General features: G+C 31.2%; 3 protein-coding genes and 1 pseudogene across 6 annotated transcripts; 2 read left to right on the forward strand and 2 right to left on the reverse strand.

Moving 5' to 3' along the window:
* Nucleotides 1-6,749: 6,749 nt before the first annotated feature.
* LOC140184825 (uncharacterized) lies at nucleotides 6,750-25,797 on the reverse strand. Its single transcript, XM_072238006.1, has 5 exons — nucleotides 25,554-25,797; nucleotides 9,286-9,723; nucleotides 7,192-7,386; nucleotides 7,012-7,091; nucleotides 6,750-6,922 (listed from the first exon to the last, which is right to left on the reverse strand). The coding sequence occupies exons 1-4, from the start codon at nucleotides 25,795-25,797 to the stop codon at nucleotides 7,036-7,038; spliced, it is 933 nt and encodes a 310-aa protein (XP_072094107.1). The 3' UTR covers nucleotides 6,750-6,922; nucleotides 7,012-7,035.
* A 1,408-nt stretch (nucleotides 25,798-27,205) lies between these two features.
* Nucleotides 27,206-28,086, forward strand: LOC112800834 (dehydration-responsive element-binding protein 1E). The gene has a single exon (XM_025843237.3). The coding sequence runs from the start codon at nucleotides 27,292-27,294 to the stop codon at nucleotides 27,925-27,927; it is 636 nt and encodes a 211-aa protein (XP_025699022.1). The 5' UTR covers nucleotides 27,206-27,291; the 3' UTR covers nucleotides 27,928-28,086.
* Nucleotides 28,087-29,942: 1,856 nt separating this feature from the next.
* LOC112804660 (small nucleolar RNA U3) lies at nucleotides 29,943-30,133 on the reverse strand (annotated as a pseudogene).
* Nucleotides 30,134-31,979: 1,846 nt separating this feature from the next.
* On the forward strand, nucleotides 31,980-37,026 carry LOC112800835 (uncharacterized). Of its 4 annotated transcripts, none has more exons than XM_025843239.3 (9): nucleotides 31,980-32,194; nucleotides 33,060-33,208; nucleotides 33,424-33,511; nucleotides 34,048-34,456; nucleotides 34,845-34,898; nucleotides 35,711-35,808; nucleotides 35,968-36,093; nucleotides 36,184-36,273; nucleotides 36,440-37,026. In XM_025843239.3, exons 1-9 carry the CDS (start codon nucleotides 32,132-32,134, stop codon nucleotides 36,566-36,568), a joined length of 1,206 nt encoding a protein of 401 aa, XP_025699024.1. In that variant the 5' UTR covers nucleotides 31,980-32,131; the 3' UTR covers nucleotides 36,569-37,026. The 4 variants fall into 4 exon arrangements, with proteins under 4 accessions (XP_025699024.1, XP_025699023.1, XP_025699026.1 ...); XM_025843238.3 differs by having other exon boundaries at nucleotides 32,124-32,373; XM_025843241.3 differs by lacking the exon at nucleotides 31,980-32,194 and adding an exon at nucleotides 32,201-32,505.
* Nucleotides 37,027-54,079: the final 17,053 nt, after the last annotated feature.

Genomic DNA, 54,079 nt, shown 5'->3' on the forward strand with positions numbered 1-54,079 from the left:
ATACTTTATACTAAAACGATTAAATTTAATTTGCAATATACTAAAAATCAAACTTGTTTAATAGTATAATATTTTTTTTATAAAATACATATTTTTATATGTGGGAACTACAAATAATATGATTTATATTTGGTAGTTCAACTTGTTTAATATATATATGAAATAATTTTTCTCAATTTTTTAAATTTTTTTGTATTAAAGTGTGATCTCTTACCATACACTTTTAAGTGGGACAAAAAAATATAAGAGAAGATGTTAAATAGTGAAAAATCACACTTTATAAAAAAATTAAAAAATGAGATCTATTTTCATATATATATATATATATATAAAAGATTCATGATAATTATTGTTTTGCTGCACTTGATGATAATTAATGTCCGTTTCTTTTTACTATTATGCTCTCTTACCTTTTTCTTTTAATCTTTTTGTTTTGCTATTTATGAGTTAATATACGAATGATTAAGAAGTCTCAATAACATCACTAAGTAAACAAGTGTAGATCTCTAGGAGAGGAAAATTCCATATCATGAGGCTTTGTTCTTGTGCCACTCCAAGGTTTCGAGAAAATCTGCACAGCCATTGGCTTTGCGATAGACATTCTCAATCGTAACTTGCCAACTCCTGTCAAAGAGCTCATTGACCCTGTAGTAGAGAACAGACCCAAAATTTCTCTTCAAGGTGGAGTTTTTGACACTATTTACTGTAACACCTTATCATTTATTGTCTTATGCTTAAGTCATAATTTAAAAGACAATTCACTAATCGTCTACACTCGATAGCATACATAAGCGCATCAAAAACGTAGATAATCAAACACTCGATGGAAGAATAATAGTAAAGAGACATATATAAGTATGTATATAAGTATCAACTAGTCTCGGCCCGCGAAGATTAGGCCGGCTAGAGTTACATCAGTAAAATAGTTGGATAGACATAATCTATCTCTCCAAAACACATCATAAACCTCTAAAGACAAGTCTTTAAAACAAGTGTATAATATAAGTGTTTCTAAAAGAAGGAGAGAGTCTAAAATTAAAGCATAATAAAAGTTTTCTTTGATTCATCAAGAGTCCAGCACACTCAGCGATGTGCATCACGTCCTGTATCTGAAAATAAAATTCGACATCGAGTGAGAACTCAAAGGTTCCCAATAGGGTAATAATTTCAAATAGAAACTATGTAAAACTATATGAACCTGCTAGGCAATCCTAATCTCCGATCACACAAAGTTCAAGGCTAGGGTTCTTACTAATCCGATCAAGATAGACAATTAAATCTCAACTATTTTGGTAATCTTTATATCTAAATTTTCTCTTATACAAATCATCGTCTCTCTCAATATCATAGATTCATAACTCATTTAATAATTCAACATTAAAATTTAGTTTCAATATTATTAATTATCAATTCATTCCAGAATTTTCCTCAATCCTCAACCATCAACTCTCATCAAGAACAACGCTCAGCATCACCACCATCAGCATAAGTTATCTCTCAGTTGTGTAAACACATTCAAAGCAATACAAGGAATACACAAGTAGAGAGAATAGATAAAGTAACTTGTTCAATTAGCATATAAATACAATTATTCAAATAGATAAGCCAAATACAAGATACACACCTAAACAATACACGTAAATACAAATGATGTATGCCTGCTCTATGGCCAATGAACTCATGTGTCCGTTATACAGCCAAATCCGACATGTCTGATAGTTAAACCTAGACAGTCCCTCAGTGCGTGCATCCCCAAAGCTCGTATTCATATTCATTGATCAATATCCATTGGGGGATATATCCTGGAAGATATAAGTGTCCAGCTACATCTTGGGACGGAGGGCCAACAGTCTCAATTCCATCCTGGAGCAAGCGGGACAAACCACCATTCTTGTATCTACCTATGAAGCTCAAATTCTGACTAGGAGCAAGTGGTACAAAACCACAATCCTTGCATATTATCCCAAAAGCTCAAATACCGACTAGAAGCAAGCAGAACAAACTACAATCTTTGCATCTATCCCAGAAGCTCAAATATGAATCACAATCCTTGCATCTACCCCAATAACTCAAATACCAACTGGGAGCAAGTGGGACAAACTACAATCCTTATATCTACCCCAAAAGTTCAATTATCAATCAAACCCATTCTCATTATGCTCTACAAATCAATTCAATCTCATCATTCGATCATACGATCTCATTATCCTCTCGAATCAACTCAATCTCATCATTCAATCATATAATCTCGTTCTCATTACCCTCTTGAATCAACTCAATTTCGTCATTCAATCATATAATCTCAATCTCATTAACCTCTCGGATCAATTCAATCTCGTCATTCAATCATATAATCTCATTCTCATCGTCCTCTTGAATCAATTCAATATTATCACTCAATCATATCATCTCATTCTCATTATCCTCTACCCTCGTTATAGGAGTTACAGAAGTTTAAAACGTTAAGAAAACAGTTTAGATGCATAAGATTCATTCCCAATCATGGAAAATAGTTATCGAATCTTAAATAGGATTACGAAAATGAAACAGCCAAGTGAAATGGGCAAAGTAAGTAAAATAAATATTTTCAGCAAAATAGGATGGTCATGCAAACACATGCCTTATGCGTACGCATAAATGTGAATTTTTCAAAAGTTGCGTACGCAAGACACATGCCGGCGTACGCATGAGCGTTAAAAATGACAAAGTCGCGTACCCGAGCCAGTGCCGTGTACGCGAGATGTGTTGGGCAAGACCAGTAACTTGCTTTGCGTGACACCTTCGCATACGCATGAACACAATGTTTCAGAAAAGCTGATATGTTGAAGAAAATTCAGTTTTTCACATCCATTTTCAAACTTCAATAACTTCCTCTACAAAATTTCGTTTTTTCTCATCTTTATATGGTTTTAAAGGTCTTTTAAGAAGTTTTAGTTTAAAATAACTTCCTCTCAATTTCAAACTCCTAGCGCCAAGTTATGGCCGTCGAAGTTGGTTAAAAATCTATTTTTACCAAATTCTCATAACCTTTTGAATTCATAAATTTCTCAATTCAATTCAGTTATGGACTATTCCAAAACCACTCATACACCCCCCAAACACTCATTCATAAATCTCCAATCCTCGCAAACCTAAATCAACTTACTTCCAACTTGTTTAACTTATTCTATCAACATACCCATGTTTAATGACAACATACAACATTCATATATCCAAGTTCTCAATCATCCAATAATCAATCATCACAATCTTATACAATCATTCACACCACTTACCTCAACTTACCACATAGAAGATTTTTTCACCCTATCACGGCCTCCGGCTCGATTTCACAAATCACAATATTTATACATCCAATTCTCAATGGAAACTCAACATACATATTCATTTTCATGCAACGTAGTACCAACGTACTTCACAATATCCAATTGCAATAATATAACATAGCATCTCTCAATTTATCATAAATTCCTTATTTTCACTTTTAATTTTATGTCAAAATACATCAACCAACTCAATGCTCATACTAACCATTATTCAAACATATCAACAATCAATTTCATTCAACTTATCTTAGGGGCAAGTAACCTAAATTTTCACATACCCTCACATAATGCCTACTCAAAATTATCACCCATACCTTAATGTCACAAATCCAAGCTTCCAAGCTTTCCTTTTCAAAGTTCCACCGAACCAAGCTTCCAACTACTCGATCTAACATCATATTATATAATTTAATACAACATTAATTGATGAACTAAGAGAGGAAAATGATTTTTTACCTTCATCCACTAAAATTAGTAATGGATACTACCAAGAATATAAGTTAGAGGATCCCTATAACATCAAAATCACCAAAAATTCTCAACACACAAACCAAAAATGTGATTTCAGATTTGAATAAGAAAATGGGGCTGGAATTTCGAGTTAATTACCAAAATATTTAGATAAAATTGAATATGAAAATACAAGCTTTGCGTGGCCGCAAATGGCTCGTCAATCGAAGTTTCGTAGCAAAAGTTATGATAGATTGAAGATGGTGAAGTTAAGGTTTTTGCTCTCACCTATCTCTTCTCTCTTCTATCCGCATCTCTCACTCAAATGAGGAAAAATGGTAGTTGAAATCTCCTTAAGTGAGGGTATATTTATATATGGGGGCTTGGGCCCAGTAAGGCCCAATTTTATTTCTTTTAGTCCGTTGGCCTAATTTTAAGCTAAAACTTTTAAGATAAGCGTTTTAATTCGCATCCTAAATATTTTTATTTCTCCATATTATAAATATTCAATATATAACTCTATTTTTCTCTCATTTAATTTATTTATTAGTTGTCAATTAATTACTTAGTATTTTGCAGAATTTTACATCCTATCCAATTAATTATTTACTACTGCGCTTGAGTCACAATCAAGCTAAATTCTTCTGAACCCCATCGTCCAGGCTATCTCCAGGCCTGTGTATACCCCCTAAAGCTCAGCAAAGTATATGAAACAGACACCCAGGTTCTTGAAAAATTCCATTATCTATCTTCCTTCGCTATTTCTTAGAATACCACCACATTTTTTCCTTCCTGGATTATCTTTTACTGCCCCATTTGTGTTTATTTTAATCTAATTACTTTGTGGGGGTTGCAACTTGATACTGATAGCCATTATCCTTTGAGTATTAGTCCGAATGAGATACTTCTCAAAGGCTTTATGAATGGTGGTAATATAATCCCGAATAAGATTGTTCGTTATCAATGGTCTCTTGAAGGGTCTTTGGAATATTTCCATGTTTCTCAACTTCCAAATCCTCCAACAAGCAACCATATAGATACTAATCCATTCTGCTTGAATCGAACAACCCCAATCCTTGTTCAAACACTCATGGAACTAATAGGGCATAGGAATGAAAAAGAACTCCAATGCCAGCTCACTTCTAACAAGCTTCTTCCAGATAATCTTTGCCCCCTCGCAACCTCTCAAAACGTGCATAGTGTCTTCAACTTGATTTGTGCAATAATGACTGATGAGGTAAGTCCCATACCATTGATGAGCGGATAATTTATACGCTTTTTGGCATTGCTTTTAGGTAGTTTTTAGTAAGTTTGAGCTACTTTTAGGGATGTTTTTATTAGTTTTTATGTTAAATTCACATTTCTGGACTTTACTATGAGTTTGTGTGTTTTTCTATGATTTCAGGTAAATTCTGGCTGAAATTGAGGGACTTGAGCAAAACTCTGAAAAAGGCTGACAAAAGGACTGCTGATGCTGTTGGAATCTGACCTCCCTGCACTCGAAATGAATTTTCTGGAGCTACAGAACTCCAAATGGCGCGCTCTCAACGGCGTTGGAAAGTAGACATCCAGAGCTTTCCAGCAATATATAATAGTCCATACTTTATTCGGAAATTGACGACGTAACTTGGCGTTGACCGCCAAGTACATGCTGCTGTCTGGAGTTAAACGCCAGAAAAACGTCATGATCCGGAGTTGAACGCCCAAAACACGTCATAACTTGGAGTTCAACTCCAAGAGAAGCCTCAGCTCGTGGATAGATCAAGCTCAGCCCAAGCATACACCAAGTGGGTCCCGGAAGTGGATTTATGCATCAATTACTTACTCATGTAAACCCTAGTAGCTAATCTAGTATAAATAGGATAAGTTACTATTGTACTAGACATCTTTGGTCTCAGTTTTGTTTTATTCTTCATCTTAGGAGATTATTGATCACATTCAGGGGGCTGGCCATTCGGCCATGCCTGAACCTTTTACTTATACATTTTCAACGGTGGAGTTTCTGCACACCATAGATTAAGGGTGTGGAGCTCTACTGTACCTCAAGTATTAATGCAATTCTATTTTCTTTTATTCAAATCTCTCTTATTCTTATTCCAAGATATTCATTCGTACCCAAGAACATGATGAATGTGATGATTATGTGACGCTCATTATCATTCTCACTTATGAACGCACGTGATTGACAACCACTTCCGTTCTACATGCAACAGAGCTTGAATGTGTATCTCTTAGATTCCCCAACAGAATCTTCGTGGTATAAGCTAGATAGATGGCGGCATTTATGAGGATCCGGAAAGTCTCACCTTGTCTGTGGTATTCCGAGTAGGATCCTGGGAATCCGGAAAGTCTAACCTTGTCTGTGGTATTCCGAGTAGGATTCCGGTAATGAATGACTGTGACGTGCTTCAGACTCGCAAGTGCTGGGCGTTAGTGACAGACGCAAAAGAATCAAGGGATTCTATTCCAGTAGGAGCGGGAACCAACCAGTGATTAGTCGTGCTGTGACAGAGCGCGTGAGCGTAGTTTTCACTGCAAGGATGGGATGTAGCCTTCGGCCAGTGTGATGCCTCCAGACGATTAGCCATGCGAGTGACAGCCGCAGAGGACCATTTTCCCGAGAGGATTCAAAGTAGCCATCGTCGAATGGTGAACCCCTATACACAGCTTGCCATGGAAAGGAGTAAGAAGGATTGAGTTGAAGCAGTAGGAAAGTAGGCATCCGTGAGTAGGGGTGTTCGCGGTGCGGTTTGGTTCGGTTTTTGAAGGAAAAGCCATCCGATCCGATCGTTTAATTATGCTGCGGTTCGGTTTGGTTCGGTTTTTTTTTCAAGGTCATCCGAACCAAACCAAACCAATTAAAATCGGTTTGGTTTGGTTCGGTTTGTTCGGTTTTTTCAATCAAATAAAAAAAATTCTACCATACTATTATGCAAAGTCATAACACTGAAATCGACAAACCAAAATACACAATAGCTAACAAAGTATTGATCTAATGAAATATAACGACAACAGAATTCAAATACGACAATTAAAGAAGTTTAATAGTTCAACAGCCAACACAACTGAAAATAAAAATAAATTGTCATTAGCAAAGTTATGGTATCTTCTCCAACAAAATAGCTAACTTCATAATGCAAACCAACCTGAAATTAAAAAAAAAGTTACATAATAAGAACAACAACAACAATAATAATTATAATAATAATAATAGTATAAGGAAAACAATTCCTACCATAACAACTTAACAAGATGTACTTTAATCAGACTCAACACCAGAATCTTCTTCATTGGGATCACGAGTGGGTGCAACTTCTACAAAATATATAAAACAAGAAACAATCATAACAATTAATATATATTAATAAAAACTAGATTAAAATAAAGAAAATTATAAGTAAAAACTTAACCATACCTAATTCCAACTTCTCCAATTCCTCGATGAGTTCCTCAAGGACAAGTTTTGGAGAGTTTCGGAGCCAATTTTGGGTACAAATTAACGCTTCAGCTGTCATCGGTGTTAGAGAACTCCTATAATTATTTAACACCCTTCCTCCAGTACTAAATGCCGATTCTGAAGCAACTGTGGAAACTGGCATGGCTAAGACGTCTCTTGCAATCAGCCCAAGGATTGGAAATTTAGTGGAATTCACTTTCCACCAATTTAGAATGTCGAATTGCACGCCACTCTTCTCTAATGCCTCCATAAGATATAACTCCACCTCATTCTTGTTAGCACTCTCATTGAAAACAAAGAATCTTTTACCACATCTTGAAAACAAAGAATCTTTTGGGTAGGATCTAATGCCTCCTTCGGAAATTTTTTGCATTGCGACAACAAGTGATTTTTCATGTTACTAGTGCCATTTTTATGTGTATCACATGCATAACTAGCCCCACACCAATTACATTTAGCTCTAGGATACTGTGGATTACTAGTTTCATCTTTAGTAAAGTGATCCCATGTCCAAGACCTAGGTCTACAAGGTTTTCTCTTACCTTCGTCGGTCTCAGTTTCAGCAGAGTCATCAATGGGAGCTTCTTCAACAGCCCGCCTTTTCCCTCGGCCTCTACTAGCAAGCTTCCTTGTGTTTCGATGAGGAGCTGGCACAGGAGGCAATGCAGTCGGAGATCTGATGCTTGTTGATTCATTCGGAATAGGAACGGGAGGCAATCCAGTGTCGCCCATATTCTCACTTGAACTGGCGTCAAACTACATAAACAAATACAATAAATCAAGGACAGAACAAGCAATAAAAGTTTAAATCATTAAGCAGCAGCCATCAATAAACAAGCAAGAAATTGAAACAAGCAATAAACATGATATTAATTTTATTGACGGGGAATTTTGAAATCAATATCCGCTTCTTTTACTTAATTGAAATTAAACCAAATTATGGTTATATCATACTTGGCTTTATTTATCTCAACACAAAGAAGAAACGGACATTCTAATCCTATTGTTTTTGTTACGAAGTTAAGTTATGTCTCACCATTTTCATTCAAATTTTTAATTTATAACTTACGCAACAATTTTGACTGGTTTACATTTTTTACACATTTACTTAAAGGAAATATCATTGTCTAAATTATAGAATGGAATATCATCTAACGATATATCATATATGAACTTTCTAACAGTAATAAATAGTTCTACATTTCTACAAACAAAGCAAAAAAATAAGCACAGAACTAGCAAAAAACAGGCACCTTTACCAGCATTAAACAAGCACAAAACCATCAAAAAACAAGCACTTTTACCACCATTAAACAAGTACAAGATCAGCAATAAACAAGCACTTTTACTAGCATTAAACAAGCACAAAACAAGCAAAAAAACAAGCACTTTTACCAGCATTAAACAAGAACAAAATCAGCAAAAAAATAAGCACTTTTACCACCATTAAACAAGCACAAAACCAGCATTTCCAATAAGCACAGAACCAGCAAAAAATAGCCACTTTTACCAGCATTAAACAAGCACAAAACCAGCAAAAAACAAGCACTTTTACCAGCATTAAACAAGCACAAGATCAGCAATAAACAAGCACTTTTACCAGCATTAAACAAGAACAAAACCAGCAAAAAAATAAGCACTTTTACCACCATTAAACAAGCACAAAACCAGCATTTCCAATAAGCATAGAACCAGCAAAAAATAGCCACTTTTACCAGCATTAAACAAGCACAAAACCAGCAATAAACAAGCCCTTTTACCAGCAATAAATCAAGCACAGAACCAGCAATAAACAAGCACAGAACCAGCAATAAACAAGCAGCTGAAGTTTAAATCATTAAGCACAGAACCAGCACTGAATAACTGATAAACTGATAAACTGATAAATCAATAGACTGCTAAACTGATAAATCGATAAATCAATAGACTGATAAACTGAACAATAAACAATAAATAAGCAATAAACAATGAATCAGAAATAAACAATAAATCAATAAACTGATAAGTTATAACCCTAGGTCTAAATTGAACAACAAATCAAGCAAAGTTTACCTGAATAGATGGCTCGGGCTCCATATGAACTTGAATCCGACAATCGGTGGCTGGGTGGCTGGGCTCCAGAAACGCTGCTGGGTGGACTTGAGGCGGCGAGGTCGGACGTGTCGAGGTCGTGGGTGGGCTCCAGAAACGCTAATGGGTGGACTGCAGGCGGTGAGGTCGGACGTGGCGAGGTTGGGGGTGGCTCCAGAAACGCTGCTGGAGTGCTGGGTGGACTAGAGGCGGCGAGGTCGCAGGTGGCGTGGTCAGAGGTGGCTCCAGAAACGCTGTTCGGTGGAGGGCTAGAGGCTGGGTCGTGCACCGGCGGTGGGGGTTCTCCTCTGTTCGGCGGTGGGATTTGGAGAGGGAAGTTGTCGGCCTGTCGCAGTGTCACGCATGTGGGGAAGGAGAAGGGGACAGGGGAAGTGGGGGTGTGGCCGTCACTCTCACACTCTCATCTCACAAGACACAAGTCACGTATGGGTGGGTGGGGGATTGGGGGTAGGTTTAATTTTTTAGGGTTTTGGGATGAACCGGTTCGGTTCGGTTCGGTTAGGGTTTTGGTAGTGAGAACCGAAAACCGAACCGAACCGCAAAAAAACAGCAACACATCACTTTTTTCGATTTTTTCGGTTTTCGGTTATTTCGGTTTTCGGTTTTTTCGGTTCGGTTCTTCGGTTTAGTTCGGTCCGGATCGGTTTTGAACACCCCTATCCGTGAGCCATACAGTATCTCCATATGCTTATCTGAAATTCCCACCAATGAATCTGCATAAGTATCCCTTTTATTATTTCTTTTTATTATTTGATTTTCTAAATTCCATAATTTTATCTGCCTAACTAAGATTTACAAGGTGACCATAGCTTGCTTCATACCAACAATCTCTGTGGGATCGACCCTTACTCGCGTAAGGTTTATTACTTGGACGACCCAGTACACTTGCTGGTTAGTTGAACGGAGTTGTGTCCACTCGTGCCAATTTCAAATTCCATAAAAGTACAACTTTAAGAATAGTGATCACAATTTCGTCCACCAAATTTTTGGCGCCGTTGCCGGGGATTGTTCGAGTATGGACAACTGACGGTTCATCTTGTTGCTCAGATTAGGTAATTTTCTTTTCAAAAATTTTTCTTTTTATTTTTCGTTTTTCCAAACTATATTTTCGAAAAAAAAAATAAAAATACAAAAAAATCATAAAATCATAAAAACCAAAAATATTTTGTGTTTCTTGTTTGAGTCTTGAGTCAATTTTTAAGTTTGGTGTCAATTGCATGCTTTAAAAATTTTTCTTGCATTTTTTCGAAAACTCCATGCATTCATAGTGTTCTTCATGATCTTCAAGTTGTTCTTGACAAGTCTTCTTGTTTGATCTTGATGATTTCTTGTTTTGTGTTGTTTGTTGTTTTTCATATGCATTTTTCGTTTGTTAGAGTCCATGCATTAAAGATTTCTAAGTTTGGTGTCTTGCATATTTTCTTTGCATCAAAAATTTTTTCAAAATTATGTTCTTGATGTTCATCATGATCTTCAAAGTGTTCTTGGTGTTCATCTTGACATTCATAGTGTTCTTGCATGCATCTTGTGTTTTGATCCAAAATTTTCATGTTTTGGGTCATTTTTGTGTTTTTCATTAAAAATTCAAAAATAAAAAAAAATATCTTTTCCTTATTTCCCTCCAAATTTTCAAAATTTTGGGTTGACTTGGTCAAAAATTTTCAAAATTAGTTGTTTCTTACAAGTCAAGTCAAAATTTCAAATTTTAAAAATCTTATCTTTTCAAAATCTTTTTCAAAAATCATATCTTTTCCATTTTTTTTTTCTTATTTTCGAAAAAATTTTTTAAAAAAATTATTTTTCAAAAATCTTTTTCTTAGCTTTTATATCTAATTTTCGAAAATTAGCTAACAATTAATGTGATTGGTTCAAAAATTTGAAGTTTGTTACTTTCTTATTAAGAAAGGTTCAATCTTTAAATTCTAGAATCTTATCTTTCAGTTTCTTGTTAGTTAAGCAATTTTTAAAATTAAATCTTTTTTCAAAATATCTTTTTCTTAAAAAAATCTTTTTATCCTTTATCTTATCTTTTTCAAAAACTTTATCTTTTTCAAAAATTTGATTTCAAAATATATTATCTAACTTCTTATCTTCTTATCTTTTCAAATTTGATTTTAATATCTTTTTCAACTAACTCTTTGACTTTGTGTTTGTTTCTTATCTTTTTCAAAACCAACTAACTACCTATCCCTCTCTAATTTTCGAAAATATCTCATCTCTTTTTCAAAAATTCTTTTTAATTGTTTTAAATTTTAATTTTAATTATATATTATCTTTAATTTTCGAAAATCACTAACCACTTTTTCAAAACTATTTTCGAAATTTCTCTCTCTTTTCTTCTTCTATTTAATTATTTATTTACTAACACTTCTCTTCACCTCTCTTCATCTAAGAATCCGAACTTCTTATATCCCTTGTGTTTGGATTCTCCCCCCCCCCCTTTTTCTCCTTCTACTAACATAAAGGAATCTCTATACTGTGACATAGAGGATTCCTCTTTCTTTTATTGTTTTCTTCCCTTTCATATGAGCAGGAACAGGGAAAAAGGCACTCTTGTTGAAATTGATCCAGAACCTGAAAGGACTCTGAAGAGAAAATTAAGAGAAGCTAAATTACAACAATCCAGAAACAACCTTTCAGAAATTTTCGAACAAGAGAAGGAAATGGCAGCCGAAAATAATAATAATGCAAGGAGAATGCTTGGTGACTTCACAAAGCCAACATCCAAATTTGATGGAAGAAGCATCTCCATTCCTGCCATTGGAGCCAACAACTTTGAGCTGAAACCTCAGCTAGTTGCATTAATGCAACAAAACTGCAAGTTTTATGGACTTCCATCTGAAGATCCTTATCAATTTTTAACTGAGTTCTTGCAGATCTGTGAGACTGTAAAGACGAATGGAGTTGATCCTGAAGTCTACAGACTCATGCTTTTCCCTTTTGCTGTAAGAGACAGAGCTAGAATATGGTTGGATTCACAACCTAAGGATAGCCTGGACTCCTGGGATAAGCTGGTCACTGCTTTCTTGGACAAATTATTTCCTCCTCAAAAGCTGAGCAAGCTGAGAGTGGATGTTCAAACCTTCAAACAAAAAGATGGTGAATCCCTCTATGAAGCTTGGGAAAGATACAAGCAGCTGACCAAAAGATGTCCATCTGACATGTTTTCAGAATGGACCATATTAGATATATTCTATTATGGTCTCTCTGAATTTTCGAAAATGTCACTGGACCATTCTGCAGGTGGATCTATTCACCTGAAGAAAACGCCTGAAGAGGCTCAAGAACTCATTGACATGGTTGCAAACAACCAATTTATGTACACCTCTGAGAGGAATTCCGTGAATAATGGGATACCTCAGAAGAAAGGAGTTCTTGAAATAGATGCTCTGAATGCCATATTGGCTCAGAACAAAGTGTTGACTCAACAGGTCAACATGATCTCTCAAAATCTGAATGGATGGCAACATGCATCCAACAGTACTAGAGAGGCAGCTTCTGAAGAAGCTTATGATCCTGAGAACCCTGCCATGGCAGAAGTTAATTACATGGGTGAACCATATGGAACCACCTATAACCCATCATGGAGAAATCATCCAAATTTCTCCTGGAAGGATCAACAAAAGCCTCAACAAGGCTTTAACAATGGTGGACGCAATAGGCTGAGCAATAGCAAGCCATATCCATCATCTTCTCAGCAACAGACAGAGAATTCTGAACAAAATACTTCTAATTTAGCCAATATAGTCTCTGATCTGTCAAAGGCCACTTTCAGTTTCATGAATGAAACAAGATCCTCCATCAGAAATTTGGAGGCACAAGTGGGCCAGCTGAGTAAGAAAGTCATTGAAACTCCTCCCAGTATTCTCCCAAGCAATACAGAAGAGAATCCAAAAAGAGAGTGCAAAGCCATTGACATAGTCAATATGGCCGAATGCACAAGGGAGGAAGAGGACGAAAATCCTAGTGAGGAAGACCTCCTGGGACGTCCCTCAAGCAAGAAGGAGTTTCCTATTAAGGATCCAAAGGAATCTAAGCCTCATATAGAGACCATAGAGATTTCATTAAATCTCCTTCTGCCATTCATGAGCTCTGAAGACTATTCATCCTCTGAAGAGGATGAAGATGTGACTGGAGAGCAAATTGCTCAATACTTAGGAGCTATCATGAAGCTGAATGCCCAGTTGTTTGGTAATGAGACTTGGGAAAGTGAACCTCCCTTGCTCATTAGTGAACTAGATATTTGGATTCAGAAAACTCTACCTCAAAAGAAACAAGATCCTGGCAAGTTCCTAATACCTTGTACCATAGGCACCATGACCTTTGAAAAGGCTCTATGTGATCTAGGGTCAGGGATAAATCTTATGCCACTCTCTGTAATGGAGAAGCTGGGGATCATTAAGGTACAGCCTGCCTTGTTCTCATTACAATTGGCAGACAAGTCATTGAGACAAGCTTATGGAATAGTAGAGGACGTGTTAGTAAAGGTTGAAGGCCTTTATATCCCTGCTGATTTCATAATCTTAGACACTAGGAAGGAAGAGGATGATTGCATCATCCTTGGAAGACCTTTCCTAGCCACAGCAGGAGCTGTGATAGATGTCAACAGAGGTGAGTTAGTCCTTCAATTAAATGGGGACTACCTTGTGTTTAAGGCACATGGCCATCCCTTTGTGACAGAAGAGAGTAAGCATGAAGAGCTTCTCTCAGTTCAGAGTCAAGAAGAGCCCACACAGTCAAACTCTAAGTTTGGTGTTGTGAGGCCACAACCAAACTCTAAGTTTGGTATTAAGACCCCATATCCAAACTCTAAGTTTGGTGTTGGGACTACACTAACATTGACCTGATCACCTTGTGGCTCCATGAGAGCCACTGTCAAGCTATTGACATTAAAGAAGCGCTTGTTGGGAGGCAACCCAATTTTAATTATCTAATTTTTATTTTATTATTATTTTGTGTTTTATTAGGTACATGATCATGAGGAGTCACGAAAAAATCAAAAAAAATTAAAAACAGAGTCAAAAACAGAAGAAAAAAATTTTTCACCCTGGAGGACGCACAGGCTGGCGTTCAACGCCAGTAAGGTGCGTATGGCCGGCGTTCAACGCCAGAACAGAGCACCATTCTGGCGCTGAACGCCAGAAACAAGCAACATTCTAGCGCTGAACGCCAGGAATATGCCCAGAGAAGAAAAGCTGGCGCTGAACGCCAGTAACAAGCATGAAACTGGCGTTCAACGCCAGAAACATGCTTTACATGGGCGTTGAACGCCCAGAATGTGCACCAATGGGCGTTTAAACGCCAGAATGGTGTGCAAAGGCATTTTACATGCCTATCTGGTGCAGGGATGGAATTCCTTGACACCTCAAGATATGTGGACCCCACAGGATCCCCACCTAATATATTCCCATCTTACCTCCTAATCCTAATTACACTCTCCTACTCCCCATGTCACACTTCCCAACAACTTTCACCAATCACCTCACATCAACCCACTCTTCCCCATACACCCCACCTACCTTTACAATTCAACTTCTCTTTCCCACCCAATCCCACCCATATAGCCGAATCCATCTCCCCTCACTCACCTCCATTTTCTTCTTCTTCTTCTTCCTCTCTTCTTTCTTCTCTTGCTTGAGGGCGAGCAATATTTTAAGTTTGGTGTGGTAAAATCATAGCTTTTTTGCTTTTCCATTACCATTAATGGCACCTAAGGCCAGAGAAACCTCAAAGGGAAGACAAAAGCTTCCACTTCTGAGTCTTGGGAGATGGAAAGACTCATATAAAGCCGTCATAGCTCAGTGGTAGAACATGTGGCTGCAAATCAAGAGATCCCTGAGTTACCTCAGGGGATAAGTTGTCCTCCACACAAATATTGGAAGCAAGTAAGGGTAGAAACACCAAAGAGCAATGAGGGAGGAGCAACAAAGGCAAGGAAGGGACATAGAAGAGCTTAAGGACATTGTTGGACCTTCAAGAAGAAGACGCCACTAAAGGTGGATTCATTCCTTGTTCTTTATTTCTTTCTGTTTTCGGTTTTTAGTGTTGTGTTTATCTATATTTTGTGTCTCTACTTCATGATCACTAGTATGTAACCATGCCTTAAAGCTATAAATAAATTCCATTAATCCTTCACCTCTCTTAAATGAAAAATGTTTTAATTCAAAAGAACGAGAAATACATAAATTTCAAATTTATCATTGAATTTAATTTAATTATATTGATGTGGTGACAATACTTTTTGTTTTCTGAATGAATGATTGAACAGTGCATATGTCTTTTGATATTGTTGTTTATGAGTGTTAAAATTGTTGGCTCTTGAAAGAATGATGAACAAAGAGAAATGTTATTGAGGATCTGAAAAATCATGAAATTGATTCTTGAAGCAAGAAAAAGCAGTGAAAAGCAAAAGCTTGTGAAAAAAAAATTGGCAAAAAAAATAAAGAAAAAGAAAAAGCAAGCAGAAAAAGCCAATAGCCCTTAAAACCAAAAGGCAAGGGTAAAAAGGATCCAAGGCTTTGAGCATCAATGGATAGGAGGGCCCAAGGAAATAAAATCCAGGCCTAAGTGGCTAAATCAAGATGTCCCTAACCATGTGCTTGTGTCATGAAGGTCCAAGTGAAAAGCTTGAGACTGAGTGGTTAAAGTCGTGATCCAAAGTAAAAGGGTGTGCTTAAGAGCTCTGGACACCTCTAACTGGGGACTCTAGCAAAGCTGAGTCACAATCTGAAAAGGTTCACCCAGTCATGTGTCTGTGGCATTTATGTATCCAGTGGTAATACTGGAAAACAAAATGCTTAGGGCCACAGCCAAGACTCATAAGTAGCTGTGTTCAAGAATCAACATGCTTAACTAGGAAAGTCAATAACACTATCCAAAATTCTAAGTTCCCAGAGACGCCAATCACTCTGAACTTCAAAGAAAAAAGTGAGATGCCAAAACTGTTCAGAAGCAAAAAGCTATAAGTCCCGCTCATCTAATTAAATTAATATTCATTGATATTTTAGAATTTATAGTATATTCTCTTCTTTTTATCCTATTTGATTTTCAGTTGCTTGGGGACAGGCAACAATTTAAGTTTGGTGTTGTGATGAGCGGATAATTTATACGCTTTTTGGCATTATTTTTAGGTAGTTTTTAGTAAGTTTGAGCTACTTTTAGGGATGTTTTCATTAGTTTTTATGTTAAATTTACATTTCTGGACTTTACTATGAGTTTGTGTGTTTTTCTGTGAATTCAGGTAAATTCTGGCTAAAATTGAGGGACTTGAGCAAAACTCTGAAAAAGGCTGACAAAAGGAATGCTGATGCTGTTGGAATCTGACCTCCCTGTACTCGAAATGAATTTTCTGGAGCTACAGAACTCCAAATGGCGCGCTCTCAACGGCGTTGGAAAGTAGACATCCAGATCTTTCCAGCAATATATAATGGTCTATACTTTATTCGGAAATTGATGACGTAACTTGGCGTTGAACGCCTAGTACATGCTGCTGTCTAGAGTTAAACGCCAGAAAAACGTCATGATCCGGAGTTGAACGCCCAAAACACGTCATAACTTGGAGTTCAACTCCAAGAGAAGCCTCAGCTCGTGGATAGATCAAGCTCAGCCCAAACATACACCAAGTGGGCCCCGGAAGTGGATTTATGCATCAATTACTTACTCATGTAAACCCTAGTAGCTAATCTAGTATAAATAGGATAAGTTACTATTGTATTAGACATCTTTGGTCTCAGTTTTATTTTATTCTTCATCTTAGGAGACTATTGATCACATTCAGGGGGCTGGCCATTCGGCCATGCCTGAACCTTTTACTTATGCATTTTCAACGGTGGAGTTTCTGCACACCATAGATTAAGGGTGTGGAGCTCTACTGTACCTCAAGTATTAATGCAATTCTATTTTCTTTTATTCAAATCTCTCTTATTCTTATTCCAAGATATTCATTCGTACCCAAGAACATGATGAATGTGATGATTATGTGACGCTCATTATCATTCTCACTTATGAACGCACGTGATTGACAACCACTTCCGTTCTACATGCAACAGAGCTTGAATGTGTATCTCTTAGATTCCCCAACAGAATCTTCGTGGTATAAGCTAGATAGATGGCGGCATTTATGAGGATCCGGAAAGTCTCACATTGTCTGTGGTATTCCGATTAGGATCCTGGGAATCCGGAAAGTCTAACCTTGTCTGTGGTATTCCGAGTAGGATTCCGGTAATGAATGACTGTGACGTGCTTCAGACTCGCAAGTGCTGGGCGTTAGTGACAGACGCAAAAGAATCAAGGGATTCTATTCCAGTAGGAGTGGGAACCAACCAGTGATTAGCCGTGCTTTGACAGAGCGCGTGAGCGTAGTTTTCACTGCGAGGATGGGATGTAGCCTTCGGCCAGTGTGATGCCTCCAGACGATTAGCCATGCGAGTGACAGCCGCAGAGGACTATTTTCCCGAGAGGATTCAAAGTAGCCATCGTCGAATGGTGAACCCCTATACACAGCTTGCCATGGAAAGGAGTAAGAAGGATTGAGTTGAAGCAGTAGGAAAGTAGGCGTCCGTGAGCCATACAGTATCTCCATATGCTTATCTGAAATTCCCACCAATGAATCTGCATAAGTATCCCTTTTATTATTTCTTTTTATTATTTGATTTTCTAAATTCCATAATTTTATCTGCCTAATTGAGATTTACAAGGTGACCATAGCTTGCTTCATACCAACAATCTCTGTGGGATCGACCCTTACTCGCGTAAGGTTTATTACTTGGACGACCCAGTACACTTGCTGGTTAGTTGAACGGAGTTGTGTCCACTCGTGCCAATTTCAAATTCCATAAAAGTACAACTTAAAGAATAGTGATCACAATTTCGTCCACCAAGTTTTTGGCGCAGTTGTCGGGGATTGTTCGAGTATGGACAACTGACGGTTTATCTTGTTGCTCAGATTAGGTAATTTTCTTTTCAAAAATCTTTTTCAAAAATTTTTCTTTTTATTTTTCGTTTTTCCAAACTATATTTTCGAAAAAAATAATAAAAATACAAAAAAAAAATCATAAAATCATAAAAACCAAAAATATTTTGTGTTTCTTGTTTGAGTATTGAGTCAATTTTTAAGTTTGGTGTCAATTGCATGCTTTAAAAATTTTTCTTGCATTTTTTCGAAAACTCCATGCATTCATAGTGTTCTTCATGATCTTCAAGTTGTTCTTGACAAGTCTTCTTTTTTGATCTTGATGATTTCTTGTTTTGTGTTGTTTGTTGTTTTTCATATGCATTTTTCGTTTGTTAGAGTCCATGCATTAAAGATTTCTAAGTTTGGTGTCTTGCATATTTTCTTTGCATCAAAATTTTTTTCAAAATTATGTTCTTGATGTTCATCATGATCTTCAAAGTGTTCTTGGTGTTCATCTTGACATTCATTGTGTTCTTGCATGCATCTTGTGTTTTGATCCAAAATTTTCATGTTTTGGGTCATTTTTGTGTTTTTCATTAAAAATTCAAAAATAAAAAAAAATATCTTTTCCTTATTTCCCTCCAAATTTTCGAAATTTTGGGTTGACTTGGTCAAAAATTTTCAAAATTAGTTGTTTCTTACAAGTCAAGTCAAAATTTCAAATTTTAAAAATCTTATCTTTTCAAAATCTTTTTCAAAAATCATATCTTTTCCATTTTTTTTTCTTATTTTCGAAAAATTTGTTTAAAAAAATTATTTTTCAAAAATCTTTTTCTTAGCTTTTATATCTAATTTTTGAAAATTAGCTAACAATTAATGTGATTGGTTCAAAAATTTGAAGTTTGTTACTTTCTTGTTAAGAAAGGTTCAATCTTTAAATTCTAGAATCTTATCTTTCAGTTTCTTGTTAGTTAAGCAATTTTTAAAATTAAATCTTTTTCAAAATATCTTTTTCTTAAAAAAATCTTTTTATCCTTTATCTTATCTTTTTCAAAAACTTTATCTTTTTCAAAAATTTGATTTCAAAATATATTATCTAACTTCTTATCTTCTTATCTTTTCAAATTTGATTTTAATATCTTTTTCAACTAACTCTTTGACTTTGTGTTTGTTTCTTATCTTTTTCAAAACCAACTAACTACCTATCCCTCTCTAATTTTCGAAAGTATCTCATCTCTTTTTCAAAAATTCTTTTTAATTGTTTTAAATTTTAATTTTAATTATATATTATCTTTAATTTTCGAAAATCACTAACCACTTTTTCAAAACTATTTTCGAAATTTCCCTCTCTTTTCTTCTTCTATTTAATTATTTAATTTCTATGATTCTGAGTTGCTGGATTTAGTTAGGATTTTGTTAATTTCTGGTTTTCTGCATGTAGTTATTTTACTTGTTTTGAGTTGATTATGTGATTCAATTTAAGTTGAAAATTCTGATTATGTAGTTATGAGTTGCTGGGTTTGTTTACTGATCTTGTTAATTTGAGTTTGCTTGTTCAGATTTTGTTAATTTATTTTTGCTTGTACTGATTTTGTTAATTTATTTTTTCTTGTACTGATTTTATTAATTTATTTCTGATTTTGTCATTTAATTTATTAATAATTCTGGTTTATGGATTTGTACCAATTCTTGTTCTTCTTAATTTGACCTGTTTCTTTCTATTATCATCATTTTTAATGTATGTTATCTACTGTTGGAACAAATCATTTTTCAGCAATAAATGGGGAAACTCTTTTTGAATGCAGTGTTTGCTTGCTTAAACATTTTTCTTTCATTGTAACTCATATATTGGAATCAGACTTAATCAATTGAAAATGAAAATCATCGAGTTATATACATGGTGATCCAATGCATTATTCAATATTCCCAATGCATATATATATAACCTACTTTCCCTCAAATCAAGTTCTGTAATCCACTGTTGTATATAGTCCGATTTCATTGGATAATCCATCAATCAGAATTCTTGACCCAGTTAATAATTTTGTTAATTTATTTTGACTATGCCACTTGTTTAATTATTATTTCATCATCATCATCACAAATTTCATTCTACTATGCCACTTGTTTAGTTATTATTTCATCAATTTTCTTATTAGATTTTGTCTATCAGTCCTTAGCTATATTGTACAAATTATTATTATTTATAATTTTTTATTAATCTTTTAATGAGGGCACGATATATTCCTTGATATTGTTTTCCTGGTTTTGATTTTCTATTCATTTAACTTGAGTCTTGTCTTCTTCAACTGTTCTTTTGTTATTTTTGTTTTTTTTTTATATATTCTTGTTTCTTCTTAATTTATTTCTGACTTTATAATTTAATTTATTAATAATTCTGAGTTAATTCTAAGCTGCTGGGTTTAATTTATTTTAGCTTGTTTTAATTTATTGTTTATGTATTGATTTTTAATTTAGTGTTTCTGTATTAAATATTACTGTATAAGATTAATAGCTTTAACTCGACTCCTATTGAAAATAATAATGAGACAGAACCAATTCAAGATGATGAGGGTTAAGTAATTGAAGCACATGTTCAAGGAACATAAGAGGAAGGACAAAAAAAAACACAAAAAGGAGGACAAGAAGTTAGCCAAAGTGTACAAAACAGTCCTAACAAAAAAGGATTAACTTCTGAGGCTTGAAAACATTTTAGGAGGGAGAAAATAGATGCAAAGTAGAAAGCAATATGTAAATATTGCGAAAGAAAGATTGGAGATTTGGAGGTAACACGAAGCAAAGAACTAAGTACTTGCATGATCACATTAGAATTTGTCCGATTTGTACTGTTAGGGGACCAAAGCAATCAATATTAAAAATAGTGCAGCAATCATCAGGTTCTACAGGAACGGGAAGGCCAACAGATTCACTTTTGGTTAGAAACTTCACATTTAGTCAAGAGGCAGTGATTCCTGAGCATCTTATCTATCTTTTCCTAGTGAATTTGCATCTAATTTGTTGAGTTTAATTAAGAATTAATTATATTTTAGCCACTATGGATGCTATTTTGAGTTTTGTGCAATTTTATTTATTTTATGTAGCGTTCGGCGGAATTTGATGGAGTTTCTGCAGCACAAGAATCAAAGGAGATGGCTGCGAGGAGCGACGCGCACGCGTGCCTCACGCGTACGCGTGATCTGGAAGTATCCATGACGACGCGAACGCGTGACCGACGCGTACGCGTGATTTGAGGAGTTGCTCAACGACGCAGCTGCGTGACCGACGCGCCCGCGTAACTTGCGAAGAAAACCAGCGACGCTTACGTGTGACTGACGCGTACGCGTGACGTGCGCGATCTGTAGAATTTACAGAAATCGCTGGCGTGGATTTTTGGGCTGCATTTTGACTCAGTTTTTAGCCTAGAAAATACAGATTAGAAGCTGCAGAATGGACAAAGCAAGTGGTCCCCACCCATCAGCTGAAGACTTGTCAATTAATTCAAATTTAAATTCAAATCTTATCTTTTAGGAAAAGTTATTATTTTTAGTTTTAGATAATTAGATTTTAAATTTATTAGGATTAGTTATAAATAGGAACTCTGTACATTTAGACAGGGATACAGATTGTTACCAGAACCCTTATTTTTCTTCTCTGAACCATGAGCGACTAATCCTTCATTGTTAAGGTTAAGAGCTCTGTCTATTTTTATGGATTGACTCATTTGATCTTTTTAATTTAATTCATATCTTGATTTATATTTCAATAATTATTTTCGTTCTTTATTCTATGAACATTGGGTGGAACGGAAGTATGACCCATGTTCTAATTGAGTTCTCGTAAGACTTGGAAAAGCTCTTTACTTGAACAACAGTTTGAAAATATATTATACTGAATTTTTAATTGTTTGTATTTAAAGGGATACGTGACATATAATCCCCTTATTTGTGGATAATTAGGATTCTTTTGGCATATAAACTAGAAATTGATCATCACCCTCTAATTAGAATTAATTGACCAAGGAATTGGCAATTAATAATTTTAGAGGAGACTAGGAAGGTCTAAAGAATTAGGGTCTAGTCACATATAGTTTGTCATGAAATTAAATCTTGCATGATTAAATTAATTAGTAATAAAAGTTCATCCAGAAATTAGATAACTCTGAAACCTTAACTGTTTTCTCCACATTTTATTCCCAATTTATTTAATTGTCTATACTTTTGATATTCTGAATTCGAACTTAAACATTTTTAACATCTCAAAACTAATTTCTGCTTGCCTAACTAAGCTTATCACTCAATAACTGTTGCTTGATCCATTAATCCTCGTGGGATCGACCCTTACTCACGTAAGGTATTACTTGGTATGACCCGGTGCACTTGCCAGTTAGTAGTGTGGATTGTGAAATTCCGCACCAAGCAGCACGACAAGCACTCACAAAATGGGTTATTAGGGACGAACACCCTATGTCATTTGTTGAGCAAGTGGGTTTTCATGAGTTTATAGCTGAGACTCAACCTTTGTTTAAATTTTATAAAAGAAATACATTGAGAAGTGATATTGAGAAGATGTATGAAACTGAAAAGGCAAAGCTTCTAAAATTGTTAGGAAAAAATTCAAGCCGCATTGCTATAACTACTGACATGTGGAGTGCTGATTGTCAAAATAAAGGCTATATGGCGATTACGGCTCACTTTATTGATGATGATTGGAACTTGTAATGTTGAGTTATAAGGTATTATTTATGCTTTTAGCATCTTTTAAATATTTGACTTTTTAATGTCATGATTGTTTATTATATTTACATTATTCTAGGTTTGCATATGTGCCTGCATCCCATACTGCTGAAGTTCTTAGTGATACTTTGGTGAATTTTTTGTATGATTGGAACATAGATAGAAAATTTTCAACTTTAACGGTTGATAATTGTAGTACAAATGATGCCATGATTCATCTTCTGTTTGATAAGATTTCACCATCTAACTTTGTTAAGAAAGGAAAATTTTTTCACATGCGTTGTTGTGCTCACATTGTTAATTTGATTGTGAAAGATGGCATGAATGCAATATATGGTTCTATTGAAAAAATCAGAGATAGTGTTTTTTTTTTGGGTTGCAACACAGAAGAGGAAAGAAAAATTTGAAGAGACTTGTAGGCAATGGAATATTAATTATAGGAAAAAGCTTGCACTTGATTGTAGAACTAGATGGAATTCAACTTATCTAATGCTTGCTTCTGCTTTGCAATATAGAGAAGTTTTTTAGCGTTTAAGACACCGTAAATCTCTGTATAAAGTTGTACCATCTGATGATGAGTGGAAAATAACAAATGAACTTGTTGATAAATTAGAAGTCTTTTATAGTGTGACTGAATTATTCTCTGGCACTTTATATCTAACAACAAATTTGTACTTTCCCAAAGTGTGTGAAATGAGATTGACATTAAATGAGTGATTGTGCAGTCCCAATGAGATAGTTTATAGAATGACAACAAATATGATTAGTAAGTTTGAAAAGTATTGGAATCAAATTAATGAAGTCATGGCTGTGGGAACTATCTTAGACCCTAGGTATAAGATGAAGTTATTGAAATTTTTTTTCCTAAAATATATAGATCTCAAAATGAGAATCATCTGAGTAAGGTGAAAAAAATGATGGATATCAACTTAAGGCTAGGGTTAAAAGAAGAGCAACAAATGATGATAATTCAGCTTCTACTTTGAATGTTGGACATGATGAAGGATCTTCAAAAAGAAAATTTAACTCTATCTACTTGCAATTTGTGAAAGATACATCTGAAGACTGTGCTGCGAAAACTAAGTTGGATTTCTATTTGGAAGAGAGTGTTAAGGTAGATAAAACAAAATTGGAGAAATTTAACATTTTGAACTATTGAAAAAATATTGGAGTGAAATATCCAACTTTACAAAAGATTGCAAGAGATTTTTTAGCCATTCCTATTTCTACTGTTGCCTCAAAGTCTGCTTTTAGTACTGGTGATCGAGTTATACATCCACATCGCAATAAATTGGATTGTGAACTTGTTGAGACGTTAATTTGCACTCAGTATTAGATACACTCTTCAGGTAAAAGTACTAATAACTCAAATTTTATTTCGTATTAAAGTTCAATTTCATGTTAAATTTAACTCTCGTAAATTGTCGGTTGATATAATATAGATAAATCAGGGTCGAAAATTCCAATTCCTTGAAACTATGTGATGGATATGGAGATTTAGGAGTTTAGGTAATTATTTTTTTATTATGTCAAATTCATATTAAATATATGATATTCTTGTTTATGATGTATGTTAACATATTCATATTTGTGTTGTATTTTAACAGAGAACATGGAGTTATTTGTTGGAAGTTGAAGACTTTATTTTATGGCTTTTTTTAAGAATGGAAATTGTATTTTAAAATTTCGTTTTATGGATTATGATTTGTTATTTTATATTTCTTGACTTGTAAGTTGTAATCTTGAATAAGATATGTATGTTTGTGTGTTGTAATAATATTTTGTAATCTTTTTTATATTTTTTAAATTTTTTATTGTAATTTTCATATAAATGTTCAACACAAAGAGATGAAGTATTGGGACCTACGAAAAATATGGAAAACGCAAGAAATGAGAATTGGGGCAATTATCTCCCCACGACGAGATCGGAACGGAGACGAGAACAAAATCTGAGGGCGAAGACGGGAAGCGGGAAGCGAGAAGGCATCCCTCGCCCTGCCCCACCCCACCCCCATTGACATTCCTAGCTTGTGATGAGGCTGGAGCAACTTAGCAGTGTTGTTGTGAAGAAGTTGGGCTTTGGGATTTGCGTTTGGATGATTGGACTAGATTTGGATGGTAAGAAGGATATTCATCATTGATTTGAACCGAAGAAATTCTTTCAAAACAATCTCAGCCTGCTTCCTTACAAGCGACACATTGTTTTCTTGATGATTGCCTTGATCATGTATTGGTTGGTCTGCTTTGTCTTTTTCTGCCAGAACCTCGTAACTTCCTCTTTCCTCCACTACTTCCATTTTGTCTCCTTCGCTTTCTTGCTTCGATCCACTACCTGTGTTGGAGGTGTCCTTATTGGTGGTTGTTCTTCTTGTCCTCCTTATGTTAGATAATGATAAAAAAGTAGCCAAGGACCTCCTTCCAGCACATACCAGTAGTCTTTTTCATTAAACAATCTCACCACATAGAAGTCATTACCAACGTCGATAAGGTCCATGCCTCCTGACTTGGATCACATGGTGTCTAACCTTCTTTTCATCACTCCATACGTAATCTGCCTCCCCAAGAGTTTCACTATCAGCATGTGTTTCCAAGGCTTCTCTAACCTTTTCTTCTCTGCTTATTGACTGTAATGATGATGGTGCCGTTAGGGAGTCTTTCAAAGGAAATCGATGGCTGACGGTTGGCCTCTTTTTTTTCCCTCCTTAGAGCGTCTCGTTGCATCTGGCTCATATTGAAAAGCTCCTCCATCGGTATTTGCTCCTCCGTATCCTCTTCGAAATCATCCGATGAACTCCTATCAGAGTCAGACTCTTCGCCGTCTGATCTTGGTTCTGCACTTCCATTCATAACAAGATCGGTATACGTTCTTCTTTTGCCATTAGTTCCCACAAAGGACGTTTTCTCACATATCCACTCCTCTTCCGATCCCTAGCTATCCTTGATGTCTCCCCTTTAAATTCTCCTCTGTTATTACGAAGTTTCTTTTTGCTTCGTTGCAGTTGGTCCACTTCTTCAGCGTTAGTTACCGGTGAGTTCATGGAAGGGGAGAACAATAGAGGCATAGAGCCTTGGAATCTGAAGGGTTTCTTTCTATCACTCCGGGGAAAATATAGCTACCATGGGGGATTTCACTTCCTAGCAAATCATATAAAGTTTTATATGATTATTCAGCCCAACAGTATACTTATATTATGGGCTAGCTGTGTGTTTTAGACTTTACACAAGAGAGAGAAGCCCAAACCACTGGGTTGGTTTTTGGTCCCGGAACCAGTGGGGTTTTATCTACATAGAAACTGTTGGTGTTGTGTAACATTTTTTTGGAGGGATCATACTTTGTATTATCTATCTAAATCTAATTGATAAACCAAGTAAGATTAGGCCCGTTAAATATCAAGCCCAACATACCCGAAAAAATATATAGTTTTAATTCATTTTTTTTAGACCAAAAACTTGATTTATTTGCTTCTCTCTACAATTAAGTTTGCTCCACAATTTGTTTTCGGTGACAAGTTGATAAACTTTACATTTTCTAAGTACTAATGACGTAAACTAAGCTTTTAACAAGAGAAAAAACGAAATTTATACTGTCTAGTAAGGATTGCTTGCTAATATTTTACAAATGTAAACTTTTTATAAAAGAATTTATACTATTTTAAAATCTAATCTTAGCAAATGCTTTCATTGCATTCAATAACAAAATTCATACATAAATTACTTTAAGCTTTAATGAAAAATATGCATGACATTATTTTAACGAAAATTATTTTTTGGTGTTAACCTTAGTGATAAACACATGTAGAATTTTATGCAAGGATAAATAGTAAATTACTAAATTTATTTTAGTAGAGTTTGAGCTGCCGGACAAACCGGGGACAAAACCAGTGACGGTCCTGCTACTATAAATAGTAAAGGGAAAAAAATAGTGTTAAAAATAGAGGATGAAGAAACACGTTTTCAACGTTGGGATTTCCAGTTATATCCATAGCTGGAGCAACAACACTACAAGAGTGGGAGACAGGACAGGCAAGTGAAAGTGTCAACTTAGGAAGAAACAAAGTTCCAAATCCTCCACTGCTGCCACGTAATCAAAAGGAAAGTGAAAGTGAAAGTGAATTCCAGCCCATGGGCTTAGCTTCCAGTTATTATGGGCTGGCCCACCACATACATATATATCCAACTGTCCCCGTGTCCGTGTCCACGTCGCAGCATCTTACGTGGCCCATCTAACCTCAACAACCTATATATACTCACACTCACACTTCGTAACTCACACTCACATTCTCACTTCCTAACTCACACTCATTCATAACTGAATTAACAAACTACTTTTGGAATAGCAGAATGAACATTCATAATCATCATTACTCGGACGATGAAGTGATTCTGGCTTCGTCGATGCCGAAGAAGAGAGCGGGGAGGAGGGTGTTCAAGGAGACGAGGCACCCAGTGTACAGGGGAGTGCGGAGGAGGAACAACAACAAGTGGGTTTGCGAGATTCGTGTTCCGAACAACGTTAACAACACAAGGATATGGCTTGGAACTTATCCTACACCTGAAATGGCAGCACGTGCACACGATGTTGCTGCTCTTGCGCTTCGCGGCAAGTCCGCTTGCCTCAACTTCGCTGACTCTGCTTCGCGCTTGCAGCTTCCGTCTTCCACCGATCCGGAGGACATCAGGAGGGCTGCCGTTGAGGCTGCGGCGGCGTTCGCGGCGGAGGACAGCGCCCAGCAGGAGCATCAGGAGCAGAGTGTTGGGGAATGCGTGGTGGGGATTGAAGAGGATGTGAACAAGGCTTCTGAATTTGAGGTTAACGTTGTTCCGGCGGTTTCTGAATTTGAGGATTGGCATGATTTGGTTATGAGCATGGCGGATGAGCCTCTAAGATCTCCTCCTCATCCTGCTTTTCCGAGAGATGGCAGTAATGACGTAGAGATATTCGATGTTGGTTTGCCACTCTGGAGCTTCTCCATTTGAATAATTAAGCCCCACAAAGTTGATTAATTAAGCTTATCAGATACAGTAACCACTAGCTTGGTAGTACCTCCTACTGTGTGGAGTACGTGTTGGAACATGCATATGTAACATACCCCGCCGTTGTAATTGTATGATAAAGTTTTACGATTTTCATGTGAACTCCATCTCCAACGGCCCACGCAATGATTTTTTTATTTTTTATTTTAAAGTTAACACTTACCTTCGCTCTCAGACATTTTAAATAACAGACATTTTTTTAATTTTTAAAAGAGTAAAGTATCGTTTTTGTCCTCAATGTTTGGGGTAAATTCTATTTGTGTCCCTAATGTTTAAATCGTCTTATTTGTATCTTTAACGTTTGTAAAAGTGATTCAATATTATCTTGCTGTCAATAACATATCATTAACGCATTAGTTTGAATTTTAAAAATCTATTCTTGAAATTAGAATACGTGAGAATAATTAAAAAATATAATCTGATTTGTTAGTATAATTGATAGTAAGATAACATTAAGTCACTTTTATAAACGATAGGATACAAATAGAACGATTTAAACGTTAAAGACACAAATAAAACTTACCCCAAACGATAGAGACAAAAACAATTGCTTATAAATTTTAATCAATCTTTAATATGATTGGATCAATAAATTTGTATATAAAATAATTAAGTACCAAAAGTATTACTATATATATATATATATATATATATATATATATATGGTGAGTTCTAACCAACCCCCTCTATTTCAACATGTAAATTACCCCTCGTGACGTGACATGTTTTAATTGGATGCTTAGTTTTAGTTTGAGTTAATTTAACTCAATAAGAGTTAATATGTTAACTAAAGTAGGGTAATTTTGTAATTAAATATTTTTATAAGAGAGATAAATATATAATTTCTATTAACATTAAAAAATAAAGTTATACTTTTATCATTATTGTGTAGAAATTCAATTTACCCAGTCCCATTTCTCTTTGAAATTGAAAGAAAAAATCAACTCATTCCATATTTTGATGAACCAGGAAATAAGGGTGTGTTTGGCAACCACGTTCAAAGAGAAGAAGTACGTTTAGATATCTTGAAAGCTGTAATTTTTGGTTTGGAAAATTTTTTATTCATGAACGCAGAAGTGATTTTGCATTCAAAACCACGTTTTCAAGAAGCAACAATTTTAAGCTTCTGCGTTTCACCAACGGACTTTTAGCCATCAATACTCAATCTTTATTTATTTTTTACCAATCTTATCCTTTACGCATACTATTGTATTATTTATATTATTTTTGTTTATATGAACTATCTTTTTCTATTATTTACTATTTTTTTATTAATTATTTATTTGATATTATACACTTTTATAATTATAATTTTTTTGTATTATTTTTATTTTTTTTAATGTAATATATTGATCCTATTAAGAAAGTAAATTAAACAAAAAATTAATTGTAAATAATAATAATAAAAAATTATAACATACTAAAAAAGAGTACTAAGAGTACTAAAAATATACTGTATAAAAAATATCATAAATTTTTTTTTGATTTATTTCAATTACTACCAAAATAAATATTTAATTTTTTTATTATTTTTAGTACTCTCTAAAATTTATATTTTGTTAGTTTTAATTAAAAGTATATTTTGTCAATTTTTATATATTATTTTTATCTTAGTGTATAAATATTAATTTTATTATAGAATTAATTAATAACATCTATTCAAATATCTAAATTAAAATAATATACAAAAATTATTTACGTTGATGTCTATTTTAGTAATTTTGTATCTAAAAGTGATTTTGAATAGTGTAATCCAAACAACATTTATTTTACTATAATTCATTTTGCTATAAATATTGCCAAACATAAATCACTTAATACAAACTTACTTTTCATCAAAATCAAGTTTGCAAAATTAATTTTATTCAAACTCCCGTTTGCAAATTGTAATCCAAACACACACTAAGTATTTAGAAAAAATAACTAATTAAATGGCCACGGAAAAAATATTTGAGTCGGTCAGAACACCGTGAGACCATCTCGACCACAAGGTTGTAGCGCGAACGATCCTCCACCGTTCAGATGGCATGCGCTTTGGAACAATTAATCACGCTCTGACCTCACGGTCATAGTTCAACCAAAGTCTTCTTAGAACTCAAGGATACAGATGTACGAGCCTATAGAACAGATCTTGTTCAAGTAAGGTCGTGTTCTGTGTTTTGTGTTCTTTGTGTTTAGTTATAAAAACTGCTTTTGTTTGGTGAACCTAGCCCAGGTGAGACTAAGTTTACGTTTGCGAAATTCAGAAAATCTTAAAATTTAAGAACGTGAAATCGATTATGATGGCTTTTTATGATCATAGTGTAGAAGGGGAAGACGAAAAAGAAAATGAAAATAATGATGATGATGATGATGATGTTGATGGTGATGGTGATGATGATATGGGATTTTTGGATGGCATTGAAATTAAATTTGGAGGTATTTAATTACATAATCACCCACTTTGGATTATAATTTAATTACCAATAATTTAACCATAGTTAACATAGCAACTAATTAAAAGATGACATGTCACAGAAGGTAAATTACATGTTATTATAAAAAAGGTAGGCTAGAATTTACCTATATATATATATATATATATATATATATATATGTGTGTGTGTTATTAGACGAGGCTGAAGCTCAAACTCCCGAATTACAAAATTCTCGGACAAAGTAACCTCTCTACAATCAACATCAATAATTTGTGGAAGACTACTCACAGGAATATCTATGAATATAAAGCCTTGCTGCACCTACAGACCCTTTTTTTTTTTCAAGAAGTTTGCGCATCTATTTCCCTCCCTTAAGCTATGTATAAGCTTGACCTCCTAGTCTCTTTCTAGCATGATTTTAATGTGACTCACGATACCATCTGTATGTTTACTGATTCTGTCTTGCTTGTTTAAAATGTCGATAACACTCATCAAATCGGCCTCCATAATCGCTCTTCTGAAATTCAAGTCCCATGCCGGTTTTAAACCATAGAAAATACTCCACATCTTTGTTTTAGACGCTGAGCAAAACCCTACATTAGGAATTAGGAAGGTGGACACGAATTTTTAATAAAAAAATTTTTGTTCATAGATAATTATTTTTTTAACTTTAATTTGAATTTCTTTTTTACATTGTCTTTTTTTATCTTTATGTTCTTCTTCTCTTATTGTATATTTTTTTTATTGGAATAAAAGACTAAATTTAGCATCTATTGAATTTTCCAATAACACAATAAAAAATTCAGAAATAGAAAAAAAATACGAAAATAAATTGTACCCAAAAATTTTTGAATGTTGAGTTGAGCAAAAAAATAAATTGGCAAAAGCGAGTTTAGCAGGTATCATTCTTCTCTATCGTCTTAGACTTTATTTGGTAAAATTTTTATTTTTAAAAATTAGCTAAAAAAATAGTTTTTTAAAAAATGTAGCATTTATGTTTGGTAAATCAAATTAAAAATAACTTTAATAAACATAAGTAGCAATAATTACGTTTGGTAAAATAGTTTTTAAAATTTAAAAATATTATAAAAGACATAAATTTAAGTGTAAAATTTAAAAATTAGTTAATATATGAAGTTATATTAGATTTTTAAATTTTGAAAAGTACAAGCTAATTTTAAAATATTCCAGCTTAATTGTTTTTAAAAGTATTTCAATTTTTTAAAAGTGGCAAGCACAAGCACATAATCTTTTTTATTTTATTGTGCTTTTAAAAAGCACAACAACCTCTTCAAAAAAATTTTACCAAACCAAATCTTAGTTAGTGAGAGACGGAAAGAGAGAGGAGGGTCGAAGATATATCTATTTTAGTCATTTTGTATAATACAAATTACCCGTTAATCCATTTCTTTATTCGTATGGGCCACCAGTACTGTCTTGATCCGTTACATAGAAAGGCCCATTTAGCCTTAATGGGTTGGACATACTTTTGAAATTCTGAAACGGGCTGTAAACCCTAATAGATCGTCACTTCATTTAACGGTGCCAATTAAAAGAGAGTTCCCCACCTGATCCCACGGATTCAAATACAACAATCAATTTAGAAGAAGGAAAAAAAATAAGAAAAGAAAAACAAACTTTGTTTTGTTTGCTGGAGTTCAAATTATATCAAATTATCGATTAATCACCGGCATAAAACCCTATTTCCCTTCTTCTTGAGCTGTGCCAAAATGAGAGGTTCGAAGCGTTTGGCTGTTTCGGAACCGAACCACACCGATACAAACGAAACGGTGGTAAGTGTCTCTATTGACACTCTTTCCTTTTGTCGTTTTCGAGCTTCAGCTCAATCACAAGTTCACTACTTGATTCACTAATGTTCCGTTACGTACTTTACCGCCGACATTTTCCCCTTTTTTTGGTTTGGGTCTTAGAAGAATACAATTTTCCAGCTAGTTCAATTTTTTTCTACTTGGTGAATTTTTCTGGCATTGAGTTTCCGCAAAATCGTGTTATAGATAGCATCTTAAAAGTTTGTTCTTGTGATTGAAAATCAGTAATTGTTAGGAGTAGATTGAACATCAGTAGCGATTTGAATTGAAAGGGGGTGAGTTGTAGGCATTTGCTAACGAAGCTGTTTGTAACTATAAGCTTATCTTCTTGTGTTTACTTCAGTTTTGTGCTTATCTTGCTTTCAATATTGAAAAGGATCCACCCTTTTGGTCTCTCAAGTGTTTGTCACTTTTGCTCAGTGATACATTACACTTCACCTTAAAGCTCCCCCAAGAATATGCGATGTAACAGGACTGAGATTTGAACTGATTTTGATAATAAATAACAATTTACTGATTTATTACCAATAAATGACACACTTGTAGTGCTCTAGCTCTTAATAAGTATGTGTATGCTAAATTGTCTTTTATGCTTTTTAACGGTTATCTTTGGGAACTTGCTAGGAAACTCTCCAGAGTTTATGCTCGAGTCATTTTACATGTGGCAGATGATTTTTTTGGAAGTATATATTTATGTCCGTACGTGGGTGTATAACTTCCGATGGCCAAACTACCTGAACTTTTTGATGCTTGAATGTCTGTAGCCTTTGCCTTATCATTCTGTAATTCTGTCGAAGCTTAATGTACCTCCATTTTCACTGTGATGCAGTTTCGGAACAAAAGAATAATGGAAGGATCTCTTTTTGACGTTCATAGAGCTGAACCATCCCAGGAAACAATGGCAGTGCCATCATTAGATATGCAGCGGGCAGAGTCATCCCAGAAGCATGTGAGAGCCTTAAACACCCAGTTTGCAAGGTACATATTTTATATCAACCAATTTGCCTTTTCCTTATTTGCATATTTCAGTTTTTGGTAAATGAGAAAAAAGTCTGGGTTTGGATTTTGCATACTTTGCATATGTCTTATTTGGTTAGCATTTGTTATAAATCATCATGCTTTGATGTAAAATCTGGTTTAAGGATCCTGCATAGTCCTTCTCATTATTCTGCTACATGTCTTCCATTTGACAGCTGGGTTCAAACACAATTACAGAATCACCCTGATGAGCTTTGGGAAGATGGTGTCAGAGATTACTTAGAACATGCTGCAGGCATTATGGTAATTCAGCACATGGTTTAATGATCTTACATACATTACTTATATTTCCAATTTACTGGTAGTTTCATACTATCTGAATCCAAGTAATATGTTATTGAAGCTACCATTTTAGCAGACTCTTGTCTGATATCTTGTAGTTTTGTTACTTGTATGAATACTTAAATTAAATAAACAGGTATACTTGCACATTTTCGAATGGAAAGTGAAACCACTGTGGTTCTAGTTGTTAAGTAACTATACAAGGTTATATCCATTGTTGTTAAGTAACTATACAAGGTTATATCCATTTTATAACAACATCCCTGCCTGTGTTCTACCAAGAGGGAGTCTGTCTACTGGTGAGAATGAGATTTGCTTTGGCTACACTATAATATGCTTGATCTCACTGCTTGTTCTTGCCACCTCTAATGATTTTAGTGTTAGGATCTATGTCATTCCTCCCCTCCCCCACAACCACCCCACCCCAAAGAGTCGTGCTGCTCACTACACTATGCTGTAAGCCATGCATAAAGTTGAAAATCCTTGTATTGTTTCAGGAAAAGTTTAGTGATGTTGTAAACTGGATCAAAGCAAATGCCACCAAGGGGGAAAATTTGCCTGATGTTGGTGCTTCTTTTGCCGGGAAAAAATTATCTCCAGATGTGACTAATAAAGAAAATAAAACTTCTGGAGAAAAAACTGGGTCTACTACAGCTAGTCCTGCTTCAAATTTTGCTAGTCCTGCTATGAGTTTTGGCAGTCCTGCTATGAATTTTGGCAGTCCTGCTACAAATTTTGCTAGTCCTGCTACAAATTTTGCTAGTCCTGTTACAAATTTTGCTACTCCTCTGCCAAACTTTGCTTCTTCTGCTGCGAACGCTGCTTCTTCTGCTGCAAACTTTGCCACTCCTGCTACTTCATGGGGTGCTGGATTATTCTCAAACAGTCAAAAACCTTTTACATTTGGTATGATTCTTCTCACCCTCAAATAGTATACCCTATATGTTTAATGAAAATTTAAGACCATGAATATTATAAAATGAAAATAAAAAAATTAATTTGTTGTATAATTTTATTGTGATGTCTAGATGACAGACAGCCGTCAGTTATTAGAGGCCATGGGACATATGTTCATACTGGCTTAGGACACCCATAATAAATTGGAGGTTTGCATAGAGTATCTGTTATCTTAATGTCCTCCATTTTGGAAACAAAGCTTGCTATCTATTCCTTGGACGGATGCTCATATGCTGACTGGAACTTCAAACTGCATTGCATGCCGATTTGTGGAACTTAGGTTGAAACTTTTGTCTCTGTTTCGCTATTGGCTGCTAAATTATCCTATGTTTTCCAGGTACTCAAAATTCGGCTCCCTCTAATAATGATGCTTCAGATGATGTAGATGGTGGTGAGGACATGATTCTTCTCTCTTTAACCCTTCCCAAGTTTTCAGTTACAGTCTTCTTAATAGATACTTCATTTCCTTTTGCAAATACAGATTATCCTATCCATTTTGTATTGTGTATTTGATTCACCATTTGTGACCCTTTTTAATGCTGGAGGTTTCTTGGAGCAAGTGTCACATGATGTAATTGTTGTTCATGCTTAAATGAATATAAAATGAAGGTTACTTTATTTTTTTTTGTGGTAGGTGGTTTGATAACTGTATATCATGCTTCTTTAGTCTTTACTAATGTATGATAACCTTTCCTCCTCTATATGGTAATTATTTTCATTAAAGAAACCCTAGAGTAGGAAGAACATATTTACATCTGCAGGTTGTTTAACAAAAACTAAATCCCTTATCCCCCCCCCCCCCCTTTTCTCTCGCCCTCTTCCTCTAAATGGTAAAAGGAAAGTTCTATTAGTCTGGACGAAACAAAAGATACACGATATTGGGAAGAAAATGGATATTGAGATCTGAGGGTACTATTGTTCATTACTATTAGCTGGGTACTTGAATTTTTTATCTTTGCGTTGTTATCTTGTTCAAGTTTTGAACTTGGTTACATATCATTACCTTATATATTGTTTTAAGTTTAGTTTTGACCTTATACTCTGGGTCCCATCAACATTCTTGCTTGCTAGTTTATAGAAATGTTAATTTCTTGTGCACAAGAGAACCATTAGAGTTACATTTATTAATATTCATGGCATTTATAATCAATAAGATTAGAAAAGAAAAGGGGGTACAAATTAAAATTTCTTATTTGGTTTCAGAAAATGACTTGGAGCAGCCCAGCAGTCCATCAGTGAAGAAGTCAGAAGAGAAAGGTATCATAGTTGTGCATGAAGTGAAGTGCAAACTATTTGTAAAGGTATTTTTTTTCCCTCCCCTCATTTGATGCAATGTTTCAATGTAAATTTAATAATTTATGTACTTGCAGTGTCACAATAGCTTTCAGACAGCATCTATTTTGCCTACCCTTGATTCAATTTAATGAGTTAATGTCTCTCACTTTTTTTTTTTGGTCCAGTCAAGTGATACAGATGTTAAGAATGTATGGAAAGATAAAGGAATGGGTCAACTATGTATTAAATGCAAAGAAGGTGTCAGCAAGGCTACCAAGGAGTCCAAACCAACAATCATTGTTCGAAATGAGGTTTGTTCTTTCGTTATTTCTCTTAGTACTTATAGTTTAGGTGAGTTTCTGTGAGTTTCATTGACTTTCTGATACCTTCATTGATGGCAGGTAGGGAAAATTCTTCTCAATGCCTTGTTGTATCCAGGAATAAAGACGCATCTACAGAAGAATACTCTTGTTGCTATATTCCACACGTCGGTAAGGCACAAATGCTGAAGTGTTTATATAAACATCGAAAAGCTCTGTATAGTTTGTATAGTTAGTATTGATAGGAGAAGCTAAAAGTAACCTTTTCCATTATATTTTTAGATTCTGTTTGAAAAGCTTATCATTCGGATTGTTCACTGTCTGTCGTTCTTTGTAGGATATTGCTGATGGAAGTGGTGGAAATAATGATAGCGTTGTTGCACGCACCTTCTTGATAAAAGTGAAAACAGAAGAAGATAGAAATAAATTGGCATCAATAATCCAAGAATATGCTCCAGTATCTTGATAGTACGCGAGATGTAATTATTGTGCCAGGTTGAGTCATTACATGTAATCCGTGACCAGATCCACCTTCAATTTTCCCTTCGGAAAAATCTCAAGTTTATTAAAGGTGTCATATGTTGGATTCTGTTTTAACAAACCTTGTGTTTTAGAGGCTGCTGCTTATGTACCATAAAGAGAATGTTAGATGATCATGGTCGGTATCAGTACTTTAGATTGAAGCCATTGTCAATTAAAGTTAGTGCCCTTATTGCCCCCGTGTTCTAATTCTAGTTTGGGGAGGATGGAAGTCAATTATCACACACTTTTCTTTTTCTTCATCTTGTTTTTTTTTTTTTTAATCAAAAGAATATATAGCACCTCATAATGCTGTAACGATTATTTGTCAGAAATGGCCAGATTTGGTATGTTAATATAGGTGCTGCGGATGACTTATAAATAATACACATTTGTTGCCCAAAAGTTCACAACAATTCATGTGTTTAGGGATAGAAAAAAGAGGGTTATCATTGTTGAGTGTACATGCTGGGTGGAAAGAGACAGAAAAAATAAAATCGAGGGCAGTGCACAAAATTCAATTCATTCTTGATTGTTGAAAAGCTTGCAGAACAACACATTTTACTATAACGCATTAAAAAATTAATATTCCGACAGCTCTACCTTTTATTGTAATTCTAACAAAAAAAATTACGTGTTTGTTAAAAGATTTTTTTAATAAACAAAAATATTTTACAATTTAATAGGTTTTTTTTAAAAAGTTTTTAATTATTAAAAATGTCTTTCATTTTTATTTTTTTTAAAAAAAGATATTGTTAATTTTTAGAAAAAGTAAATAATTTATTTTTTCATAAAAGTATTTTTTAGAAAGATGTACCCAAATAAGTTTAAAATTGAATAAAAGTATTTTGTAAAAAAAAATACTTTTTAACTCAAAAAAGTCAATCCGAGGATTCCTATGAATATTACTCTAAATGGGAATCCGAAGATGGAGAATTTTTCCGAAAACCGGAGAAGAAAATTTTTCGAGACAATTGCAGGGACTCAAGTGGGATCTCTGTCCCGTCCCGTTCCCATGATCCTCGAATAATACGAATTTACTTAATTATCTTTAATATAATAATACGAATTTACTTAATTATTTTTAATATTTTAGGTATTTTAGTAATCTCATCTATTATATATATTTTTTGTGGTGAAAGATCAGCTGCAATTAATTTTACGTGAAGTTAGTTGTTAGATGATAATTTAATCAACTCTGTCAAATCATTTAAAGACTCTCAACTATTAACTTCACATAAAATTAATGCACCTAAGTTTCCACCATTTTTTGTGTTAAGACTTATTTTATTTTCCTAGATTATGTTGTATTCTTATATTTTTTGGACTTGGATATTAAACTTTAATTAATTTATTATTTTAGAATTTGGACAAAATATATTTGTATGTTATTTTAACGTATTATATGTATTTTTTTTCAACTTTTTAGGAGTTTTTTTATTAAGAGTTTTTACAAGAATATAGAAAGATAAGGAATGAGAATTCTCGTGAGAATTGCAAGAAAACAAAAAATGAAAAATGAGGCTCGGTTATCCCCCACGACAGGAATTGAAGCGAGATCAAGGAAGATTTGAGGCGGGATCGAGAAACTACAAAAAAATGAAAAAATGAGGCTCAGTTATCTCTCACGGTGGAAATCGAGGCGAGATTAGGAAAGATTTGGGGCGGGATCCAAGCGAGATCAGGGAAGATTGGGGCCGGAATCGGGAAAGATTTTGGAATTCGAGGACCGTCGTGTTGACATCCTTAGTTTCTTTGCTTAAAATTATAAATTTAAGAGTGAATACCCAATCATATTCCTGATAATTTTTTTGAAGGATACGAGGTCTCCAAACAAAAAATTACCATTTCTGGCCCTTGATATTTAACATTAGCCCATCTATCAATATTGACACACGGGCTAATCAGTCTCATAAAAATAAATATCAGAAACCGAAAAAAATGTATTTTTTGTTGAGGAGCTCGTTATCTTTCGAAATAATTGTCAAGGGTTATTTAAAATTTTTTTTCTAATTTTTAATAATTTTTTCTCATCATTCTATTGCATGACTTATATAAAAAATAATAGAGAGATCATAATTTATTCCCCTCATTTTTTTCAATTTTTTAGGAGTTTTTTTATTAAGAGTTTTTACAAGAATATAGAAAGATAAAGAATGAGAATTCTCGTGGGAACTGCGAGAAAAAAAAAAAAGAAAAATGAGGCTCGGTTATCCCCCACGACAGGAATTGAACCGAGATCAAAGAAGATTTGAGGCGGGATCGAGAAACTACAAAAAAATGAAAAAATGAGGCTCAGTTATCTCACAGTGGAAATTGAGGCGAGATTAGGGAAGATTTGGGGCGGGATCCAAGTGAGATCAGGGAAGATTTGGGCCGGAATCGGGGAAGATTTTGGATTCGAGGACCGTCGTGTTGACATCCTTAGTTTCTTTGCTTAAAATTATAAATTTAAGAGTGAATACCCAATCATATTCCTGATAATTTTTTAGAAGGACTACGAGGTCTCCAAACAAAAAAGGTACCATTTCTGGCCCTTGATATTTAACATTAGCCCATCTATCAATATTGACACAGGGGCTAATCAGTCTCATAAAAATAAATATCAGAAACCGAAAAAAAGGTATTTTCTGTTGAGGGGCTCGTTATCTTTCGAAGTAATTGTTAAGGGTTATTTAAGATTTTTTTTTCTAGTTTTTAATAATTTTTTCTCATCATTATATTGCATGACTTATATAAAAAATAATAGAGAGATCATAATTTATTATTTTTTTATTATTATTTAATTATTAACTCAATTCTTTTACTCTAATTTTTTTAGTATAATAATTCAATAATATATTTTATCTCGTACTTTTAAATAGTAATAATTGACTGATAACTAAAAATAATAAATTTTGATTATTCTAGTATTCTTTCTTGTATAAGTGTAATAAATTTTGACATATTCATATAACAATATATTGTTTTGGAGCATTTTGCAATTTCAATTAATCTTTAAACAAAATTAGATACGTACAAAACTACAAATTGTCAAATTCTCTTCTCAAGAAATTGAGTGGATTTTTATTTTTTTTAGATGTGTTTGGATGGAAGAAAAATAAGAAGAAAAGAAATGTTATAAAAAAATAATTTTATCTCTATATTATAATATATATTAAAAAAATGAAGGGGTAGTATTAAAAGTAAAAAGAGAAATATTAATTTTTTCTCTATTTTTTTTCTAATGGTAGAGAGAACAAAAATTAGTGAACTCCACTAGTTTTTTCCATCCATTTTTTTTTTAATTTTCTTTCTCAATCAAACAATAAAAAATAATCATTTTTTTTTCATTTTCTTTTTTTCTTTTTCTTTCTTTTTATTTTCTTCTCAAACAAACATAGCATAACAGAAGGAAGAGAGAACATCTTTATAAGAATGAAATTATGAAATGGGTAGAACCGAGTATTATCTTGTTATTTGTGCATCATCAATGTTTGCTTCTACTTTAATGTGTGATGGTGAATATTGAATAGTCCGTGACAGACATTAAGAGTTAAAATTATGATAAATAGAAGAATAAAAATTACAGAGATTCTTTAATAATTATGTTGAAGATATTCTTTCATATGCAAATTGCAAAATATAGGTTTGGTGAAATGGGATAGCTTTGCGACAAAAATATTTACTGCTACAGTTCATGTGCTTAAAAAAGTTTGCTTGTCATTTCCCTCTCACAACGATGACAGCAAGTCAGAAAGCATTTTATTGAATTATTGATTTGGGTACTTTAGTAATTTAATTCGTTATATATTCCTACATTGGAGTAAATTCCGGTGTATTATGGGTTATAGACCGTTTGGTTTAGGACTTTTGGGTAAACTTGAGGTAGAGATTTTTACCGAATGAATTTTAAGTTTATTTGTGAGTTTTGGTATATTTTATTATTAGAAATTTGATTAATTCAGTTTGAAAAAATATTACCAATGAGATATCAGAAATACCAACAAGAGAGAAGGTCAAAAAAATAAAAAAAAATAAAAAGAAAAAAGCTTCAATTAAAGAAAATTGGGATTTTTTAGACCGAGAAAATTAAGATTTTTGTTGAATTGATAAAATTTATTGTGCATAAAAGATAATCTAACTGTATAAGTCAATAATAAATATAGAGCAATATTAAGGGCAGCAATTTTTGTGATTTGTAGTCATCAAATAGCCATTAATGATGATTTTAATGGTGTAAGATTAGTGTGAGATTTCATCCAATGGTTCACTTTTTTTTATTGGTTACATGCTGGCTAAAATTTAACAAAATTGCTGGCTCTAAACTTTTCTTTTATGTAATATATTATTAATTTATTTTTAATATATATTTTATGTTTTAACATGTATTTTATATTAATAATTAATTTTAATAGTTGACATTAATATACATCTAGCATAGTTGAATAATAATAATGAATTATGTTTCATAACAATATACAATAGCATATCATTTTATATTTCAAATTTCATATATAGTTTTCCTCCATCTTTTAATATTTTATAATGATATAATATTGTTTTTTCTTATTTGATTTTGGTCGTTATTTCACATGAACTCATGTGATGTGAGGAAGGAGCCAAGGAGCATATTTACATTTCATGGAACATCCCCTTCTTACACAAATCATACTGGTCCACAAATGCAAATGCAATTTGGTTTGCCAAACTTAACTCTAGCGAAGGAATGGGCACTGCCCCTGAGTTGTTGGCTCATAATAATTGCATTTGCATAAACAAAAATGTCATGTATGCCTATGGTGTGTACAATACATATTAGTTACCATATTATTTATCATATATTTTTGTATAAATACATAAATAATTCTAATAGAGCCAATGGTTTAAAGATTAAAATCAATGTATAAACAAACATTTGAAAGGTGAAATCCCCCAACAAAAGGAAAGGCTTGTTTAATGAAGTGTTACAGCTCTTGATTTCCATGCCTTTTAAAGATTTGGTCCCAATTTTGTTACTATCATAAAAACGTAAAACTTAAAAGACAAATACTACATATATATTTAAAAACAATTATTAAATTAATTATTTGTATAATATATATACTAAAATATAAAATATACATTAAAAATAAGTTAAACAATATTTATTATATAAATACATATCAAATATTTTTTATATATTTTTCTTAACTTAAAACTAGTTTCTTTTTTATGAAAAAACAAAAAGGTTTATATAATTTTTTGTTGTGGAAGTTTTAGATAAATTTAGTAATGGTATTCTCATCAAAGTCAGGACCATTTTTAAGTTAAAGTACTTATGAGTGAAGAACTACCCACAGGCCACATCTTAATGACTTTTTAAAAGGAAAAAAAATCAATAAATACTAAAGTATTTAGGGACTTCCATGGTATATGTTCATAATTAATAATAAAAATTATATCCTAATAATAAATTTTGAAAAAATATATATTTTATTTCATAAAAAATATACACTTAATGATATATATAAAAAAATGAAAAAATTAAGGGGACCAGTAACTTTTGTGTTTTCTAGTGAGCACTTAACTATCAAAATAAAAGTAAGTGATCTCTTATTATTAAATGTAATCTTACACCACTAAAAATACTATTAATGATGACCAATTGATGATTACAAAATATCGAAATTGCTGGTCCTAGCATTCCTCAAAAAAAAAATATCAGGTATAATTTCTGTTTTCAAAGAGTACTACTGCTGCTAATTACAACAGCCTAAACTAATGGTTAGTGATTAGAGTGTAATCCTTTGATTATAGATGTATATGCGGCAGTGGCAGTAGTCATTTTCATCATTTTCATGTTACAAGTTGACATTGACAGCTTCTTGGGAACTTGTAACCCGCAGTCAATTATTGGAGAGTAGAGTGCCTCTAATCATGATTTGTCCTTCTCTCTCTGAAGTCCTGTCCACCATTGATGTTTCACGTGTTCTTTTTATTTTTATTTTTATTTTTTTTTACACTAGTTAGTACTTAGTACTTCCTAAACATTGATCTAACTGTCTCATCAATATTTTTAAATATTATAAATTTATTTTTTATAAAAATATAAAGTAATTTAGCTTTTAAATTTTTTACATTGATTTTCTCTTAATTGATCTTCTTTAGCTATTTCTTTTTTAATAAAACACCTGCTAAACTGTTAAAAGTAATTGAAATATTCGATAGTTAAATTGAATATTAATTAATTTTTTAAATGAAGAGAGAATGTTTATTTATTTTCAAAATATAAAACATTATAAATATTTTTCCACTTACATGCAAATTATTTGAACATTTTTTGGATGAATTATAGCAGTATTTTGATTTTATTTTAATTTACTTATAACTTGGTGGAAAACGAATTACTTCTAATATGATGAGAGAGAAAAGAAGAAAAAAAATTCCATTCGTCGATGGAATCATTTTAGTTACTAATTTATTAATTTAAAAGTTTAAATAGTTTAAATGTAGTTCGATCTGAATAATTAATTTATAATAAAATAATATATAAAATTATAAATAAATACATAAAATATAGATATATGCAATATAAATTTTAAAAATATATAAATTAAAAGTAAAAATTCAATTATAATTTTATAATTTCATATAAGTATGACATAAGAGTTAAATTTAAAAAAACACTGGTATTTCAAAGTTTATATGTGTATAACATTCATGATATTATTTATTTTATGTTATAGAATAATAAAAAAATCAAACAAAAGAATTATTAGTTTAATTATATTTTAATTCATAAATTTTTTATTTAAAAAATATTTTATATATTTTAATTTTTAATATAAATTTAACTTAAATTAAATATATTACTTTTTTTAGTATTATTAAATATATTATATTGTAATATTAAAATAAATATAATTTATTATATATATAAAAAAAATTTTGCAATGGACTTAAATAGTCCGTTAGAAAAATACACACAAGAGTCACAAGAAAAAAAAGAAAAAATTTAAAAACTAATTCGTTTTTTGTTCAGTCTGACCAACCGATTCCTGACAAGTTTAGTGGTTTCGAGCGATTATTAAACACATACGATTTTGACTTATTAATTGAAGGGTTAAGTATAATTTTTGTCTCTAAGTTAGGAATTGAAATTTTTTTTGTTTTTAATTCTTTTTTTTTTACAAAATTATCCCTAAGATTTAACTTAGTTTTAAGATCGTCATTTGAATCAAAATACCATTTTCCTTCTTTCCCAAAATCAATCAGAAGTAGAGGCAGGAACAGAGATAGAAGCAGAAACAAAAGCAAAAAGCAGAAGCAAAATCAACAACAATAAAACAACAACAATGGATAATGGAATTAGAGCAACAACAAAAGTAAAACTAAACAGAAACAGAAGCAAAAAGCAGAAACAAAAGCAAGAACAACGAAGCAACAACAATAACCAGAATAAGAAGAAGAACAACAACAACGAATAATAGAATCAGAAAGACAACGACAACCGACAAGGAGGATGAGGAGCAGCGGAAACCGGTGAAGAACATCGACGACCGTCGCGGATCTGCTGGCGTCGACATTACCTCACTCCAACGGCGGCGATGGGACATGCATGGCTAGATGGCGACCGACAACAGCAGTTCGCGATGAGGACAACAGCAGGGCATGGCCAGTTGGACGTAGTCTCCCTCAGCGCCTTCGTTCCTCTCTTCCCTTCCTTTCCGCTTCTCTTTCTCTCTCCCTCTTCCTTTCCGCTTCTCTTTCTCTCTCCTCTCTTGACGTTAATGTGAGTGTGTGTTGAGGAAGAAAGGAAACGGCAAGATCTGGCGGTAAGATCCAGCGGCGAGGATCGAACGACGAGGAATAGTGGCAGCGGATTTCCTTCCCCACATTTCTTTTCCCCTCTTCTTCCTTGAAAATCAGGGGGAGGGCGTGATTCCCTTCCCCAGTTCTCCCTTTTTTCGTTTTTATTTTTTATTTTATATTTTTTTTAATTATGAATAATTTGGTAATAAAAATAAAAAAATTGGTAAAAAAGACAATTTTAAAATTAAGTTAAACTTTATAGACGATTTTATAAACAAAAAAAATTTGGAGACGAAAAAAATTTTCAACCCCTATCTTAAAGGACCAAAATCTTACTTAATCCTTAATTGAATTACATAGTTAAACAGTTTTTTTTATATATAGTATGTAATTGAAAATTATTAATATGTATAATGAAATTGATAGAAAAAATTAAAAGTGTAGATAACTCGGATATGATTATGTATAAACTCGCACCAACTATACTGGCAGTTCAACCCGACTTGACTTTTGAGAGTATAATTTATTCTATTTATTTGATTTTTTAATAATCTCATTCAAATATTTAAAATTCTAACAAAAATATTAAAAATAATAAAATATTTTGTCCAAAATTAATATTTTAATCACAAAATTTTTTATTTTAGTTTTTTAACTAAAAGTTATCTATTTACCCCAAAAAAAATGAATTGATTTCTTTAACCCAACAAATTAAACTTTCTTTAAATATGGGTCGGAGTTTCATTTTCGAGTCTTATATATACTCTACGTAATTAATTGATAATACTAAAGAGATAAAAATAAGTTTAAATTTATTTTATTTAATATCTTTTAATTACAGATTATTTTAATTGATTTTTTCTTTCAAATATTATTGATAATCAATTTATGCGTTTAAATTATGAATTTTAATGTACTATTAATAGAAAGTAGTTTTACATATATCTAATTACATAATATTATATTAATATAAATAATTATTTTTTATATTAATTACATAAATAATTTTTTAAAAAATCGAGTATGATTATATGATTATATATAAAAAATATTTTAAAGTAAAAGTATATTAAAATTAAACACTTGCATTATAACAAATGTAAATGGACGAATAGACCAATTCGTTTGACACCTTTTGTTTTTTTATCATTTTATTTTTTAAATAATTATAGGATGGTTTGTAGTATTTCGAGGCCATAGATATATTTTGTTGTAGGAAAAGAATAAAAGAATAAAAAAGTTTTTAAATATACTTAAAATACTAATATTTTAATAATTTTAACAGTTAGTTTTAATTAATATATGTATTGTATATATTTTTTATAGTTAAGATAGACGATTAAAATTATTATAATATTGATATATTTGATATATTTAAAATCTTTTTATGTGTATAAAAAAAATTAATTATTAAACTAGTTATTATATATATTATTTTGTATAATATAAGTAATTAATTTAACAATTTAAAAAAAAGATAAATAGGTCATTGATTTTTTGGTTCATAGATATTTAAATTTTTTAGAATTTAAAAATATATTTAAATTTTTTACTTTCTCAAAATCTGGATATATCGATTCTTAGATCTAATTTGTTCCATTTTAAAAACTCTTTTATATATACATTCGTATATCGACTAAATTAATACAACAAAAGTCACATTTAATTTTTTTTATTAGGTCTAACAAATTCAAATAAATAAAATAATCGATTCATCCAAATTTTAAAATAATCAAAAATTTAAATATATTTTTAAATTTTCGAAGGTCGAAAAAATCAAGAACCTATTTATTTATTTACACATGATTGAACAAATAGATGACTCCGTTTATTGACAACAAAAAGTGGAACAGGATTTCGGGGAGCAAGAAGATATTTCCTGTCAACAATTCATCACTAAAACGAAAACAAGAGACAAATTAATGGTTACAGGATGTAGCCGAAAGCAACAAAACCAAATAAACATATTTGCTATATATTTATATATATAAATCAGAATTTTAATTAATAACATAATTAATACAATATGATTTTGAAAATATATTTTAATTTATTTAATTTAATTCATTTAAATTAATTAACTAATTATTTATTTGGTTTGAATAAAATAAGCATGAAATTGTTTAATATTTTATTTAACTACATTAACTATAACTAATTAATTATATTAATTATTTATTTTAATTAAAATTAATTAATTAATTTTATTTTAATTTGTATTAATTTTTTGTCTTATACTCTAATAGTCAAGACAAAATATTGTTCATTTATTTTATTTTAACCATCAATGTACATTTAGACTGTGAATCATAAATTTGATGTATATATGAATTTTGTCGATATAGATATTATGAATATTTATGAAATTTGTCTCTTTTAATTTCGATATAGATATTATGAATATTTATGAAATTTGTCTCTTTTAATTTCGATATAGATATTATGAATATTTATGAAATTTGTCTCTTTTAATTTCTATATTTCGATATAGAAATTATGAATAATTACTAAAAATCTATAATTAGAAAATCAGTAGTAGTGATCGATTTAGCGACCGATTTAAGATTTTTTTTGTCAGATATCAGCGGCCGATTTAGCAACCGATTTAGCGATCGATAAGTTGGTCGCTATTTAGCGACCGATTTCTTAGTGACCGATTTTATTAGCGACCGATTTAGTGACCAATATGATTTGGTACTAGTTTGGTAGCATTGATTGAAAATCGATCACTAACAGTTAGCGATCGAAGTTTGTCGTTATTTTCAAATTAGCGACCAAGATTTTAGGGACCACCAGAATCGGTTGCTAAATTGGTCACTATTCCAATAATTTCTTGTAGAATAAAAAAAAATGAAACTATTTCTAGATTCAAATACAGTTACTTCAACTCGAGAATATACAAATATGTCGATAAATTTTAACCGGTAATAATATTGGTCATATTACTTTGATTCTAAGAATGAAGATGATACTAAAATATAAAATAATTTTCCATAGATTTTAACAAAAATAGTTTTTATAATATTTTTTTCTATGATAATAAAAAAGGTGATTCAAGAACAAAATTTATCTTATGTTTGAATGTACTTTTTCAAATCGATTTTAACATAAGAATAAGAATATTTAAAGTTTTATTCGTGAACCATAAGAAAATGTCTATAAATTTAACTATTAATGTTATTGAAAAATAAAATTTTAAAAATATAAAAATTTAATATAAATATTTTAATTTAATAACAAGCTATATATTACTTTTAGTGAGTAATTATTATATTTTAAAAATAAATAAAATTATTACTCACTATTTTAATATTAAAAATAGTTAAATTTTAAATTTAGTTAACTTTATAAAAATTTTATAACAAAAATTATTATCACGTTTTAAAATTTTTTGGATCATTCCAAGTTACTTAATCCGATGAGGGGAGAAAAAGTTTGTAATAATTATTATTTATTCTTGATACATAAAAAAATAATAAATAAGAGTAGAAGAATTAAAATAAAAAAAATGAATTGAAATTAAAAATAGAAAATAAAAATATAAGTTAAAATTGAATGGAAAAAAATTATTATATTTTTTATCTAATTTTTTATACAATATACAAGAAAAGGACTTCTCAATTTAATTTGTCAAATACCATAATTTAAAAATTGAATCGAAATGATTCTTTAATCTTTTATCCAATTTTTCGATCAACAAAAGAGAAATTCATTCAATCTTACTTGTTCATATCATAGTTTCATCACGAAACTACAAAGTACTTAATTTGGTACTCCTCTAATTTCTTTATAAGATGACTACAATAATTTATGAAATATTTATAACTTCTTATTAGGTTAAAACAAAAAAAATTCTAAATTCATAAATATAAAACCTAATTTAATAGCTAAATAAACAAAATAAAAATATATCAAATTAAATTAAAAATTTTAAAAACATAAACTAATATCTTTTAAATAATACTTAATTTATTCATGTCACAGATATTTAAAACACATATCAATTCCTTTCTATATTCTCGTCAAAGACAAACAACACTATACATTACAACAATCAGCAAAACAAGCAAAAGCATGACAACTCATATATGTGATAAAAAACACAATCAACATTTCCTAATCTGCAAAATCAGCACACCACAATATGTATCTTCATGATCTTAGAGTGCCTGTTGACGCGTTTCTTTCGCAGTAGTCCATTGCTCCAATTTTTTCCTTCCCTTAAATTCTATTTCATCTTTATACGCAATTACTAAATTCTGAAACATATCTCTCTTGTTCATAATTTTATGTCTCAATTTTTTTAAATTGATTCTGTTATACTATTTAATTCAATCCACCATATTTTTTTTTGTGATACTATAATGGATAATATTTTTATTTAAAAAATAAAAATTTTTTATATATTTTATGTTTTATCCTGTATAAAACACGGGTACATATATTAATAAATAATAAAAGAGCATGCCATTTGCATTACTTTTTTAGTATATATTTTATTTTATTTTATTTTTATGTTAAAATAATAAAAATAATTAATACAATAAATATATATTATGTTCAAATTTAGGGTATATTAAAGATAGTTCAACTGTTATTTTTCAAAGTAAATACATATGTTGTGGATTTGGTTTTATTGGAGTTTAAGTTAATAAATTTATAATCAAATATAAATTAAATTTATTTGATTTTAGCGTTGTAATCCTTGTTCTTATTTTTTTTATAATTAGATTAGATGAGATATCAAATGTATTATCTCTCTCACATACACATATAGCCGATAGATGAGAGTATATATATACAAAAAGATATTAGTATATATTAAAATCAACTATAAAAATTTAATTATTATATATTTATCTATAAATATATATAATTTAATTTATTTTTAATATATATTTATATTTTAATATATATTTTACATTGATAATAAATTTTAGTGATGGATACATATACTGATTTATTATTCAAAAATAGAAAGACTGAGTACAAGTAGGGGTGACAAATGAAAAAATCGTTCAGTTTCGTCAAATATTCGCTTCATCCAGCCTAGTAAAGCAGTCTTGGATTCCTTTTGTGTCTCCCTTAATAGCAAGTTGGCGGGCTAAATTCGCTAAGTTTTTTTTATAAACCGTTAAATATTAAATAATATATATAATTTCACAATTATTTCTATAAATTTATAATTTCTAAAGATAAAAAAATTATAATTTCAAAATTTATAAACATTAAAGTCTTTATAATTATAAATATGTAACAAACATAATCATAAATTAAGTTTTTTGAAACAAAATAATAAAATTAATATTGTCCAAAACATATAATTAAACATCTTCAAGTATATAATTAACCAAACATAAAATATATATAATTCAAAATATAACTTAAAACATCTTTAATTATTAACTTCATCCTCTTGTAAATCAATAATATTATAAAAAAATTGTAAAAAGATGACCCTAACAAAAAAAATTGTTTGGCCCGCCAAGGAGGCACACCAAAATCTATAGATTAGGCGGTGCGAGTTAGACGAACTTTTTAAGTTTGACAATTTTAAATTTTTAGTCCAACTTACCTTTTTTGCCGGATATATGCAGATTGATTTGACGAGTTTTCGGCCCGTTTACCATCCCCTAAGTACTGTATTATGATAAATTTAAAAAAATAAAACTGTTAATAACAATCAGTAAATCTAAGGATGAAGATGATAATAAAATATAAAACCGTTTACGATAAATTTTAATAAAAAATAGTTATTTTTATAATATTTTTTTTGCTATGATAATAAAAAAATAATTTAAAAATAAATTTTATTTCATATTCGAACGTACTTTTTTAAATTGATTTTAACATAAAAGTAAAAATGACTGATCATAAAAAATATCTATAAATTTAACTACTAGTATATGTTATTTAAAGACAAATTTTTTAGGATATAGAATTCTAGTGTAAATATTTTAATTTAATCAGAAATTATATATTACTTTTAATGAGTAATTATTATATTTTGAAAACAAATAAAATTATGACTCATTATTTTTATTATTTTTAATATTAAAGATAGTAAAATTTTAAATTTAATCAACTTTATAATTTTTTTATAACAAAAATTATTATGTATGTTTTCATTTTTTTTTTCAATCGTTCCAAGTTACTCAGTCCGATGAGAGAAAAAATTTGTAATAATTATTATTTATCTCCTTTGAAATTGCCATGAAAGACAAACAACACTTATATATAATACAGCAACCAGTAGTAAAAATAAGCAAAAGTATTTAAAAAAATATCAAAAGAATATGACAATTCACGCGTATAATCAAACACACAATTAATATTTTCTAATCTGCAAAATCAGCACATCACAACATGTATCTTCAAGGTCCTAGGACACCTGTATGTAGTTAACAGGTGTCTTCTGCTGCCCATTGCTCCAATCTTTTCTCTCATTAAATTCTTTTTCATCTTTGTACACAATATAAATTCTGAAACATATCTCTTCTGGCCTTCTCATAATTCTCTGTCTCAAATTTTTTTAATTGGTTGTATTACACCATTTAATCCAATCTAGCATATTCTTTTGTAATACCATAGTTATTAATGCTTTTATTAATTTTTCTTTTATATATTTTTGTATAGAGAAAGAATAAATAGACAATGAAAATATTAAATAATATAAATAATAAATATATTAAATATTTATTTTATTAGATGTGTAGATAATTATTTTAATATTAAAATTTAAATGAATAATTTAAAAGTGTAATGTATTTTTATTTTATTATTCTAATTTTAAAACCCATTATAATATTGTTTACAAAAAAATTATTTATCTAGCAAAGTCCTTTTGTATATTATCTCGTACAAGACACGATACGTATATTAGTAAATAATTAAAGAGTGTGTCATTTGCATTATTTTTTGGTATATATTTTATTTTATTTTTATGTTAAAATAATAAAAATAATTAAATACAATAAATATATATTATGTTCAAATAATAGGGTGTATTAGAGATAGTACATGTGTTATTTTTCAAACTAAATACATATGTTGTGAATTTGGTTATATTGGAGTTTAATTTGTAAAATTTATAATCAAATATAAATTAAATTTATTTGATTTTAGAATTGTAATATTTGTTATTCTTTTAATTATAATTTGATTAGATGAGATAACAAATGTATTATATATCTCTCACATAGCCAATAGATGAGAATATATATATATATATATATATATATATATATATATATATATATATATATATATATATATATATATATAGTTATAAAAAATTAGCTACTATATATATTTGTATATAAATATATATAATTTAATTTATTTTTAATATATATTTATATTTTAATATTTATTTTATACCGATAATAAATATTAGTGATTGATATATATACTAGCTTATTGTTCAAAAATAGAAAGAGTGAGTATAAGACTATAAATATATAACTACAACTATATAAGTATATATTATCTGTTTGAGATAATATTAAATTTGGTCTCTAAATTTACACACGAGTTTCGATTTAGTTTTTGAGATTTTAATTACCTCTATTAATCTCTAAATTTTGTGAATGTGATCTGTGTTAGTCCCTGGCATCATTTTCAGCGCACAAAAACTAACAGAAAGCTTACGTGGATAGCTAGATACCATGTTGAATTATGTAAATGACGTCGTTTTTGTTTTGACACTCAAATAGCAAAAAAAAAAAAACCTCATAAACAGTATTTATCGAAACTTTTCTTTCTAAAGCAAGTGATCTGACGTAGTTTTTTTTACTATTTGAGCTCCAAAACCAAAATGGCGTCGTTTTATAAGTTCTGGTATGGTATTTAGTTGTCCATGCCAATACTTTATTAATATTTTTGTGTCGAAAATTGTTTTGAAATTAATGTGAGTCACAGTTATAAAATTTGGAGACTAAAAAAAGACAATTAAAATTTTATAAACTAAATTAAAATTTGCGTATAAATTCAGGAACCAAATTAAATATTAATTCTTATTTGTTTTCTTTCATGGTATTAAGTACTGTATTATGATAAATCTAAAAAAAAGTTAATAATCAGCCAACATTAACTTTAAATATATATTTTTTTGTTAAAATACTTATTAAGATGTAAAAATATAATATAGAAAAAAATTATTAACAAGTTTAAAAGTTCAAAAATTTGTAATACATTTGTAGTGTGTTTATTGATTTTTTTAAAAAAATTTTTACTCTAAAGTCTAAACAAACATATTTTCTTTTTTAAATATCTAACACCCAAGTTTGTTCAGGTGATTGTTCCTACAACATTCCTTAGTCTCAAAATCTATATGGTTCTAGCTACTAGCTAGTTTGGTTGGTCCATTACACAATCGAAGAATTAAAGATTACATGAAAAAGAATTAAAACTTAGAAATATTTTTTTTTGATGGTTAAAAATATTTTATTAGACAACATCTGTCAAATATATTTGTTTTAAAATTTTATTTTTGGACATATAAATGTGTATTGTTCGATTAATTGATTATCAATTGTTTTTTAATTATTTTTTAAAAAATCTAAAATATTATTTAAAGCATTTATATGAAGCAGGAGTAGACACAGGAGATATGCAAAAGCTCTCTTTGCAGTTTGCTACTTTGCTCAAACCTCAAAGTACATTTGTACGTGTAACATGTCTCTCACACCATGCTCGCACGCACATACATGTAGATGTAGTGCACTGAACGAGGGATAAAAGGGAAGGAGAATTTTTTTTTATCTTAATTATTTATTCTTTTTAATGTATAAGAAAATTTTGATTGAAGTAGATAGTTAATGGAAAAAATGAAGGAAGTAATGGTTTTTTGGATTTTATTTTCATCATAAAGTTGAGGACAAAACATTTCCGTAAATTAAGAATAAGATTTGTTTTTAAAGAAATGTTAGAGGATTATTAAAATTTATTATTTTTAGTTATTAGTTAATTATTAATATTTTAAAATATGAGATAAAATATATTATTAGATTATTATATTAAAAAATTAGATTAAAAAATTAAATTGATCATTAAGTGATAGATAAAAATAATAAATTAATTAATAATCTTTTAATATTTTTTTTATGTTTATTGTTCCTATCCAAAATATTTTATTTGAATTTGGAGTTTTGTGTTTGATTATCACTTTTCTGAATATATAATATTTCTAAGTTTTTTACACACATCTAATACAGTAGATATTCGATCTTCTGTTGTAGAAATGATAATTTAGATGTTGATATGTATTATATTAAATAATTTAATTAAATATATTAAATTATTGAATAAAGTATATTTTTTATAATATTTATAATTTTTTAAATATTTACATTATTTAATGTATTTAATTTTATTTTTTAAATTTTTTATTTATTCAATTTTGTCATAAACATACATTTTTTATTTAAGTAAAAATTATCCTTAAACGCTTTTAATTTTATCCATATCGTTTTAGATATAGTTAACATTTAAGAATATTTTTGACCCAAATATAAAATATTAGAGATAAAATTAAATAAAATTAAATGTTAAAAATATTTAAAAAATTTTAAATATTAAGAATAAAAAATATATTTTACTCTAAATTATTTAACAAATTCTTCGAACCTTTATAAACAAATATCCACTGAGAAAAATATTTATATACTTTCAGAGCATATTTAAT

Source organism: Arachis hypogaea, chromosome 5 (genome assembly GCF_003086295.3).
Source record: "Arachis hypogaea cultivar Tifrunner chromosome 5, arahy.Tifrunner.gnm2.J5K5, whole genome shotgun sequence".
Taxonomy (NCBI): domain Eukaryota; kingdom Viridiplantae; phylum Streptophyta; class Magnoliopsida; order Fabales; family Fabaceae; genus Arachis; species Arachis hypogaea.

What these genes read in the sequence shown, in the direction of transcription:
- LOC140184825 (XM_072238006.1), bottom strand. Translation starts at nt 25,797, where the DNA reads ATGAATGGAAGTGCAGAACCAAGATCAGACGGCGAAGAGTCTGACTCT. An exon ending in AGCCCGAGCCATCTATTCAG is followed by an intron (nt 7,387 to 9,285) that starts GTAAACTTTGCT and finishes TGATTGCAAGAG; the next exon opens with ACGTCTTAGCCATGCCAGTT. An exon ending in ATTGGAGAAGTTGGAATTAG is followed by an intron (nt 7,092 to 7,191) that starts GTATGGTTAAGT and finishes TATATTTTGTAG; the next exon opens with AAGTTGCACCCACTCGTGAT.
- LOC112800834 (XM_025843237.3), top strand. Translation starts at nt 27,292, where the DNA reads ATGAACATTCATAATCATCATTACTCGGACGATGAAGTGATTCTGGCT.
- LOC112800835 (XM_025843238.3), top strand. Translation starts at nt 32,275, where the DNA reads ATGTTCCGTTACGTACTTTACCGCCGACATTTTCCCCTTTTTTTGGTT. An exon ending in GTTCAATTTTTTTCTACTTG is followed by an intron (nt 32,374 to 33,059) that starts GTGAATTTTTCT and finishes ACTGTGATGCAG; the next exon opens with TTTCGGAACAAAAGAATAAT. An exon ending in AACATGCTGCAGGCATTATG is followed by an intron (nt 33,512 to 34,047) that starts GTAATTCAGCAC and finishes GTATTGTTTCAG; the next exon opens with GAAAAGTTTAGTGATGTTGT.